At 40.5% G+C, this 72,089-nt stretch overlaps 3 protein-coding genes and 1 long non-coding RNA gene across 6 annotated transcripts; 1 reads left to right on the plus strand and 3 right to left on the minus strand.

The window, feature by feature from the left end:
* Positions 1 to 20,438: 20,438 nt before the first annotated feature.
* On the minus strand, positions 20,439 to 23,290 carry LOC308323532. Its single transcript, XR_013964817.1, has 4 exons — positions 23,208 to 23,290; positions 22,424 to 22,449; positions 20,803 to 20,840; positions 20,439 to 20,526 (listed from the first exon to the last, which is right to left on the minus strand). It is a non-coding gene; the product is annotated as an uncharacterized lncRNA (long non-coding RNA).
* A 7,846-nt stretch (positions 23,291 to 31,136) lies between these two features.
* On the minus strand, positions 31,137 to 37,997 carry ubfd1 (ubiquitin family domain containing 1). 3 transcript variants are annotated; one of them, XM_080775755.1, is made up of 7 exons: positions 37,870 to 37,997; positions 35,169 to 35,441; positions 34,846 to 35,054; positions 34,695 to 34,760; positions 33,876 to 33,981; positions 33,697 to 33,779; positions 31,137 to 31,558 (listed from the first exon to the last, which is right to left on the minus strand). In XM_080775755.1, exons 1-7 carry the CDS (start codon positions 37,883 to 37,885, stop codon positions 31,448 to 31,450), a joined length of 864 nt encoding a protein of 287 aa, XP_080631881.1. In that variant the 5' UTR covers positions 37,886 to 37,997; the 3' UTR covers positions 31,137 to 31,447. The 3 variants fall into 3 exon arrangements, with proteins under 3 accessions (XP_080631881.1, XP_080631882.1, XP_080631880.1); XM_080775756.1 differs by lacking the exon at positions 31,137 to 31,558 and adding an exon at positions 31,565 to 32,391; XM_080775754.1 differs by lacking the exon at positions 31,137 to 31,558 and adding an exon at positions 31,565 to 32,479.
* A 1,795-nt stretch (positions 37,998 to 39,792) lies between these two features.
* On the plus strand, positions 39,793 to 48,381 carry LOC308323696 (UNC93-like protein MFSD11). The gene is made up of 13 exons (XM_080775482.1): positions 39,793 to 40,283; positions 40,833 to 40,888; positions 41,719 to 41,826; positions 41,923 to 42,002; positions 44,063 to 44,159; positions 44,590 to 44,648; positions 44,876 to 45,020; positions 45,759 to 45,808; positions 46,035 to 46,100; positions 46,193 to 46,318; positions 46,789 to 46,963; positions 47,058 to 47,193; positions 47,711 to 48,381. Exons 1-13 carry the CDS (start codon positions 40,194 to 40,196, stop codon positions 47,861 to 47,863), a joined length of 1,341 nt encoding a protein of 446 aa, XP_080631608.1. The 5' UTR covers positions 39,793 to 40,193; the 3' UTR covers positions 47,864 to 48,381.
* A 1,111-nt stretch (positions 48,382 to 49,492) lies between these two features.
* kdm8 (lysine (K)-specific demethylase 8) lies at positions 49,493 to 55,108 on the minus strand. The gene is made up of 8 exons (XM_080777141.1): positions 54,976 to 55,108; positions 52,565 to 53,049; positions 52,158 to 52,330; positions 51,697 to 51,829; positions 51,545 to 51,595; positions 50,717 to 50,866; positions 50,518 to 50,610; positions 49,493 to 50,296 (listed from the first exon to the last, which is right to left on the minus strand). The coding sequence occupies exons 2-8, from the start codon at positions 53,027 to 53,029 to the stop codon at positions 50,132 to 50,134; spliced, it is 1,230 nt and encodes a 409-aa protein (XP_080633267.1). The 5' UTR covers positions 53,030 to 53,049; positions 54,976 to 55,108; the 3' UTR covers positions 49,493 to 50,131.
* Positions 55,109 to 72,089: the final 16,981 nt, after the last annotated feature.

The raw sequence follows: 72,089 nt of genomic DNA on the forward strand, positions 1-72,089 counted from the left end.
ATGGTCCGTGATGGCCATAGTGAATGCAGCCAGATCAGGTTGGGATGAAGCAATGACCATGTCTAACCTTTTGAAGCTGGTGGCAAAAGAGAGGGGAAGGCATGAGTGAGGAAGATACGAGCATAAGCTATCCAGCACAAGTGACAACTCAATAAACGATAAAGGATGCGTTACAACACAACTTCACTTACATGGCACTGTATGATCCGCAACCAAGGTTTGCCTGAAAAGGCGAATGAGAAAAACAGGATACAGTTACGGTACTTTAAGACAATCTCGCAAAAGCCTGGATTACGTTAAAACATTTGGATATTTACCCCTGCTGCATTTGTTTCCAGGTAGATGAGGAATTCTTTGAATCTGGTGCCATTGCCCAGGTGATTAAAGACAATGTTGATGATGTAAACTGTATTTCCAGTGTTAGTAGGCTTCAGTACCACTTCTCCTATCTGCTGTGGAGAGAAAGCTGGCAGGACTTCCACCTATGTTGAGAATAGACAATGCACACACAGTAGTGTTACTCCTTATTTTTCAAAGTACGGCATCATTGTAATCAATGTGAAAACAAATACAGTAGTAGCAAACAAAACTGCAGCATTTACAGTACCTATATTTTAGAATACACAAGGCAGTTTAATTCCGCAGTAGTACGTCTATTTCATAACACAGTAAAATCAGTGGGCTTGAACTGGTACCTACCACTGAGACATTTGTCTGGTGTTGCATGATATCAGGGAGGGGTACAAAGGAAATAAAAGGCCCAAAGACCAAGTGTAGCCAGTAGGTGATGCTGATTGAATTGTCGACGCAACCGGGAACTGAAATAGACATTGAACGCATTTCAAGACTTTGCAAATAGTTCATTTTACTTGTCATGATCATTTCCGTCAGCTATGGAACGTGCAATTTGTTTAGTTGATCTGTTTTAGAACAAAAAGGACAAGCACCTTCAGTGTCATTTCGACGTAAATAGGCTGCAATGAAGTCTGAGTAGATCATTTGCATCTTGGGCCTGTCGAGAGCTGGTTGATGACCCAGAGCAGCCACTCTGCAAAGGTAAACAGGTATAAATACCAGATACAAAGTACATACATGGTAAGCATATGGATGGAAAAAGCGCTAAGCACCCAATGTAATTACACTTACAAAGTCTGGTAGGTTTCACAGCTAAAGTCTTTGCTGCTGAGACAAGACAGAAACTCTCCAGATGCATGGGGGAGGAAAGGCTTAAGATTGTGTTGAAACCACTTCTGTATAAAGTGCGTATCTTTCAGCTCTTGTGGAGTAAACTGATCGACAGTGACCTCCCTGAGTACATCAAGCACAAGAGGTATGGATGGACCTTGGGGCCGGAAAGTCTGTGGACAGAAAGAAAATCTCTTCATGAGGTTTCATTGACAATGTTCAAATGCATTGACCTATTGTTGTTTCAGGTGTTTAGTATATGAACCTACATAAATGTTTATATATCCTACATACACGCAGCATGCATGCTGTAAGCATAAGCGTACATAGACATGTTTGCGTGCAAACATGCACGCGTGTGCACACCCACACAGAGACAAACATATTCACACAATATGTACATTCACATGCAAGTGTGTATCGCTATCAAACGGCACTTTGGCTGTGAGCCATTGTCTTTACCGTGTTTGAAAGCATTTGAAGAGCATCTCCAAGATGTGCAGAGAATTTGGTGAAGAACAGCTTCCACATTTCTTTGGGGTGGTTCACGTTGCCAGACAGTTTGCACTCTATGAGCAATGATAGCTGCTCTGGACTGAGTTTGACTTGCTGAAATAACAGAAAGAAATCATGAAATCAAACAGCTTTACATTGATTATGTCTGTACAAAGAGTGCAGCCATTTAAAAGAGCTACCTGAGGCAGGCATGCATAGTGTTGAAGGCTGAAATCGCAGATGGAATCGGTCATATTTCTGCCCAAGTAGCTTTCCAAGGCGGTGCTGTGAAATAGAGACAAGTACGTACGTAAGAATGAGTCAATTGGGCTACAAAAGCTTATATTGTATATACCATGTATTCACAGTGTTGTGAGTTTGAGTCTGATTATCGACAGCTATCGCATAGTCCTCTCTTTTACTGAAGAGTTGAAATGCTAAAAACATAGAAATGATGCATCTGCATGGATAAGTAAGCACGTGTGCATGTCAAAGCATGGAGGAAATCAAGGGACACTCACCTATCGACACCACTGCACATTTGGCTTTCTGTAAGAGAGTGAGTTTGATTAATTTCAGAATTGTCTCCAATGAGAAGCAAAGAGAGGAAAGGTTGCTAGTAAACATTAAGCTACTCACCGTTGGCTGAGGTCACTTTGCACTGGGAGAAAGACAAAAACCGATATCATTAGCACAGAGTCTCCATTGACTAAACTCTTCAAATGACACATGGAAAGATATAAGCAATCGCTCACCTTTATTACCCCAATTGGTGGCCGAATCCCATGGCAACCTGAACAAAAAGCATCAGAACACAGACTTAAGCACATGGATATCAAAACGCGTAGCACATCTATGCTTGCTTGCATTGAGATATTAGATAATACTTAAATCCCTGTGCGGTAACTCACCTTTAGGGAGAGTGCTCGTCAGATGGTCCGTGATGGCCATAGTGAATGCAGCCAGATCAGGTTGGGATGAAGCAATGACCATGTCTAACCTTTTGAAGCTGGTGGCAAAAGAGAGGGGAAGGCATGAGTGAGGAAGATACGAGCATAAGCTATCCAGCACAAGTGACAACTCAATAAACGATAAAGGATGCGTTACAACACAACTTCACTTACATGGCACTGTATGATCCGCAACCAAGGTTTGCCTGAAAATGCGAATGAGAAAAACAGGATACAGTTACGGTACTTTAAGACAATCTCGCAAAAGCCTGGATTACGTTAAAACATTTGGATATTTACCCCTGCTGCATTTGTTTCCAGGTAGATGAGGAATTCTTTGAATCTGGTGCCATTGCCCAGGTGATTAAAGACAATGTTGATGATGTAAACTGTATTTCCAGTGTTAGTAGGCTTCAGTACCACTTCTCCTATCTGCTGTGGAGAGAAAGCTGGCAGGACTTCCACCTATGTTGAGAATAGACAATGCACACACAGTAGTGTTACTCCTTATTTTTCAAAGTACGGCATCATTGTAATCAATGTGAAAACAAATACAGTAGTAGCAAACAAAACTGCAGCATTTACAGTACCTATATTTTAGAATACACAAGGCAGTTTAATTCCGCAGTAGTACGTCTATTTCATAACACAGTAAAATCAGTGGGCTTGAACTGGTACCTACCACTGAGACATTTGTCTGGTGTTGCATGATATCAGGGAGGGGTACAAAGGAAATAAAAGGCCCAAAGACCAAGTGTAGCCAGTAGGTGATGCTGATTGAATTGTCGACGCAACCGGGAACTGAAATAGACATTGAACGCATTTCAAGACTTTGCAAATAGTTCATTTTACTTGTCATGATCATTTCCGTCAGCTATGGAACGTGCAATTTGTTTAGTTGATCTGTTTTAGAACAAAAAGGACAAGCACCTTCAGTGTCATTTCGACGTAAATAGGCTGCAATGAAGTCTGAGTAGATCATTTGCATCTTGGGCCTGTCGAGAGCTGGTTGATGACCCAGAGCAGCCACTCTGCAAAGGTAAACAGGTATAAATACCAGATACAAAGTACATACATGGTAAGCATATGGATGGAAAAAGCGCTAAGCACCCAATTTAATTACACTTACAAAGTCTGGTAGGTTTCACAGCTAAAGTCTTTGCTGCTGAGACAAGACAGAAACTCTCCAGATGCATGGGGGAGGAAAGGCTTAAGATTGTGTTGAAACCACTTCTGTATAAAGTGCGTATCTTTCAGCTCTTGTGGAGTAAACTGATCGACAGTGACCTCCCTGAGTACATCAAGCACAAGAGGTATGGATGGACCTTGGGGCCGGAAAGTCTGTGGACAGAAAGAAAATCTCTTCATGAGGTTTCATTGACAATGTTCAAATGCATTGACCTATTGTTGTTTCAGGTGTTTAGTATATGAACCTACATAAATGTTTATATATCCTACATACACGCAGCATGCATGCTGTAAGCATAAGCGTACATAGACATGTTTGCGTGCAAACATGCACGCGTGTGCACACCCACACAGAGACAAACATATTCACACAATATGTACATTCACATGCAAGTGTGTATCGCTATCAAACGGCACTTTGGCTGTGAGCCATTGTCTTTACCGTGTTTGAAAGCATTTGAAGAGCATCTCCAAGATGTGCAGAGAATTTGGTGAAGAACAGCTTCCACATTTCTTTGGGGTGGTTCACGTTGCCAGACAGTTTGCACTCTATGAGCAATGATAGCTGCTCTGGACTGAGTTTGACTTGCTGAAATAACAGAAAGAAATCATGAAATCAAACAGCTTTACATTGATTATGTCTGTACAAAGAGTGCAGCCATTTAAAAGAGCTACCTGAGGCAGGCATGCATAGTGTTGAAGGCTGAAATCGCAGATGGAATCGGTCATATTTCTGCCCAAGTAGCTTTCCAAGGCGGTGCTGTGAAATAGAGACAAGTACGTACGTAAGAATGAGTCAATTGGGCTACAAAAGCTTATATTGTATATACCATGTATTCACAGTGTTGTGAGTTTGAGTCTGATTATCGACAGCTATCGCATAGTCCTCTCTTTTACTGAAGAGTTGAAATGCTAAAAACATAGAAATGATGCATCTGCATGGATAAGTAAGCACGTGTGCATGTCAAAGCATGGAGGAAATCAAGGGACACTCACCTATCGACACCACTGCACATTTGGCTTTCTGTAAGAGAGTGAGTTTGATTAATTTCAGAATTGTCTCCAATGAGAAGCAAAGAGAGGAAAGGTTGCTAGTAAACATTAAGCTACTCACCGTTGGCTGAGGTCACTTTGCACTGGGAGAAAGACAAAAACCGATATCATTAGCACAGAGTCTCCATTGACTAAACTCTTCAAATGACACATGGAAAGATATAAGCAATCGCTCACCTTTATTACCCCAATTGGTGGCCGAATCCCATGGCAACCTGAACAAAAAGCATCAGAACACAGACTTAAGCACATGGATATCAAAACGCGTAGCACATCTATGCTTGCTTGCATTGAGATATTAGATAATACTTAAATCCCTGTGCGGTAACTCACCTTTAGGGAGAGTGCTCGTCAGATGGTCCGTGATGGCCATAGTGAATGCAGCCAGATCAGGTTGGGATGAAGCAATGACCATGTCTAACCTTTTGAAGCTGGTGGCAAAAGAGAGGGGAAGGCATGAGTGAGGAAGATACGAGCATAAGCTATCCAGCACAAGTGACAACTCAATAAACGATAAAGAATGCGTTACAACACAACTTCACTTACATGGCACTGTATGATCCGCAACCAAGGTTTGCCTGAAAATGCGAATGAGAAAAACAGGATACAGTTACGGTACTTTAAGACAATCTCGCAAAAGCCTGGATTACGTTAAAACATTTGGATATTTACCCCTGCTGCATTTGTTTCCAGGTAGATGAGGAATTCTTTGAATCTGGTGCCATTGCCCAGGTGATTAAAGACAATGTTGATGATGTAAACTGTATTTCCAGTGTTAGTAGGCTTCAGTACCACTTCTCCTATCTGCTGTGGAGAGAAAGCTGGCAGGACTTCCACCTATGTTGAGAATAGACAATGCACACACAGTAGTGTTACTCCTTATTTTTCAAAGTACGGCATCATTGTAATCAATGTGAAAACAAATACAGTAGTAGCAAACAAAACTGCAGCATTTACAGTACCTATATTTTAGAATACACAAGGCAGTTTAATTCCGCAGTAGTACGTCTATTTCATAACACAGTAAAATCAGTGGGCTTGAACTGGTACCTACCACTGAGACATTTGTCTGGTGTTGCATGATATCAGGGAGGGGTACAAAGGAAATAAAAGGCCCAAAGACCAAGTGTAGCCAGTAGGTGATGCTGATTGAATTGTCGACGCAACCGGGAACTGAAATAGACATTGAACGCATTTCAAGACTTTGCAAATAGTTCATTTTACTTGTCATGATCATTTCCGTCAGCTATGGAACGTGCAATTTGTTTAGTTGATCTGTTTTAGAACAAAAAGGACAAGCACCTTCAGTGTCATTTCGACGTAAATAGGCTGCAATGAAGTCTGAGTAGATCATTTGCATCTTGGGCCTGTCGAGAGCTGGTTGATGACCCAGAGCAGCCACTCTGCAAAGGTAAACAGGTATAAATACCAGATACAAAGTACATACATGGTAAGCATATGGATGGAAAAAGCGCTAAGCACCCAATGTAATTACACTTACAAAGTCTGGTAGGTTTCACAGCTAAAGTCTTTGCTGCTGAGACAAGACAGAAACTCTCCAGATGCATGGGGGAGGAAAGGCTTAAGATTGTGTTGAAACCACTTCTGTATAAAGTGCGTATCTTTCAGCTCTTGTGGAGTAAACTGATCGACAGTGACCTCCCTGAGTACATCAAGCACAAGAGGTATGGATGGACCTTGGGGCCGGAAAGTCTGTGGACAGAAAGAAAATCTCTTCATGAGGTTTCATTGACAATGTTCAAATGCATTGACCTATTGTTGTTTCAGGTGTTTAGTATATGAACCTACATAAATGTTTATATATCCTACATACACGCAGCATGCATGCTGTAAGCATAAGCGTACATAGACATGTTTGCGTGCAAACATGCACGCGTGTGCACACCCACACAGAGACAAACATATTCACACAATATGTACATTCACATGCAAGTGTGTATCGCTATCAAACGGCACTTTGGCTGTGAGCCATTGTCTTTACCGTGTTTGAAAGCATTTGAAGAGCATCTCCAAGATGTGCAGAGAATTTGGTGAAGAACAGCTTCCACATTTCTTTGGGGTGGTTCACGTTGCCAGACAGTTTGCACTCTATGAGCAATGATAGCTGCTCTGGACTGAGTTTGACTTGCTGAAATAACAGAAAGAAATCATGAAATCAAACAGCTTTACATTGATTATGTCTGTACAAAGAGTGCAGCCATTTAAAAGAGCTACCTGAGGCAGGCATGCATAGTGTTGAAGGCTGAAATCGCAGATGGAATCGGTCATATTTCTGCCCAAGTAGCTTTCCAAGGCGGTGCTGTGAAATAGAGACAAGTACGTACGTAAGAATGAGTCAATTGGGCTACAAAAGCTTATATTGTATATACCATGTATTCACAGTGTTGTGAGTTTGAGTCTGATTATCGACAGCTATCGCATAGTCCTCTCTTTTACTGAAGAGTTGAAATGCTAAAAACATAGAAATGATGCATCTGCATGGATAAGTAAGCACGTGTGCATGTCAAAGCATGGAGGAAATCAAGGGACACTCACCTATCGACACCACTGCACATTTGGCTTTCTGTAAGAGAGTGAGTTTGATTAATTTCAGAATTGTCTCCAATGAGAAGCAAAGAGAGGAAAGGTTGCTAGTAAACATTAAGCTACTCACCGTTGGCTGAGGTCACTTTGCACTGGGAGAAAGACAAAAACCGATATCATTAGCACAGAGTCTCCATTGACTAAACTCTTCAAATGACACATGGAAAGATATAAGCAATCGCTCACCTTTATTACCCCAATTGGTGGCCGAATCCCATGGCAACCTGAACAAAAAGCATCAGAACACAGACTTAAGCACATGGATATCAAAACGCGTAGCACATCTATGCTTGCTTGCATTGAGATATTAGATAATACTTAAATCCCTGTGCGGTAACTCACCTTTAGGGAGAGTGCTCGTCAGATGGTCCGTGATGGCCATAGTGAATGCAGCCAGATCAGGTTGGGATGAAGCAATGACCATGTCTAACCTTTTGAAGCTGGTGGCAAAAGAGAGGGGAAGGCATGAGTGAGGAAGATACGAGCATAAGCTATCCAGCACAAGTGACAACTCAATAAACGATAAAGGATGCGTTACAACACAACTTCACTTACATGGCACTGTATGATCCGCAGCCAAGGTTTGCCTGAAAATGCGAATGAGAAAAACAGGATACAGTTACGGTACTTTAAGACAATCTCGCAAAAGCCTGGATTACGTTAAAACATTTGGATATTTACCCCTGCTGCATTTGTTTCCAGGTAGATGAGGAATTCTTTGAATCTGGTGCCATTGCCCAGGTGATTAAAGACAATGTTGATGATGTAAACTGTATTTCCAGTGTTAGTAGGCTTCAGTACCACTTCTCCTATCTGCTGTGGAGAGAAAGCTGGCAGGACTTCCACCTATGTTGAGAATAGACAATGCACACACAGTAGTGTTACTCCTTATTTTTCAAAGTACGGCATCATTGTAATCAATGTGAAAACAAATACAGTAGTAGCAAACAAAACTGCAGCATTTACAGTACCTATATTTTAGAATACACAAGGCAGTTTAATTCCGCAGTAGTACGTCTATTTCATAACACAGTAAAATCAGTGGGCTTGAACTGGTACCTACCACTGAGACATTTGTCTGGTGTTGCATGATATCAGGGAGGGGTACAAAGGAAATAAAAGGCCCAAAGACCAAGTGTAGCCAGTAGGTGATGCTGATTGAATTGTCGACGCAACCGGGAACTGAAATAGACATTGAACGCATTTCAAGACTTTGCAAATAGTTCATTTTACTTGTCATGATCATTTCCGTCAGCTATGGAACGTGCAATTTGTTTAGTTGATCTGTTTTAGAACAAAAAGGACAAGCACCTTCAGTGTCATTTCGACGTAAATAGGCTGCAATGAAGTCTGAGTAGATCATTTGCATCTTGGGCCTGTCGAGAGCTGGTTGATGACCCAGAGCAGCCACTCTGCAAAGGTAAACAGGTATAAATACCAGATACAAAGTACATACATGGTAAGCATATGGATGGAAAAAGCGCTAAGCACCCAATGTAATTACACTTACAAAGTCTGGTAGGTTTCACAGCTAAAGTCTTTGCTGCTGAGACAAGACAGAAACTCTCCAGATGCATGGGGGAGGAAAGGCTTAAGATTGTGTTGAAACCACTTCTGTATAAAGTGCGTATCTTTCAGCTCTTGTGGAGTAAACTGATCGACAGTGACCTCCCTGAGTACATCAAGCACAAGAGGTATGGATGGACCTTGGGGCCGGAAAGTCTGTGGACAGAAAGAAAATCTCTTCATGAGGTTTCATTGACAATGTTCAAATGCATTGACCTATTGTTGTTTCAGGTGTTTAGTATATGAACCTACATAAATGTTTATATATCCTACATACACGCAGCATGCATGCTGTAAGCATAAGCGTACATAGACATGTTTGCGTGCAAACATGCACGCGTGTGCACACCCACACAGAGACAAACATATTCACACAATATGTACATTCACATGCAAGTGTGTATCGCTATCAAACGGCACTTTGGCTGTGAGCCATTGTCTTTACCGTGTTTGAAAGCATTTGAAGAGCATCTCCAAGATGTGCAGAGAATTTGGTGAAGAACAGCTTCCACATTTCTTTGGGGTGGTTCACGTTGCCAGACAGTTTGCACTCTATGAGCAATGATAGCTGCTCTGGACTGAGTTTGACTTGCTGAAATAACAGAAAGAAATCATGAAATCAAACAGCTTTACATTGATTATGTCTGTACAAAGAGTGCAGCCATTTAAAAGAGCTACCTGAGGCAGGCATGCATAGTGTTGAAGGCTGAAATCGCAGATGGAATCGGTCATATTTCTGCCCAAGTAGCTTTCCAAGGCGGTGCTGTGAAATAGAGACAAGTACGTACGTAAGAATGAGTCAATTGGGCTACAAAAGCTTATATTGTATATACCATGTATTCACAGTGTTGTGAGTTTGAGTCTGATTATCGACAGCTATCGCATAGTCCTCTCTTTTACTGAAGAGTTGAAATGCTAAAAACATAGAAATGATGCATCTGCATGGATAAGTAAGCACGTGTGCATGTCAAAGCATGGAGGAAATCAAGGGACACTCACCTATCGACACCACTGCACATTTGGCTTTCTGTAAGAGAGTGAGTTTGATTAATTTCAGAATTGTCTCCAATGAGAAGCAAAGAGAGGAAAGGTTGCTAGTAAACATTAAGCTACTCACCGTTGGCTGAGGTCACTTTGCACTGGGAGAAAGACAAAAACCGATATCATTAGCACAGAGTCTCCATTGACTAAACTCTTCAAATGACACATGGAAAGATATAAGCAATCGCTCACCTTTATTACCCCAATTGGTGGCCGAATCCCATGGCAACCTGAACAAAAAGCATCAGAACACAGACTTAAGCACATGGATATCAAAACGCGTAGCACATCTATGCTTGCTTGCATTGAGATATTAGATAATACTTAAATCCCTGTGCGGTAACTCACCTTTAGGGAGAGTGCTCGTCAGATGGTCCGTGATGGCCATAGTGAATGCAGCCAGATCAGGTTGGGATGAAGCAATGACCATGTCTAACCTTTTGAAGCTGGTGGCAAAAGAGAGGGGAAGGCATGAGTGAGGAAGATACGAGCATAAGCTATCCAGCACAAGTGACAACTCAATAAACGATAAAGGATGCGTTACAACACAACTTCACTTACATGGCACTGTATGATCCGCAACCAAGGTTTGCCTGAAAATGCGAATGAGAAAAACAGGATACAGTTACGGTACTTTAAGACAATCTCGCAAAAGCCTGGATTACGTTAAAACATTTGGATATTTACCCCTGCTGCATTTGTTTCCAGGTAGATGAGGAATTCTTTGAATCTGGTGCCATTGCCCAGGTGATTAAAGACAATGTTGATGATGTAAACTGTATTTCCAGTGTTAGTAGGCTTCAGTACCACTTCTCCTATCTGCTGTGGAGAGAAAGCTGGCAGGACTTCCACCTATGTTGAGAATAGACAATGCACACACAGTAGTGTTACTCCTTATTTTTCAAAGTACGGCATCATTGTAATCAATGTGAAAACAAATACAGTAGTAGCAAACAAAACTGCAGCATTTACAGTACCTATATTTTAGAATACACAAGGCAGTTTAATTCCGCAGTAGTACGTCTATTTCATAACACAGTAAAATCAGTGGGCTTGAACTGGTACCTACCACTGAGACATTTGTCTGGTGTTGCATGATATCAGGGAGGGGTACAAAGGAAATAAAAGGCCCAAAGACCAAGTGTAGCCAGTAGGTGATGCTGATTGAATTGTCGACGCAACCGGGAACTGAAATAGACATTGAACGCATTTCAAGACTTTGCAAATAGTTCATTTTACTTGTCATGATCATTTCCGTCAGCTATGGAACGTGCAATTTGTTTAGTTGATCTGTTTTAGAACAAAAAGGACAAGCACCTTCAGTGTCATTTCGACGTAAATAGGCTGCAATGAAGTCTGAGTAGATCATTTGCATCTTGGGCCTGTCGAGAGCTGGTTGATGACCCAGAGCAGCCACTCTGCAAAGGTAAACAGGTATAAATACCAGATACAAAGTACATACATGGTAAGCATATGGATGGAAAAAGCGCTAAGCACCCAATGTAATTACACTTACAAAGTCTGGTAGGTTTCACAGCTAAAGTCTTTGCTGCTGAGACAAGACAGAAACTCTCCAGATGCATGGGGGAGGAAAGGCTTAAGATTGTGTTGAAACCACTTCTGTATAAAGTGCGTATCTTTCAGCTCTTGTGGAGTAAACTGATCGACAGTGACCTCCCTGAGTACATCAAGCACAAGAGGTATGGATGGACCTTGGGGCCGGAAAGTCTGTGGACAGAAAGAAAATCTCTTCATGAGGTTTCATTGACAATGTTCAAATGCATTGACCTATTGTTGTTTCAGGTGTTTAGTATATGAACCTACATAAATGTTTATATATCCTACATACACGCAGCATGCATGCTGTAAGCATAAGCGTACATAGACATGTTTGCGTGCAAACATGCACGCGTGTGCACACCCACACAGAGACAAACATATTCACACAATATGTACATTCACATGCAAGTGTGTATCGCTATCAAACGGCACTTTGGCTGTGAGCCATTGTCTTTACCGTGTTTGAAAGCATTTGAAGAGCATCTCCAAGATGTGCAGAGAATTTGGTGAAGAACAGCTTCCACATTTCTTTGGGGTGGTTCACGTTGCCAGACAGTTTGCACTCTATGAGCAATGATAGCTGCTCTGGACTGAGTTTGACTTGCTGAAATAACAGAAAGAAATCATGAAATCAAACAGCTTTACATTGATTATGTCTGTACAAAGAGTGCAGCCATTTAAAAGAGCTACCTGAGGCAGGCATGCATAGTGTTGAAGGCTGAAATCGCAGATGGAATCGGTCATATTTCTGCCCAAGTAGCTTTCCAAGGCGGTGCTGTGAAATAGAGACAAGTACGTACGTAAGAATGAGTCAATTGGGCTACAAAAGCTTATATTGTATATACCATGTATTCACAGTGTTGTGAGTTTGAGTCTGATTATCGACAGCTATCGCATAGTCCTCTCTTTTACTGAAGAGTTGAAATGCTAAAAACATAGAAATGATGCATCTGCATGGATAAGTAAGCACGTGTGCATGTCAAAGCATGGAGGAAATCAAGGGACACTCACCTATCGACACCACTGCACATTTGGCTTTCTGTAAGAGAGTGAGTTTGATTAATTTCAGAATTGTCTCCAATGAGAAGCAAAGAGAGGAAAGGTTGCTAGTAAACATTAAGCTACTCACCGTTGGCTGAGGTCACTTTGCACTGGGAGAAAGACAAAAACCGATATCATTAGCACAGAGTCTCCATTGACTAAACTCTTCAAATGACACATGGAAAGATATAAGCAATCGCTCACCTTTATTACCCCAATTGGTGGCCGAATCCCATGGCAACCTGAACAAAAAGCATCAGAACACAGACTTAAGCACATGGATATCAAAACGCGTAGCACATCTATGCTTGCTTGCATTGAGATATTAGATAATACTTAAATCCCTGTGCGGTAACTCACCTTTAGGGAGAGTGCTCGTCAGATGGTCCGTGATGGCCATAGTGAATGCAGCCAGATCAGGTTGGGATGAAGCAATGACCATGTCTAACCTTTTGAAGCTGGTGGCAAAAGAGAGGGGAAGGCATGAGTGAGGAAGATACGAGCATAAGCTATCCAGCACAAGTGACAACTCAATAAACGATAAAGGATGCGTTACAACACAACTTCACTTACATGGCACTGTATGATCCGCAACCAAGGTTTGCCTGAAAATGCGAATGAGAAAAACAGGATACAGTTACGGTACTTTAAGACAATCTCGCAAAAGCCTGGATTACGTTAAAACATTTGGATATTTACCCCTGCTGCATTTGTTTCCAGGTAGATGAGGAATTCTTTGAATCTGGTGCCATTGCCCAGGTGATTAAAGACAATGTTGATGATGTAAACTGTATTTCCAGTGTTAGTAGGCTTCAGTACCACTTCTCCTATCTGCTGTGGAGAGAAAGCTGGCAGGACTTCCACCTATGTTGAGAATAGACAATGGTGTTATTAAGTACAGAGACTTTGTAACCAACATGGAAACTATTAAGAAACTAAATTCAAACGACTTACTATTTGCAAATGTCTGTGTAATTGAAAAAAGTGTTCCAGAGAAGCAAAGTGCAAAAATCTGCCAAAGTTCATCAAGATGGAATCCACGCTACTGTTGGATTGTGATATGCAGGCCATCCCTTTAAGAATTAGATAAAAGAAGATAGATTATTGTCATTATACCACGTACACCTTTAGAAATGCCTTGGGGCTAGGTATGTATGCACAGTATTAATACTTTAGTGACAGCTTGTGTTGCCGAAGGGGCCATGTGTCTAGAATTAATCTGTATTTCTATCTCTCGCTTTCTCTGTGCACACAAGACCAGCAAGTGGATATCCCCACCAATCAACCTTTGTAAATGTATGGAATTAGATCTGTAAACCGGTTTAGGCCTATATAATTTGACATCTCAAAGACTGAGTACCTGGATCTGTCCGCTGTGAGAGGAAGGGGTAAATGAAGCTTGTGTAGACCAGTTTCTGTCTTGGTTCAGCCATACTGTCAGCATGGTCACTCATCCCCTTCACACTATAAGACCACAACACACAACATGTTGAAAGGTTAAAGGACCACTTCACCACTTTTCAACCTATCTTCATATAATGGGTCCTCATTAATAATCATGTAAAAATGGCGCAATTCTTTTCTACTCTGTCTGTGTCTCATAGGAGGGCTGTGGGCAGTTCAGAAAACGTCGTCCAGTGACATCCTTGATGGGCAATACAAGCTAATAGAAACGGCAGGCTTTCTAGTCCTGAAAAGTTGCAATGCGAAAATGGAAGCCATCGTTGTCACGATAATGAAAATCTAAACATTTTTGTAAAAACAAAAAATCTGCCTAATGATGAGGACGGTTTCTAAACTGCCCACAGCCCTCCTATGAGACACAGACTGAGTAGAACAAAATCGTGCCATTTTATCATGATTATAGTGAGGACCTATTATATGAGGATAGGTTGAAAAGTGGTCCTTTAAGGTAAGATCAATTAATTGCGTGTGTACTGTATTTGATTCATGAATCATGATGTTGTATTTGTATATGTATACAGATACTACTAGTTTAGGGGGTGTGTGTGTGTGTGTGTGTGTGCCCAATTTTACCCATGGTTATTAACAGGAAATAAGTGTAACTTAACATTGTGGGAGAGAGAGAGCAAGGCAGTGAGTGAGAGAGAGAGAGAGAGAGAGAGAGAGAGAGAGAGAGAGAGAGAGAGAGAGAGAGAGAGAGAGAGAGAGAGAGAGAGAGAGAGAGAGAGAGAGAGAGAGAGAGAGAGCGCGCGAAGGTTGGTAAAGGCTCATACATAGTCTGGATTTTCGGTGGTTAGGTGACCACCGAACTACAACATGACGTCGCAAGCTGTGGTGAAGAGCAAACCACCGCCACCGCTCCAGCCCTTCTCTGTTTTTACTCACCACCGCTCAACGTCATTTCAGCTCCGGTGGTCAGCTCACCACCGGAGCGGTGGTCACCTCACCACCGGAGCGGTGGTCACCTCACCACCGGAGCGGTGGTCACCTCACCACCGAAAATCCAGACTATGAATAGGCATTAACAGGTCCGCTCGCCCCTTTTCCAACTCGCCCCCGCTAAAAGACGGCTCGCCCCGGAATTTAAAAAAGTGAAGACGGCTCGCCCCAAGCCAAAGCAAATGATGCATGGATAATGAATGGCTCAACCCCCTCCATTGTTCTGTATATTCCATTCTGGAGAACATTTAGAACCAGTTTGTTGTTGTTGTTGGTCAAATGAAAATGATGCATGGATAATGAATGGCTCACCCCCCTCCATTCTTCTGGAAATTCCATTCTGGAAAGGTGTTCCATTCCTCCATTGTTACTGAAATTAGTTGTTGTACTATTCTGCTATGTCTGCCTAAAAGTACAGTACTTGTTAGAGTTAAAGATTTAGCTGGGGACCTGGACCTGTTACAGTAGGAAAGTCTGTGAAATCTAGACACTTAACGTTCTCTCTCAAGTACAGGTTCTTTACTTTCAAAACTCAGTCATAATAAGGCAAAGCAACATCATCACACATCATGTTGTATGTCAAGACTGAAGTAGTCGATCCCAGATAATCCCCCCAATCATCACAAAGGCAACACAGGAATATGCAAAGAGTGCAGCACAATCAAACAGCTGTCAGTGAGACATAACAGCTACATGTAAAAATCTCTCTCTCTCTCTCTCTCTCTCTCTCTCTCTGCTGTTACTTCGAAAATACAACGGTTTTACGGGGCGACTTGTCCGGACTTTTGGGGGGCGACTAATCCAGACTTTTGGGGGCGAAATATAGCAAAGGCCTCCTATGCGTGTGCGTGTGTGTGCTGTGTGTGTGTGTGTGTGTGTGTGTGTGTGTGTGTGTGTGTGTGCACGTGCGTGCGTAGATATACATACATGGCCTGGAAGGCATCACAGCTAAATCTCTGAGTGCTGAGGCAAGACAGGTATGCCTTAGATACAAAGGGCAGGGAAGGTCTCAGTTTGATTAGGAACCAGAATTTTACATAATCAGAATTCCCAAGGTCCTCTGGTCTGAAGCTGATTACAGGTAACGGTCCAACCAAGTTTGTAAGGTTTGACTGTCCTGTTGTGCCATTCTACGGAGATTGAAAAACATGGTTATGATTATGAATGCAGTGATCCTTTAAGAAGATCGAAAACTATCAACATTCTTTATGCATTATGCTTCCCATTGAGAGGATTGGGTTTCTTACGGTCATTGGATGTTGCTGTGTTGAAAAGTTATGTGTCCTCGATAGTTCTAGGGTCAATAATCGCAGATTTCCTGCCGTGAAGTCCATATCAGAATGTGCCACACATTTTAGCACTCCAAGCAGGTCATCTGCATGGGGTGGCTACGAAGAGGGAAACATTTTTAAAGCAAATATATCGTAGGGTTTATTTGTAAAGAAAAGAAAATACTCTCAATCCTATTGTACAAGGTACAAGACAGTGCTCCCAAATATACAGTACCCCTTTCTTCAGTGTACCAGATGGGACCCATAAAACACAGGTGTTAATTAATCAACCTGTTAGTCAACCTGGGACAACAAATTCACACAAATCAATTAAGTTAAATAACAAAACAATAATGAAAAAAGAAAAAAAAATGACAACTGCTCAAGGTTGTTTTTTTCCTAAGACGTGTACACCATGGGGTAATTCTCAGGACGTCTGGAGACGTCTTGGGCACAAATTGAGTACTGACAAAAGATACGTTTTAATGATTTTCAACGTTTTAGCTTCCAGTTTAAGATAAAACATTTGCCAAATGTACTGTAAGTGTATTGTTTACACAAAATTGGGATATTGTACTCTGGAGAACCATATGCCATTGCTTCCTACAAAACAGACCACCACTTTACTATACCTTTACACCCAATTTAGTCATTATGCTATTCCCTGTCACTTCTTGCTGCCACACCGGCTGGTCTCCTCTGATACACGTCACATTGCCCCACATAATTACACTAAACATGTAAGCAATTTAAAACCTAGTAGGAATGTGATTAACCTGTTGCCCCAGGTTTTAATGCACAGGGGAAATATGTGCTCCACCCCAACAGAAACGCCTGCTGTTATAACAGCAGGCGTTTATAACAAAGATGCCTTTCTTTCTCTTGTACAATTCTCTGCTACAATAATACATGACTGATAAGGGATGTCGTGATTCTTACATGGCATGTCTGATGAGTGACATTACAGGCAATCCCAGTAGCAGATGCGGTGGAGAACGAATCAACGTTTACTGACCTGCAAAATGACAGAAAACAAAACCAGGCGGTTCAGGACAGGTGGCATCACAGAACAATGTGAAGTGGCAAATATCTTTGATTAGAAGATAAACACACCCGGACGGTTAGCTAAACTGTCTGGGCACCTCGGCTGCCAAGCCAGTCGGACGGTGTGCCGCGGTTTCGACTCCCGAGCCTGACGGCCTTTGCCGCGTGTCTCTCTCTCCCCCTTTCCCGTCTATCTACTGTTCGCTATCAATAAAGGCATAAAAAGCCCCAAAAACAAATCTAGAAAAAAAAGAAGATAAATGCAGTGCAACGGTTCCCAAAAGTTCCGGGGCCAAAAGATACATTTGGTGTCTCCCTGTGACCCACGTGTACCCAAAATGGGTCTGTTTGGGAGCCACATACTGTATCATGGCATGCACTGTATGGGGAAACTCACAAGATTTGGTGGAATACAGCTGTGACATTGTGAGGCATCTCCATGTTGTTTGGCATGAAGCACCTGACAGCCGGCAGAATAACATACTGGAACCAGTCATCCATGCTGGAGATGTTGAAATTGCTGACAGAGGGCGCTTGGCCCACAACGGTTTCATTTCCCAAGGAGAAGTTGTTAGATAAATGACCAGCCAGTTCTATCAAGGTCAAGTTCACTGTGGCCTCCGTCAGGTGATTCTAACGAGAGACAAAAAAATGAAAATAATGTCACCTGTTTCACTTGGATATCCAACGTACAGAAGTGTAAACTCCTTTTAACTGCTCAAAGTACCTGATTGATGGTGGAAACTACAGTATTGATAAAGCTCCACAGTGGCTTAAAGAAAGACAGGAAGTCTTTGAAATCCTGTAACCACATAGATATGAAACAGTCAGGGTCACAGCAAGTCTTACAAGTAATTATCAACATTGAAAAGACTCAAACAGATACTCACCCTCTCACGTTCAAGTGTTTGTGTAGCATTATTTCCCGTCATGTTGGAGACAGTTGCATTTGATGGTAAGGTGGTAAGGTTATGGGTGGATTCGCGCACATGTTCATTGTTCATTAGAGGTGTAAGCAGGCTGAGAACAATGTGGCTGAGGGTGCAGTTGTTCATGTCTCCCATACCAGGGTGAAAGATCAACTCAGCCTTCTGCGCTGGACTGAGCAAAGGCAGGGCTTCCAACTGTGAGAGAGCATGTTGAGTTATACTTATTGCACACGGCTGGCGCCTCACGCCGGAAATAACAGATCTACAAGCTTGTAGATCAGCTAATTTCCATGCATGACACAACCAAATATAAATTTTACATAGACACAGATTATAGCAATCGATAAGATATGAATCATTGTGACCTTTCCTTCATACATTGTACTTTCGTATAGTCCTTATAGTTTGTACACTTACACCACTGAAATTCCTGTTCAGTGAAGAGAGTTCTCTTAGGTGGGCATAGATGGAGAAGCCTCTGAAGTTCTGCATTAGCCAGTCCTTACTGTTGGTTCCAGGACTGACACAACCTTTTAAAAGATCACTAGCATTATTCACAAAGCAATATCACCATCTGTTGTTGAACGACATCAAGTACATATCCAATATCCGGCCGACATACAAAATTATATTTACCTGTGGTATCATTTCTTGCAAGAAAGCCACGTATGAAATGCATGTAGATCAATTTTTGCTGAGGAGGTTTCATTTCCTTCATGTGAGCACTCAATTCATTAACCCTGCAAATGTTCCAAAATAAAATGAGTGCAATTCTGTCATAGAGTTAGACTGTTGTATGTTTCTGTGATATCACACAACTTTATGTTGCTGCTGTGTTTCACCCACATAATCTGGTAGGTTTGGCAGTTGAATTTGTCTGCGCTCAGACAGGAGAGGAACCGGTGGGATACAGATGTTAGGTGTGGTCTAAGCATGACATGAAACCACACTCTGGTGAAGTTGGCATCATGGAACCCCTCCCCTGTCCTGTTGAAGTCGAGCCCTTGAATTAACTCCAAGAGCTGCAAATCCTTGTCAGATCTCTGCACGGGTGAACAGGACAAATGTCTTCAAAGAGCAGCTCAAGGAGATACACATTTGCAGCAGTTGATGTATGAAATTGTTTAATACAGTGGTTCCCAAAGATTGTAGCTCAAGGCCCAAAAGAGGAATTCGATTAGTTAGCCCGGGGCCCAAACTAGTGAAAATAGCAGAGCACGCAAGTACTGCCAACTTCTACAAACATACTCTCAGCCCCTCCCTCCATTAAAGTAAAGACGAAAACAACAAACAAACTTTTAAAGAAATCCGATATTAATACAAAATACAATTCTACAACCACCCACCCACCCAACATTGAAACATATCAGTGACCACCGAGGACAGGCCTACATTCCAACATACCATACATATCGTACGCAGCCGACCACGGTACTTGTGCGCCCTGCTTGCGCAAGTAATAATAACCTTCCATCTAATCTATCTAATAATCTATCTAATAATTTAGCTAAAGCATGTGAGAGGAATTTGAGAGGTTTCAAGAGAGTATGGAGTATGGCTATACTGTACCATAAAGGAGAATAAATCAAAGGCCTGGTGCATGACAACCATTAGCCTCCGTTTCTGTTCCACGTTGCTCTCAGACAGCCCTGAGCAATTCAGGAACTTGGCAAAGGTGGCCTTTGAGAGCTAAAATAAAACACACAATTACATATTTTATTCAACAAGTTGAATTCCAAACAGAACACGACATGCATCTTATAGCACCATAATACCTACCTGATTCATACTTGTGCGATATGCCATGCACCGAAAATAACAGATCTACAAGCTTGTACAGATCTACAAGCTCGTAGCCTACAGTAGATCTGTGAGCTTGTAGAGCTGCTATTTTCGGTGTATGACACTTGCACTCAACTATAAAAGTATAAATAATAACCCCGATCCCGATGACTTACGGGATCATACATTCCTGCAGCAGTACTTCCGATAGTTGTAGTAATACTAGTAGTAGTATACATTCCTGTAGAAGTACTTCCGATAGTTGTAGTAGTATACATTCCTGTAGAAGTACTTCCAATAGTTGTAGTAGTAGTAGTATACGTTCCTGCAGAAGTACTTCCGATAGTTGTAGTAGTAGTAGTAGTAGTAGTAGCAGCAGTTGTACAGTTAGGAGTAGTAGTTCCGTTATCAGTGCTATAAAATTAAAACAAATCAATACATTAATCCTTTAAATGCTAAATTAAAATAGAATTCTAGTAGCAACATATGGGAAATATTTGACAGTGGGTGCATGTGTTTGGTCCGACGTACTAACAGTCATGAGTCAGACGAACCCAACCCTAAACCTAATTTCACAGCGACAGTGTTGTCAAAATAATGCCTGTCAGACTGTTATGTCGTATAATTTTATTATGCTCCCCTTTGACGGTGACGGGCATGTGGCATATGTCATTTAGTGACATACTGTACCTGCAGCTGGTTCCCCCAGGTCCACATTTTTCTGAGACCTTAATTGAAAGGGAAAAAGCTCATATGAGGATATACTGTATGGTACTTTGTTGTTGTAATGACTGCATTTTGTTGTATCTCTAAAGTTGCTTTGCTTTTTTTCTACTTTTTCCTACTTCAAATTATTACAGTATCACACAAAAGCAGCATTCATTTGCAACACATTTTGAGTCTAGATTGCCTGTTTTTGCTACTTTTGAATTTGAATCCTGAAAAGTAACAGATTTGGAGAGGTTTCCACCCGACAGCAACTTTTATTCAGAAGTGTACAGCCTATAGAATTGATGGATTGATTGATAATTTTATTAGAAAATAAGATGCAAAACAACAGTACAGGGTACAGTAACGCACATTTGGCCAATAGGACATCACAGAAGAAAGACCTTGTGGTCTTGTTTCCATCCGGGTCCCATGCATGCATTCACAACATCATCAACAATAACAACAATATAAATTTCTCCACAAGACATTAAATCTATGTACGGGTTGGAATAGAAATGAATTGGAGAGGGGGGGAATAGAGTTATGGCTTCTGTTGATCGGATGACAGTGACAGGTGCATTTTCAGTCCTTTCCAGGAAGGCACTGATGGCATGGAGGGCAGATCTGCATTTACAATTTTGAAAGTCAGTCCCATTTTCAATTGCTTGACTCTGTCTTCTACCCGGAGCCAACCTATGTTATCAAAATGTGTTACAAACAGGTGGGTCATGGGCCCTAGGCCCAGAAGAAGTCGGCTTAGTAGTTTGTTTTGGGAAGTCTGGAGCCTAGTTTTTTGTGCCATTGAGATGGCACAAAAAACAAGGGCTGAATAAGAGCTCCAGCTAATGTCCTGAGAGCACTCTTGTTAACAAAGGAGGAGATTCATTTTTCTCCAATTAATGTGTCTGACTCTGGGTGTGTACTGGAAAGTGTTTGTGTCTTGAGATGCATTGTCGGGGCTTATTCCGCAAGCAGCTACATTGATCAGCAGCAAATCTATTATGCATAATGCCAGTATGCATAATTATCTTGTCACATAATGTATTGTATATTTTTGAAATAGCTAACATCAATTGTATAATGGAGAACAGACTGCGCATATAGACTGCATAGGAGTCCTTAACCTTAACCCGATTTTTTTTTTTTTTTTAAAGAGTGAAAATAAGGCCAAATTTCAATTCTATATATTATATTCATTAGGCAACATTTGCAACAGCAATTAATAGTTCAATTTGTATAAGAGAATTTGATTCATGAATTATGATTTTTTTTTATAGTATAGTTATACTGTTTATGATCATTGTGATCATCAATCTCAACAAACACTAGATAGATACTTTATTATTTTGTCCTTGCGGAATTTTGTTTTGTGCCAATAAAACTGGTTTAATGTATTAGAACTCTCTAAAATAAAAAGTCCCCTTTAAATAATATTTGAATACAACTTAATTTTATGTCCATTGTTTATTCAATAATAGGCATTAATTTGAATTACGTTAATTCATTAATTAAGTTAATGTTCAACAGTTCAATAGCAATTGCTGAGACATACTGTATAAGGCATCAGATGAAGTACACAATAAAAGATCACAGCCTGTACCTGTTGGGCCCTGTAGACGATTAAACCTAGAGAAGATACAACATGAAATATTCAGTAAGTACATTTACTCAGTACTGAACTTACAGTGTAGTATAATCAGTACATTTACTTATTTACTTACTTTACCATTACATCTCAGAGGCAAATATTGTACTTTTTACTCAACAACACTGTTACTGCAACATGTGGTGATACGATTTGAATAAACAATCACATTTCAATCAATGAATACAAAATTAGGCAATGAAATAGCCGATCTACACTACACTACAAGTTAAAGTGAAAGTGGTTAAGTCTGTGTGTGAGTTTTATAAATATTGAGTCAATGAAAAGTATTAACAATAAATAGCTTGTGACTAAATAACACTGGCTCCATTGGAACACAGGTTCTTTTGTCCAAGCAACGGTTTTACAAGGTTTCTGCCCGACAGTGACGACATGCAATCAATAACTATAGTTAATTGCTTAATGTTTTCTGACACACCTATAGTGTTGCTTGCGACAGTGGCGTGCACAGACATTTAGAGGGGCAGGTGCTCAAGTGAAAAAAGGGCACCTTGTGCAGCGCGTGGAACCGGCCGGTTGCCTTAATAGTGTGAGATTTATAGATTGTGGGGCCTAAATAATATATTAGAAGCTTTTTTTATATCAAGAATTGATCAATGTCACCATGGTCCACATACATACATGTATGTAAAAATGTATCTGTGCTCGCCACTGGCTTGAGATTATAATAGTGATGCCTGCAGCCTTATATCCATCCAACCATAACACTTTTACTCACCTAATCTCACCATAGCAGTAGCGAGGGTGAGACAATTTAGATGTCCCATTTTGGCCCCCGGAGTAGCTCAACAGCCTCCCTCTAAATGAAGACACAAGCATACGCACACATCCACATTATCATTCCACATTTTCACATACATTTGGGTTCAAGTGGAACTTGAAATGAACATGTTTTACGACTCAAGTAGAATAGTGACTTCACGATTTTTCAAAAAATAGCAGATCTACCAGCTCATAGCACAACACATGAGCTTGAATGTAACTGCTATTTTTGAATAGCCAAAGTATAAAATAATGCTTTTTAGCTCAAATTTAAAATGACACAGATACTTTCCCGGTCTTGGTTTAAAGAAACAAATTAAAAGAAAGAACTCAATCATCCTCATATTTTCCCTGATGGAGACCAGTTGCTAGTCAAAACATGTTGGCTTTTAAAACTTTTTGTAAACATGATTAAATTAAAGTACCTTGATTTTTACACTCTCCTCCGTTAATCTTTGAATGCTCGGATCTCTCCTCTTCTTCAAAGAACACAAATAAATTGCACTAGGCTACTGTTGCTGGAATGAAATAATTACAGTGATGTCTATAGTGATTTAAGGTGTATGCATTATAAATACAGTACATGCATTTACATTTGTTTTTCAACTGTATAATATAGAATATGTCTTCTGTGGAAAACAAATAACTGTATCTTAATGTCACCCAAAACAATATTCAAATGTATAGCATATAGCCCCACATAGTGAAGATTAAATTAATCATAGAGAACATCATTTACCACAATAATTTGTCTTAAATCGTTGAGTTCATTCTATCCATTAAGCTTTAGAAAGATGGTCTTACCTGTCTCTATGCAACTGTGCTCTCACCAAAGTGAGCTGATGCTGAGGTGATAAATTAGGTTGGGTGTGGCATCACCGCCACATTCATTCATGGCTGTGTGAAACCGTCACTCAAATCGTTCATATAATAGGAGGGATTACTACAATATTGTGACGCCTAGATCTCCCTGACATTGATGTACAGTACAGGAATAGTAAGTAAGTAAGTACATTTCATTCATAAAGCACCAAGGTTACAAAGTGCTGTACAATGAACACAATTAAATCAATCAATACCACAGCACATTCTGACCTCCTTAACAGTTCTGAACTTCTGGTGCCCAATTAATCATTTAGGTGGAGCCAAAGCCATAGAGTAAGGGTCGATTCATACTCCTATTTTAGAGCCGAATAAAAGTCGGTTCGGCGCTGTAGAGCCTACAATTTGACGTCATTTGAGGTTCGGGGGGGCGGGTACCGTCCTAAAGTCGGCTCTTCGGTGCTACTGAAATTTTCTGACGAGCCGAAATCATTTCGGCACTACAGCGCCGAAACAGGAGTATGAATCGGCCCTAAGACAGAGTTCATGTACTCGGCTTGCATGAGCCCATATACTCGCAATGCATTCAGTAAACTTCCAGTTGTCCCTTTTCAATAGAATTGTAGAAGAGCCTGGCCCCATGAAGTGAACGGAGTTGGCGTAACTCTGTCTTACTCTATGGCTCTGGGTGGAGCTAAGTGAAAATATTACAGGTTAGACTCACACACACACACACACACACACACACACACACACACACACACACACACACACACACACACACACACACACACACACACACACACACACACACACACACACACACACACACACACACACACACACACCTAGGTTGAACCAGTTTTTATACTGCAGATTCTACAGGACTATAGGCTTTGCAAATTTCAATCAGATTAATCACATTTTATTAATGTTTTTTATTTGTGGCTTTCACCTTTATTTTATATTTTTTTATGGAGGGACAGACAGTAGGCTGACAGGAAATGGGGAGAGAGATGGGGGAAAGACATGCAGTAAAGGCCGTCGGGATCGGGAGTTTAACCCGCGGTACACTGCCAGACTGGATTACCAGCCAAGGTGCCTGGACCATTGAGCCATGGACAAGGCCAGATTAATCACATTTTTAAAATTAATTAATCACAGATTAATCACCATTGGAACTATGTCCAAAATATGTCCCGTTTATATTGTTGTGGGAACCGAAAGATAAGTGATGCGTCTCCATGTCTCTCACCCCGTTGTCGTGCTATGAGATTTGAGAAGCTGCCTATGTAAATTGTGCAGCCTTTTATGGAAATAACCGGACTTGTGTTGTTTCTCCATCCAGATGGGGCTTTCCAACTTTCCAACAACTTTTTTGTCAGGTGAAACCTGGCATAGGGCTATAACAGGCCCGTTTTAATTAGCGACTGTTACGAAACCCTTATATTAGCAAAGTCTAGAGGCTAGAGTAACACAACATAAATTATGAAAATGGGATACCAAGCATTAAAGGGGCAAACTTTTAGTGGTTTAAAGCAGGAAAAAATGTACAGTGTTTACAGAATGATCAGAAGTTACAAAACAAAAGTATGCCACTGCCAGGGGACACAGATGTTGCCAAAATAACAAACTTAATGTTTAATGTAAGTCGCTCTGGATTAAGAGCGTCTGCTAAATGCCTAAATTGTAAGGTGAACATAATACGGTCTAACTGACTGACATGAAAACAAAAGCCTGACTGCCTAGCTACACTGTCCATTGTGTCCAATGAGGATAAATACAAAAGTGGCAATCATCCCTTACCTAGTGTGGTTTAACATAGATTCTGCCTACGTGTAGTCTATGTATAGGGGCCCCTGTCTTACCTGTCCCAAGGCACAGGTGAGCATGATTGGTTGAAGGCGGAGCCAGGGAATAAGAGGCTGGCCAATGAGGGCTGCTGGAGTCAGCCACACTGGTGGTTATGGACCTCAGACCTGTAGAGAATGAAAGAAGGGAGAGGGAAGGAGAGACAGGGGAGGAATACAGAGAAACCTGCCTACGTGGCACGTAACAGCGACTTAGGTCACATTCACACCAGAGAGCTTTGCTGCGATTAAAACGAATCCTGCTGCGCATTTTCAGAAAGTGCACTTCGTTTGGCAGGTGTGAAGGCTCATTCAAATCCTAATGCGTATCAAAGAACCGCATTCTACTCCGAGCAAAAACAGGGATTTCGCTTCGCTTCCAATCGCACTTGATTACGATTCGGTGCAGGTGTGAATGCAATCCGCAGTAAATAAAGTAAATGAAGCAAACAATGTGGCGGCGCGGAGCTGAACACAGTTGGAGACGGAGAAGGCATATTTTACGCAGTGAAAAGATGTCCCGTTACCGTGGATAGACGTGGTCGAATGAGGAGACTGAAGCCTACAGAATATTCTGTCTGTCTGTCTGTGCGTGCGTGCCATAAACATGGAGTGCCGTCACTGTGTGGGGACTAGGGAGTAGGGACTTTCATCTCGATAAACTTGTAAACATTTTGCGCTGCTGTCTGTTAAATCAGTGCGCTCAGCGCTGTGCCTCCATGCCCAAAAGAACAGTGCGTGGCTGCATGCGTAGTGAGAGAGAGAGAGAGGGGGGGGGGGGGTCCATTCCCAGACGGCACGACACATGCACGTTATGAGTATAATTTTATCACCATAGATTTCACTGTGTAGGCTAGTTTATGAATGGAACACATTGATAAAGGTCCCCCCTGCTGCATTTCCAATTTCTGCGGATGACAGTGTGAAGGCAAACCGCAGGAAATGAAATATGCAAGAATCCCAATTTCTCCGCCCATACGCATCGAGTCTACCGAAGTATTGGGAAGAAATTGGGAATGTGACCTTAGTCATGAGTGACTCAGAGTGTAGAGTAGCAGAGTAGCGACACGCTTTGATCTTATTTTTTAATATATTTTTTATCCCACGATTTTGTAACCCATTTTTCACCCCTGTGTCAATCATCTAATGTGATCCTGGGCTCTACACACCCTCCACCAACCTAGTCCCCATACAAACTTTGATCTTGCCGCAAAGCGGGTGTCTGTGGGCTATAGTTCCAGCGGAGCGGCTGACAACAGCGGCTAATGTTATGAGCTAAACAGTGATTTAACCAACAAAAGAACATTGCAAACAAACAAAAACAACGGCTGCGAGGTTGTGACAGATTACCAAAAAAAAGTGAACGTTAGAAAAAAGGGAAAAAAAGGGCAGATGCACAAGGACGCGCTTAATTGTTTCACCTGTCATCATGTCATCATTTCTTGATTTTATTGTTGTGCCACTGTTGAGGAGGCACTATAAGAACAATGATGTTCTGAATGCCAGCAGTGATGACAGCTGCATTGGATGTGCATGGCATGCATGTGCTGTGCCAATAAACAGCATTCTGAATGTTTAGGGACACCTGTAAAATCATTGGCACAAACACCAAGTTCAGGTGTGGTGTCTCAATGAAAGAAATGCCTCGCGAGCGTGCAATGAAAGGGAGCGATGTGGATTCTGTGCAATGTTGTTTATAATTATGAATTTATGATGTTCCCTTTCAAAGCCAAAATAAAGGGTGGAGAGATACATTGTCACCGGTATGAAACACAATAACAAGCGCATCTCCTTTTGTGACAGTACAATACTGTCTCAAAATTGTATGCCCGAATGACACCAAATAATAATGGAATTAATATTTTTCAACATTAAGTAAACAACGTGGATACATTGCCAAACACCATGGAGAAAGATGACTCAGAAGAAGACAACACAAAGGGCTGTATTTTGCGTGTCTTAAGTACCAGGTCTTATTCCCTAACTTGAGTAAACTAAAGACCTGGAGGCGTGATCAATGCTCTTTGGCCACTCAGAATAGCCAAATGGCATTGATCACGCCTCCAGGTCTTTAGTTTACTCAAGTTAGGGATATAAGACCTGGTACTTAAGACACGCAAAATACATCCAAAAGTCTCATATGGGAGCTATATAGAAAAACAAGGAGCAGGCATAAACAAAAATATAGTGGGCAGGCCGAGGTCAAATACTGTACATGAGAGATCAGAACGTCATACAGGCAAGGGTTTGGCAAAAATTACTTTGTTGTCAAGAAAACAGACCAAAACACAGAACAAGGCTTGACAGCTTCATTGGCATTAACACGTATGATATGGCAAAGCTTGAGTGACACGCAAAGCCTACTGTAAGAATACTGAATGCCTGGATTGTGCTGGTGCAGAACTGCACAACAGGCTTGCTTTGGGAAATATGAAAAACAGGTTGAAGGCACATATTGCGCGTGCGTGCGTACACTACACACACACACACACACACACACACACACACACACACACACACACACACACACACACACACACACACACACACACACACACACACACACACACACACACACACACACACACACACACACACACACACACACACACACACACACACACACACACACACCACAATTTAGGCATTCAGCAGACGCTCTTAATCCAGAGCGATTTACAGTAAGCAAGAACAATCAGACTTTGAAGATATGGGGGTGCCATACCTTTGGTTGCTTTTGGCCATCATCAGAATTTTGTACTCTGTGCGGGCAGTAACCAGAGTAATGGAGGGAGCGGAGAAGGGGGGAGACGTGAGAATTTTGTCTGGTTGACGATAGGGATGGGTCCGATTAATCGATAATCATTAATAGGATCCGAAATCGATTATTAAAATTTTAATTAAAATCTGTTGGAAAGGCAATATTGTTATCTAAACAGGACAGGGCTATAGGTCTACCAAAGTGTGCCTGGGATGTGTCTGTGTAGCTGCATGACTGAGAGGAGTGTGAGTGACTGTGTGAGTAGAGATTGATTCCAATCAAGATACAGGTTTGGAGGATTTAGCAGGTGTTGGGAACTTACCTAATCAGGCCTAGTCTGGGGTTGCTATGGTGATCAATTGGCTCAACACTGGTACAGGGACCACCAGTGGTTAGTAACCAAATGGACCCTTATTAACTCTCAAGAGTTAAAGTTATTGTTAATCATCTACATCAGGGGTTCCCAAACTTTTTTGACTTAGGTACCCAGGCAGATTTTTTTGATTTGTAGGGTTCCAAGTCCAAAATGGAAAGATAGTTAGCTTCTGCATGAGGGAGAAGCTCAGTCTTATCTGGGTTCAGTTTGAGGGCTGATGGATTGATGAAATGGGGATGGGGTTTTTAGAGCCCCATAAGCATTCTTGCAACCAGCCCTTGTGACATACTGTACCAGCTCATTGAAATGTCACCTACAAATGACACTCTTAAACACAGCAGGTGGGTGTCACTCGCTCACTCCTAACATATTTTACCTCTTAACTCACTCACTGTAGTGAGCTAAATCCTTGAGATCAAAATTGAACAGACATGAATGTTGACGGTCCACTTCATGCAGGGAAACTACAGAGAGAATGCTTTAGGCTCTATATGTTGAACCGACTCTCTTCTAGAGACCTCATTTTACTATGTTCTCAAAATCAACAATTTCAGATTAATTGAAGGTGGGGGCCGCATGTGGCCCCCGGGCCGCCAGTTGCCCATGCATGTCATAAATGGACCAAACTGCCATGCAGTATGTCCAAAACGGTACCTGAAACAACATATTTTCAGATGGGGGTCGGCAGACAAATATTTTTGGGGTCTTTGACATGAAAATGTTTGAGAAGCACAGACACAAAAACATAGGTTTTTCAGAAAACTGTCATGATTTAGAAGTCATTTGTAGAATGTAGCAGAATCAAGTTCAGTGAACGTTTCGTGAAGATTCTTGTAAACCACGTTTTTTCTGTTCTATGGACCCTAGACGACAAAAAAAAAAACGGTTTACATTTTTTATTTCCGCCCTAACAATATTTTATCACCATGGCAATACATGGATATGTGTAGTAATATTGTGTCCGTCTGTATTTCTGTCGACATCATTTCTCCAAATCTGCCAGGCCGATTTACACCAAATTTGGTCCAGGAGTGTATGATGTGCTCTAGAAGACGCCATAACAGTGATCGGCCTATTGGTGGTGCTATAGCAACCAATTCAAAAAGCTAATTCATGACTACCGGTATTCACAAACTACTTGTCCAATTTCAATGAAAATTGCTTGGTTGTTGCACCAAGGACTTTTTTTGCCTACAATTGACACGACTACGCCCAGTACATAGCCGACCGATTATGTCGACATAAATACAGACACGCACAATATTTCTATACATTGCCATGTTTTGCCATGGTGATAAAATATTGTTAGGGCGGAAATACAAAATGTAAACAATTGTGTCCTCTAGGGTCCATAGAAACAGAAAAAACATGGTTTACAAGAATCTTCACGAAACGTTCACTTAAGTACAAAATGACATATACACTACATGTTCATGTAATCACCTTTACCTGATGAAGATCAGATGTGGTCGCATCTCCCTCTCTCCATGCTGGATACATTTCTGGACCTTTTTGTCAAATCGGGCATGCATTTGGTTTGATCCATCAGTAAACTATCTTGTATATTATAAAATTAGACAACTTTTTCTGAAAGGAAGAACAGTGTGCATTGCATTAATACATTATGGAATATAGATTCTCAGAGCTAAACCAAAATACAAAAAGTAGAGCTTTCCAGAATAATAAGTACTTTTTAACACTCAAGGTGACAGGTAACACCATTAAATATCCATTTATAAAGCCTTCAATGCAGTACTCTTACCAGTCTTTATGTACATATACACCAATATTCCCCATTACTCACGCCTGATGGTTAAGAAGTTGAACCAAAAGCATATGCTGCCCTCTTCTGATAAAATAGACGTACTGCAGTAGAACATGTGTTCCAAAATCAATACACCATTCAGAGTTAAACCAACCTTCAAGGCAGAAATTATTAATCAAAATTATTTAATTAATATTGGTGTGGACCAAACATGGAATGGAATATATACATTATACACACACTATTTGGGAGTTGGATGGGTGGGGGTCATTAATGAGGCAAACAGGACAAACAAAGAATGTCCTACTGCATAATTTTCTTAAATAAGTTTTATTTCTTTAAGAATAACTGAGGAAACATGTTAGCAATTTCTGTACAATTGTTTCATTGTTTTCTCTTGCATTTGCTGAAAACCTTGAATGATAAACTGGGTTGAGAAATACGATGTGGCCACATAGTGCACTTAAAAACCCAAAAGAATATTGATTAGTCCACAGGCATCCTTCAGTTTGCTTCTCTAATAAGCAAGAAGTTCCTTTAAGCCTCCTTTATTTCTCCAGTTTCATTTGTCATTGGCTCCTCTTCTCAATCCCAGTTCTTCATTGTCAAAAATAGAGGCACATTAGAAATACTGCCATTTTCCAAGGACTGTGTCTTTGATTGCATCGACAAACTGTGTAGGAACCCAGTAGACCCAATACTGGGAAGCTTCTGTTGGACCCAACTGAAAAGCCTACGAAGAAATAGAAATGAAAAGAAAGAAAAACAGGAAAGCATATCAAATAGTCATACATTCATTCATTCAATCATATGCTAATTTAGATTACATTTAAAAGACCAGGCAAGCCTAGTTCAACCGTACACAGGATATACTGTAGCCGGCCGACTTCCCTCTTATTTGCGATCTTATCAGTTCTGTTGACTTAAGTTAACCCTAACCCACAATGAGGTTTGATGCCGAAACATGTCCGTCTTTGCCCGTGCCTTTAATAAAAAGTACCAAAAGGACTTCCGAGTGCTGCTGGCTATTCTTTTCATACTGCTCCGGTGCTTGAATGGTAAACTGGAAGTCAAGCGATTATTTCATATATAGAATACATGGATTAAAGACAAAATAAAATCTCACGACTGAAAATATCAGGTGAATAGATCACAGATTGAGGCTTTAACCTTTTCTTTTAAATGAAATATACTGTGACTATTAAGATGTCATGGAAGATGTTTCTTAACACATTACTAGTTTGACCACTTCAAATGCTTCAATCTTAAATAACTGAAAATAACCCATCTGCAAGCTTGGATGTCGGCTATTTTTGCTACATGCTTCCATAGAAGACCTGCTGACTGCAGAGTCCAACCTCTGTTTTGTCTATTATAAAATATTGACAACTTTCTTTCCAGTTGCTTGATGGGTAATTACATGATTTGAATTGATAAGAACTCACCCAGTAAAAGATATATGAAATGCCTGGCTGCATATCAGTGCACTACACACATTTCCGTGTCGAGTTTGTCAGAGAAGCAAGGAAATGGGATACTGGCCTGGTAGACTGCTGGCTGTAATCACTGCATGAGGGAGTGATTGTGGTGGTGCGTGTTTTAACAATGGGGAGTCAGTCAGTAACAGACACAGCCGATTATATGGCAGCTCCCCCTTCTCCCCCAAGGACAGGAAAAAAATAATAATTGAGTTACAGTATTTTATGTAAGACCAGTGGCTGACCATCTATCCAAATAACACAGCCAATTATGTCTTTTATCCCTCCGTTTAGCTCAGCTGTAACCGATTGTACATTGTAAAGAACAATGAACTGAGGAGCAGGGATTGAATGCTTGCTCTTTTGCTACAAAAAGTGCACCAGATGATAAACAGTTATGACAAGATTTTGAAAACTTCACACTGTAGCAGAGACAATGATTTGAACACTTCACACTGTAGCAGAGACCAGGGACTAAGAAACAATTTAAGCAAGATAAAACGAGACCTTTGAATAGTAACATTTCTTGTGCACTGAATTTGAATACCAATAACATTTCTAGGGCCCCAGTACTAATTTCATGGCTATACACAAAGCCCACTATTATTATTTAGACAAAAAAAGGCCCTCTAAATCCTGACCTACCTGTAAGTTCTGCGCTAGCTTAGCTTGCTTTCAGGTTTTATAAGATCCTAAAGACCCCAGATTGTCTCATTTTGAGCAGAAAAAGGACAAATAAGCATGCGTGCTTATGCGTGCATCCGTATGTAGGCTGTCTAACATGCGAGTAAAGGCAAAATAAAAGGGGGGGGGGGGGGGAATTGCGAGACGAGGTCCCTTGTCTTGGCACAGGTGGGTCATGGAGAGAAAAATGAGGCCCCGCGTTCTTGGCATACTTTAGCAGAGTCATGAAGCAATAGCAAAACAAGGCTTGTATATATCTCCCCAGAATGACTCAATATACTGTATCATCAAATCACGACAGAAGTATACACTTCTTATACTAGACTAAATATCAATTTGGTGGTCAAATTATTGATTATCAGACATACATTGTTTGATAAACACCCTATACCCAAAGAAGCCTTTTGGGCAAAACCTTATGTATGCATATGATTCTTCACAGCGCTTTTCCACTTTGCTGTTATATTGTCCCTTGAGCACCTTTGACTTATTTTCCAAATATTTTGTTTAACAAGTTGTTGCTGAATTTCTTACTGTAGGATGAGACTGATTGCATTTAAAATCTGGGTTCAAGCGAGATGACATAGCTCAAAAGTGCCTGCCCTTATTTATGAATGATTCGGCCATTTAAAACAAATATTCTTACTTGGGTGTTAACTTGTATTTCTCAAAGTATCATTCACATATAGTAAACAGTACGAAACGTTACCATCATGTGATAGCCATCGTGGTCTTCAATGGGTTCAGTCACTACGTTTTTTATGGAGGCCATCGGCACCTTCTCTGTTCTCTCTGCAGAGAAGAAAACGGAATGATGACAAACACATTTACGTCAGTATCTTTTCTCTGCAATAAGGTTAAGAAAAATGAGGCTGACCATCATCTTACCCTTAGTTCCAATCCACAACTGATCTTGTTCCAGTTTGAATGTGAGTCTAACTTTCCCACCGGATTTGTTAAACATTCCGGATAAAGGCACTGATGGTAAGCGTTCCTGTTTAACAAAATGAGAGAGCACTTGCTAGTCATTAGAGGACAGACAAAAGGGTTATTCATAGCATCTACTACTACTATATTAGATTTGACAGACTGTAAATATACTTATCAGATACGTATACGTATCAGATATGTGTTACAATGACAACATTATAATACTTAAAAACATACAATTAAATGGTTTGATTATACTACTGAACAACAGATGAGCTAGGAACCACATCTTTTGCTTTGTTTTTTGTTATTTTTCTCTGAATGTAAACAAAAGATATGATCCTTGAATCCTTGACACAAATACTCATGTTTATGATACATAGATGCTTATATTTCTAGAGGGTGACCCCATAGATGGGATGGTAAACGATGTTATTTATTTTCTTTATATACTGTACTTTACTGTCCAATATTATTGTGTGTGGGTATGACTGTGAGAGTGTGTGGGGGTGTATGCGTGTGTGTATGTACGCGTACGCTCACATAATGTTTTAATTTTATTATTATCCTGTCTGTGTGTGATCTCCTACAATTATAGCATTTATCTACTGTTTTTACTTTTTATTTACTGAGTTGGCAACACATATTGTAATGTTCGATTGTTTGTCTTTTTGCTTTCTGTATGTCCTTGTATGTCATTTCTGTTCATGAAAAATGAATACATTTTAAGTTGAAAAAAAATTAAAACATACAATTATGGAGAAAAGTTGTTCTCACCTTTGTTCCTTTAACTGCTTGCATTATGTCTTCTGGTTTACCTTTGTCCAAAACCTTCCTGTGTTGCTGAAATAAAAATACAAGTTCAACAACATAACTCCAAAAATCTAATAACTGTATGTTTTTTCCACATGAAGACACAAAACCTTACCTTTTGATTGCATAAAGGCTCTTTTTTGTTTTCTTCAGCTTTCTCTTCCTGCTTCATGACTTCTTTGGGTGTATTCACAGCTAATACATCATTTATTGTAGACCCTACCACCATTATTTTTGCACCATTGGTAATTTTAATTTCACGTAGCGTCTTCTCTTCGTGAAGTAATCCCTTGTACATCACTTTCTGCATTGATGGTGGAAGACCTAACAATAGTGAGAGAAAAACAGGTGGCATTGGGTACTTGTCTGCTGGATAGATACTTCTTCTAACAGTTTGTATCCTGTTTAAATTTGAACATTGTATTAAGCTGCTCATACCAGTGAGTGAATGGATCTTCTCTTTCAGTTGGGCTCCTGTGTTATCGATGGGAATTTTGAGATCATATTTAATCTTGTTCCAAATGATCTTCAGATCCACCATCTCCTGGTTTTCATCTGTGTCATCTCCATTGCTAATACTAGAGTCCTGAGTTGTGGTGTTTTCCCCATCTGTTTGTGATACAGTTTCAGGGTCCACTTGGTCAGCATTTTCATGTAGTGGTTCATCTTCGTTTGGCTTGGCCTCAGCCTCCATTATAACTTCTTCGCTTCCTGAAACAGCGTAGAAACGTTTAGCATTATAATAATAATAGCTCAGATTTATGTAGCGCTTTTCTAAATACCCAAAGCACTTTACAAGGGAAAACTAGGAACAGACTTTATTAAGAGGAAAAAACAAAATAAAACATAACAGATATAGGGTTAAAAAGATAAAAGGATAAACGAGACGTCAACTGGGGAAAGCTATTTTGCTATTTTTTATAACTGCCAAGTGCCAACCACACCCTATTGCTGCACCAGATAGAATGTGATACACTGCCATTATGTCGCCTGCCTGCGACTCTTACCTACAATACTACACAGAGCACACAAGATTTATATTGTGTTACTAATTGTATGGTATTCCTTGTGTTATGTAAAACCACTCAACTGCATTTCACAGGCAATAATGATAATCTAACCTGAAGGTTTTCATGGCATTTTAGTTGAGGTACGAAGGCATGAATGCCGGTACGAATAGGCCCTTTTAAGTTAAAAAAGGGCAAAATAATACAAAACAGCATGGTCCCAAAACAAACTCATGAAAGACTTAAAGCTGCTATAAGGAACTTTAATGACTTTATTTTGTATTTCTTTTTTGGTATTCAGACAGCCAGCAATGAGTAAAACGCTCCCAAAAAGAATTTAGTCTCTGACACATCTAGGGGCCACAATCCGCATTCAAAGATGTTCCTAGAAGCTTTGTCTTTGGTCGGAAAAAAAAAAACCTGGTCGAAATGACTAACCAATCAGGAAGTAGACATGGAAATCGACCAATGACAAAGCTTCTTCTTCATTAAATTGACGACATATTATTGCTTATAGCAGCTTTAAACAATAACAATTTGACAGGACAGAGAGACTGTCAAACAGAATGTGGACATTGTAATGGGTTCCGTTTCCTGTCAACTCATAGTTGTTTAGACCGAGACTCCTAACATATAGCATTAGGGGGACACAGACAGTATTATAGGTCTCAGGTCTAGTCATGGGACCCCTCTGTGCACTATTTTAAGTTAAAGCCATATCCCAGACTCTACATTTTTTTTGAGTGGTGCAACCACTCCTATTGGTCTGACCTACCACTCACTTCAGATGATTTTTAAATATGTCCTTGCTATTCGTGTACCAGACAGACCCAATTTAGAATTAATTTCCTCCAGTCTTGGTCTGGACTGGATAGTTTAGATCAGATGACAGCTTCATATATTAAGCCGCAGCGTCTAGCAAATAAATGAATATTCTTGAATGGTCTTTTGTGTCGCACACTACACTTATAATCACTGCCGAACAGATGAGTTAATCATGCCACTGCCACCGAACACGATTGTGGGATAATTTAACTGATCTACCCAAAAGGTGATGAGTGCAAATGCAAAATGTGCAATAGTTGGAACTTATTGGATTTGATTAATGCTACAAGCAGGTGAGATGGTTGTCAATAGGCAGCATGAGCTATATTTATCTATAGCAGTCCACTCAAGTGAATCTAGTCCACCAACAACAGTTACTTGCCAAGATGTAACATAGCTTACTTTCCCTTGAGCAAGGTCTGTTCAAGACCAAATCCAAGTAACATAAGTATGTTAGTTATAGTTAAGGTTAGTTAACTTAATTAAATATTAGGATATTATTATATATTTAAATGTCTCTGTGAATTAAATACACAGGACCACAATGTAAATAAGCCCTCAGGGCTTTTTGTGTTATCATTCCAGGACCATTGTATAATCGATTCCACTGTACAATTTGCAAACTGCTAATAAAGTACCCATGAATCAATTAAAAAGTAATATTGGATATGGCTTCTTCTGTAAATGACGCAAGACATTACAAAGAAACCGCTGACATCATGATGGAAAACTCGAAAGCGCAAGTATACGGTGACATTATAGTCACACAACACAGTTAGTTTAAGATTATTTAGGGTGTGAATGTACACAATATAAAATGTATGTAAGGATCCATACGTGACATGATTGGACGTACAAAGCTATCTTACAGTTAGCAAGTACACTGTCAACATAACGGCTACATATGGAGCATTACTGACAACAATGAGGTTCCTTAACACCATTTCAGAATGGCTCTAGAAACTGCCACATCGCAACAAACATGCAACTGACTGGATTTATACGTTACGGGACGTCATGACAACAAAAAGCAACGGTTGTTTTGTTGTTTTATTTTTAAATTTTCTGCTAACCTAGCTATATGTTGCTAACGATGCCGATCTTTGGTTGCCGTGTGATAGCAGCACGTACGGTGAGAGAATGTGTTCAGAGTGTAGAATTATAACTGGCATTAAACCCTACACGAAATCATTGGACAAAATATATCGCCGTGTCCATTCTTGTCATTGTTATTTAATGGGAAATGTCTGTCGCGCAGTGTTACGATAGTTAAGAAGGAAATAAAACTATTTTCTCAATATACCCACCATCCTGGGTCGCCATGATGATTGTGTACAATCTGTTGTAGGCTGGCAGCTCAGTCTCGCGTTACCATGGGGTTACGTTTCCATTCCCATTATCTCCAATAAGCATCTGGTTCTGTCCACGCGAGATTAGGCTGCAGGAAAAAGGAGTACGTTGAAAAAGGAGAAGTCACACAGAAGGTTCCTGGAGGTACACGGTTCTAGAGGCACTGGCAAACTGATCAACTATACATGATGAATTCAATTTCATAATACATTAAATACTACTAAATTATAATTGCAACCTTTGTCAATCGCTCGAGGAAAATATAAGACCACATTCTTTCTGATCGGATATCTTCTTGTGCACAAACTGCACATCTGACCTCTCCTTCAATATTCTCCTTGACTGCGCGCAGTCGCACAGAAGCTTGCGCTCATGTGCTCAAATAACCTCACACTGTACACTAATGATGTTTGTTTGTCTGGGCCTATCTGTAGGGTCCGTGTATTTTGCGGTCATTTGAATTCTAATTTCGTATTTGACAAACATTATTCAGAATACGGGTTGGTGTTCTGAAAACTGTTAAATATACTGTTAAATATACTGTCAAATATATAAATGGTAAATTAAAACATATAATATGGTTCGTTTTCTGAATACTATTACTGTTTAGAAATTGTTCATTAAAAACTTAGAAATAGGTATTTAAAACTAAAATATAACCCGATTCTAGATTTTCGTTGGTGTCGTTCGAAACTCGAATTCAAAACAAGACGCACCGACCACTCGCCCTTGGCGAGTGGTCTTGGCGACTCGCCAAAAAGTGAAGACCACTCACCAAAAGGGGAAGACCACTCGGCCCGGGGCGAGATGTCTTCCCCTTTTGGCGAGAGATCTTCACTTTTTGTCTAGTGTTTTCTTCACTTTCAGCAACTGCAGCCATTGCTAGCTATACTGTGCTAAAGCAACTATTCGTGGGAATAGGCATGTACGGCTTGGGAAGCCGTATATGCACGTGGGATACACTGCCATGTCTTCCTTCGATTTCCCAAAAGTTGCAACTGATCTGACAGTGCCTGTTCCTCTCCGACGCTGATGTGCATCACTTCAATGTCCACAACTTCAGTTATGATATTTAGCATGGTGACTTCTCCTTGCACCAGCCATCCAAATACACTTTCCAGTGCAACTAGTCCTTCATTCAGTCTCTCCATTTTTCCTGTGACCATTTTCCAATATTGGTCTCCGCCAATTAGGACTACTAATTCCACTGCATCCCACTATAGGCTGAGGAAGAAATGCCACTTGACAGTTTTCAAATCAGCGTGTGAAGTGAGTGGTGCGCACTGGGGTCCTCGGGGGTCCCTGGAAGTTCCAGACCCACAGGAACACGGCCAGGGTGCCAGCCCGGTTCCGGTGAGCCGCCCGCGTCTGAAACGGTCGAGAAATGAAAGAGTGACCGTGTGGGGGTCCCCGGGGCCCCCGGAACATCCAGACCCCTATAGGAATGTGCCCAGGGGGCCGGTTCCGGCGAGCCGCCCCGCATCCGAAATGGTTGAGAAATGACAGTTAGCTGTGGCCTATAAACTCACCAGTTTATAAACTAACCAGCTTATAGGCCTATACACCACTGGCTCCAGAATAAAAAAATCTGTCTGTCAGGCTATGCACACACAGGCAATATTTTCAAGCATTCAATTTAGGTAGTCCAATGAAGTCATCATTGTGTGAGCTTGCAGATGCTATTTTTAAAACATCTCGAAAAACATTTTTAAACATCAATCTTGACTCTTGTATAATGGGGGTCCCTGTCACTCGGTCAGATAGCCTACATTTAGTTCACTGCAACATTTTTTTAATAATATTTCCATTCCCTTGCATCACCTCTGGCAGGCAGCAACGCCCACTGTCCCACGATTTCCCAAGAAGAAGAAGACGAAGTTGGAGAAGCAGTAGCACAAGAGGATGAACCGTCGTTTTTAATCAAAGTCACAAGTTGTCATGCTATCAGTCAGACAGAAGGGAGCTGAAGCCACATGTACACTGGATGTGAATATTTCAAATTTATGCCCTCTATTCAGCCTTTTTCGCGTAGTCTCTTTAGTTTGTAAAGCCTAGTCAGCAGGTTGAACTTTATATGCGCTCGACTGCATGCGTCCAAACCTGGATGCCTGGATCTATTATGTTGTTGTGTTTACAGCACCGTGCTGAATTAAAATATCACACCCATGCATGGGATGGGTGTCTCTCTACGTTTTTTAGCTCAAATGCCTCTTCCACACAACGTATTGGCAGCAGCAGCACCCAAATATAGGGTGTTTTGTTAAGATATCTAAAAGCCACCATGTCCGACAGGAGAACTTTCAACGTTGTGATTTTAGGCGTGGGGTTTTTGTTCATTTTTACAGCCTTCACGACTTGCGGAAACATCGAAGTAAGTCACAAAACTTTGTAGGCCTATCTATAACAGGCCTATATCTCTATTATAACATCTGGTATAATAATTTGAGTTGGGTATATTGATATTTTATAATCAGGGTATAGCCTTAACTATTTGTGAATGACAGGCCTGTAGAAATTCGTTTTCTGACAGAGCTGTGGCACAATGTATTATTGTATACACTATACAGTCTTACAGAAATGGTTTTCCGCGACAGAGGATTTTCAATGTGTCAAAAATGATAGCAGTGTTTTAGGAAGTCTGGCTATACAACCAGTCCTTGCAACTGTGACGGTGAGACCCCGAGTCAGGCGCGTCTCGTGTTTCTAATTTTCGTCATCAGTCAAATAAATTATCTTGTCAGACGACCCTACTACTCGTGATCATCCCATCCCATTCCCATATAATCCCCCGAAGATTTTGTTTTTTCAGCTATAGGATTGATTCCTGCATTTATAGTTCTTTCTAGTAAAATGTAATCAAACGATATTGGCTACATGTACTTTCAGCTATAATGATTCCTTGCTGCTAATTTCTTTCTAGCAAACTGTGATCAAAAGTCTGGCGAATGATACTTTCACTGGAAGTGGCTACCACAGGTATGTCAGTTTGATGTCCTTGAGGGGGTTCCAGGGGGGTCCCAGCAAAGAGATTGATATACCTTATGCTTATTAGAAACAAATGGACCCTCACAGGTCTGTAAAGAGAGAGTGCACATTTTGTATAATGCATAAGAGATGCTGAACAAATCAATTGTAAAACAAAAAATATATAGGCTAATTGATAATCAATAATTTAATAAAATAATCGATAAATCATTGATTCCTATTTTGGGGATGTCTTATAGGCAAAGTTTCAAAGAATTTCAATTTTAAGAATAGATGCCTGAAGGTGGTCAGTAGACCGAAAAATTGCAATAATAGATTGATTGTGCACAGATCTGAATGTGCCGAGCTTCCCTTTATTTTTTTCAATTTTAAGAATAGTAAAAAAGAAATCTGAATTCGATACAGTAACTATTTAGCAAATACATTAAATATGTGTGACATGTTTTTTAAGGGAAAGATTCATTATTGTGGATATAAGTAAACACAATGATGGATTATGGATAATTAGTGTGGACTTATTCGTCTATAGTAGCCTACTTGAAAAATGTATCGATAGAATAACCGCTAAGAAAATAACTGATAGTTGCAATCCATAAGGTGGTGGCCGTAGCTTAATTAGTGGGTAGAGAGAGAGGCCATCTGGTAATCAGAAAGTCACTGGTTTGCTTATCTGACCTCCAGCTATTGCAGATGTAACCTATAGTTATAAATGTATTAACATACTATTACTATAGCGTACACTACAGATTGGCTAAAATCATTCAAGTAAGTTGCAGCTTTAACTGATGTTATTTTCAAGGTTTTTTCCCTCTCCTCAACAGCCTTGGAATCATCTATGGAGTTTTTTCGTTTTCAAATTTACTTGCTCCTACGGTTGTTGCCGTACTTGGACCACGGGTTTCCATGTTCTTAAGTGGTCTGCTTTACAGGTAAATAAATATAGGCCTACTTCCCAAGTGAGATTTTCCCGCACATTTATAATAATGGAACATGGTGTTATTACTATTATCCATCTTGTCTTGTAGTGGTTATATAGCTGTCTTCATCATCCCATCGACATGGTCCTTCTACTTCACCTCCGTACTAATTGGAATAGGAGCTGCCAGTAAGTTCAATTTACACTATATGTAAACAGGCTCACTCAAACACTAACATTTAAATCAAGATTGCCCATAACTCAGAGAGTGCCAATAATGGAACCAAATGGACCTGTATTTGTACACCCAGAGTTTAGAGACCTATAAGGGTCCATTTGGAACTTCATCAAGGAAACCTGAGGGTCCCTGAATGCCACTTTGAGGCTTTATTGTGTTTTTTATCACATTGACATATTGTACAAAGATATGATGCCTACTGGCGGGGCTGTGCAGTCATTATTTATTTATATAGTGTATATCACATGTTTGTTTTTATATTGAGCATAAAAAATGTCAACGTTTTAGGAGTCTCCTATCTCAAAATATTTATGTGTACATACATGCAATTTAGAGATATAGCTCTACACGGCTTTAGAAGCAGTTTTCATGGTGATATACAGTATACATAACTCCTTTTATTATCAATATGATTATTATTATGTTTTCTCCCCTCCCCCATCGTCTAAATCGCTTTACCAGGCTGCTTTACATTTTATTTGTGTGCTTTTTACCCCCGTTTAATTTAAGTATGCCAATTAATTCCTGCCCACACGCCCTCCTGTGTGTTAACCTACTAGCTCACTTGCCAAGTTGCCAGTGAGGACTGCCCAATGGCAGCACATAGATCTTTTGTCCTACTGCTTGGGCAGTACAAATGGGCAGGTACTTTTTTACCACTGTCCCCCAAGCTTACAACTTTACATTTTGGCCGATAATTATTCCCCTGGATTTATCGGATCATGACCCAACAACCTGTACAAGCCATGGCCATTTCCGCCTAACAAGATTTTATGCCATTTAGCATTTTCTTCAAAACACTTTTGCTTACTACTAGTAGTACTATAGGCTTTTCCTGGCTTGTCTGTCAAAGTGTCCTCCCGATGAGGAAGGTAAAGGTTGAAGGCGCTGAAGAAATGCAGACCAGTTTATTTACCATTCTGTTCACTGTAATTTTGCATGCTGTGGGAGCTGTGTCTGTCTGAGCTTTAAATTATTAACCATGTTCCCAGTTTTATCTTTGAGGAGATAAAGTCTGGAAAATAACTATAAAGTACAGGAATCACAGGGAAACATGTTGCCCAGGCAGTCTTACCGGAACCTCCTGTAGCTCTGTACTTCCAGTACAGAACCAGGACACAATATTGAAAGTCACAGTAGGACATTTTCAATTGGTGCTCAGTATACTCAGAGGTGAAATAATTCAGCATGCAAGCTCAGTGCTTATGTGGCAATGTGGCATATTTCCCCAGACAACTAGTTTGCCACTACAGAAAAGATCAAATAGTATCTGCTTACACAGCAGCGGCATGTTAAAATCCTATGGGGTTAGATAATGTATTCAGTATTCAGGGTCTGCTGGTTATACTTTGATGAATGTTCACAGCATACTCTAATCCTCTGCAATGACATGAGACATATTGTTATAGTAATTTATTTTATGTATTCATTTTAAATTAAGCAATGTGTAACCTTGTTTGATAAGTGCTTTATAAAGGCGTGGCCAAGACTATGTTTTGCACCCTGTCCGTCCTCCGTGTCTTTCACATCGGTCTGTCACAGTGCCACCAGGAGGCTGATCTTTGCAAAACACATTTCTTGATATAAGTTCACGCACATCGGTACACATTATCTCTATAGGCATGGGATCTATCCAATTGGCTAAGATTGGGCTTGCAGGAGTGGTCCGTTTTGAACAACATTCCTCAAATCATGAGGCTCTCAGTGATCACACTTGGGTTTTCAGCTGAAGCCTATTTGTTTCCGGAGATAATGTCATAATGTCAACCATCTGTTTAGTTTCTATCCATAAATTGCAAGAATGTATATCTGTCCTTTGCATCAAGAGAACCGTGCAGCCAATCACATTCACATTTGTGTATTGTTTGTTGACGTGTGTGCAATGTAAAAATAAATAAAATGTGGCATAAATCATCTTCAGGAACTGTATGAACTTAAAGAGGTAATCTTTAAGGTTTATTCTTGGAGATGCAGATTAATTATTTCTTAATTTTGATTTGACTCATTGCAGCTCTTTGGACAGCTCAGGGACACTTCCTGGTAGAGAACTCGGAGGCATCCACTATCAACAGGAACACAGGAATGTTCTGGGCTCTCTTACAGTGCAGGTACAGTACAGGAGCCTAATTATTTTTGTAGACTGCATAACAATCACAACATAGTGTTTCCATTTTAATGTTTCGCATACTTTCTAATGACCATCCATATCGTTGCTGTAAGGCAGAAACCTTGTATCTCCATATTTCAACATTTTATTTTTCATAAATCAACATCATCATACAAGAGTGTCACACAAAAAAGTAGTGGAAAAAAAGCTGATCTAGCTTACATTGCGTTGTGAGCTTGTGGGCTGGCTTTAAAATTAAAGAATTATACAAAAGTTGTTTTGGATATGCAAGGTTTCCACCCGACAGCAATGATATAATACACCCACCAATGCAACGGAGAATATTTATGAGAATGATGATCTGCATAATTCCGGTTTAAGTATTTAAATAAGCCATAAGTGTAAATTAATTATACCTTTTTCATTTACAGCATGGTGTTTGGCAATCTGTACATTTATTTTGATTGGAAAGGAAGCATGGAAATATCAGGTAAGATTCAATCAAAGAAGCAATGACAAATTATAGGCCTACTGCCAAATATACTATAAAGGTGTATTTTACACAGTAAAATACTCACTGTTCATTAAAACAGTTAACCTTATGGGACTAGAAACGAACCCTAACGACTAACGTACAGTGGTGGACAAAGTACTCGAGTACTTGAGTCAAAGTATAGATACTTCTGGTCAAACATCTACCGAATGCTTCTCTTCCAGACAGGAGCAGAAAAAAAGTCTTTCTATCTCTGCTGGTCACATCAGTGCTTGGCACACTGAGCTTCCTAGTACTGAGGAGGCCTTATCACCAGGACGACATGCTCTCTGAGGACGAGGGACAGTCTTTACTCTCAGTCCCCATGATGTGAGTGGATGTTTGTATTATTCGGTAACAGTGATTTTTACAACTTTCATTGCAAGGACGCCCAGTTTGATATGAGTTAAGCAACAGACACCCATTTCATACACTATTTAGTATTTACCTCTGGTACGCCTATCTATGCTGTAAAATACCTCTGTTAATTTAACTCTTAAGTGGGGTTCCATTTTGTGCAATTGGAGTTCGAGATCTGTAAGGCTCTAACTGTAACTATCAGGCTGTAACTATCAGTCATTTGACTCATTTAGCTGGGGACCCCTGAGGGAAGTGCTGAATCAACCCCTGCGAGGGCCCTGGAGGTGCACCAAATCAAAAGGCCCCATGCACGTGTTACATTTTTCGACAGAAGCAACACTTGTACCTATATGAAATAGTCTCGCACAGGGCCCTGCAAGCTGCGGGCCCTGGAGCTTAAACTCCACCAAGTTCCATTGTTAATCCGGGCCTGCTTGAGGGTCCCGGGACCACACACAAGAACAACTGGTGTTAGTGCTGTAACACACATTCTGCACAGTAGACTGAGCATGGCAACACAGAAGGTACATTAGATGCCACTGAACACAAATGCAAAAAGGCTCCACACACACTACAGTACCTATACAGGTCTTTTGAATTACTCCTAATGGTTGTGTTTTGGAAAGCACTTTGTCAACAAAGTTACTGTGTGTGTGTGTGTGTGTGTGTGTGTGTGTGTGTGTGTGTGTGTGTGTGTGTGTTGTATAGGTATAAGCAAAGAGCAAACACTGCTGTAAATGATGCAAAGTCAGAATTCAGTAAGTTGGATGGAACACTTCACTAATGATATACAAAGCATTTTGACGTTTGTTGTACCTGGAAATCTGCTGTATTTGAATGTACTTACAGATGAGTGATGTTGTCCCATCTCACCAGACACTTGATACATTAAACATCTTGGTCTGCACTGCAATTATACTGTATATAGTTAGATTTGATTATTAGCCATTGAAAACAGTGTCCGATATTTCCGTTTATCCTCAGAGACAATCATACAACTTCTGAAGTCTAAAACGATACTTCTCCTGGGCTGCTGCATGGCCTACAGTGGTAAGAAAGAAGAGTGCTTAACAATAAGTCTGTTATTAAACATAAACCCAACATCTTTTTGCAGCAAACAGCATGTCCCCTCCATTCTGTAGGTATGGAGTTGTCTTTTTACAGTGGCGTGTATGGAACTTGTATTGGGGCAACTACAGATTTTGGAGAGGACGCTAAAGGCCTGATTGGGATCTCTGGTATTGTGGTAGGAGTTGGAGAAATAGTCGGTAAGTTGATAGATTTAAGTTAGGGCTACTTCAGTGGATATTATGCAATGATTGAAATCCTGGAGTCTCGTCTTGTGTTGCCAGATGACAGATCTCTTAGATACATATAAAGATTCATAACGTACATGGATATTTTCAAGTACCTCAAGTGTGCTAGGACCAACAAACTTTGTCATTCTGTTACTATTCTTGAATTATTCATTTTTGTATGTTTTATTGTTTACAGAAGGCTTATCGTTACTGCAACAGCTACAATGTCTGAGGAACCAGAACAAAATATTTGTATACTTACTGTACATAATCGTACACAAAAAAATATACTAGGTATAGCCAGGTCTGTTTTCTGTTGGGGGCTGTTCTAGAAACTACCTTACATTCAACATTGGTAGGTGGAGACCTCCGATCATATGGCAACGCAAGACTTAAAATCCTGAGTCTGACAGTTTTGATTTTGTATGTATCCTCATCAGGCGGAGGGCTTTTTGGACTCATGTGCAAGAACAATCGCTTCCGACGGACCTCTGTGGTCTTTCTGGGAATGGTTGTCCATTTCATTGCCTTCTATTTAATCTTCCTCAACATACCTGACGACGCCCCAGTTGTGTTCAAAACTAGCACACAGCACCGGCCGTATCTGACTCCGAGGTTTAATTCTCAAATAGTTTTGTCAATTTATGAAGTGCACAATTCAAACTTTTTTTCCTTTTTTTGCTTTAGCCTGTGATCTTTTCTTTCCTAGTGTGTCCATTGCTATGCTGTGTAGCTTCTTGCTTGGACTTGGAGACAGCTGTTTCAACACACAACTGTACAGCATCCTGGGCAGAGCATATGCCGAGCAAAGTGCACCTGCTTTTGCAATCTTCAAATTTATCCAGGTAACCCCGTGTTCCAAGCTGTGGAATGGATTGGATGACGAACAAAAAAATTGTAGTACAATAAAGAAAATGGTATAGATCAAATATAGTAGATACATATAGAACATTGATATGTTTTGTTTTCTTTTAGTTTTCGTGTTTTTGTTCTGTCTTGTTCCTGTTAACTGTTTCGTCCTGTCTTTCTTTGTTTCGTTTTTTCTTCTTTTGTTGTTTTTTTTATTTTTCCGTTTGCTTTGTTGTATTATTTCACCTATGAAATCCATTTATATGTTAGAAGGGTAGGCACAATAAGCTTAGGCTTCAGCCTACATCTTTTTGGTCAATGTTTCTTTTGCAAAAAAACAAAGCGCTATGTATTCTGTTTTTAATGACAAAAATAAATAAACTGAACTGAAATAGCCATTGTCTTTGAGAGACACCGTTATATGATGAAGTTTAAATTAGGCTATAGCAAATTCACCTTGATTACTCCAAATGTAATGACTCCTAACCTTATTTTTCCTTCCTGTCCCATCAGTCCATCTTTGCAGCGGTGGCGTTTTTCTACAGCGGCTATCTGCTCCTGACATGGCAGCTCCTGTTCATGGTCGTCATGGGCTTCACTGGAACGCTGTGCTTCTTCCTGGTCGAGAGGATGCAAAACTCCTCCATAGATCTGCAAGATTATTAGTTTATATTCACCTTCCATGTCAGTTCAGTGGAACGGATAGCATGGAGGAGAGAAATCCACAGAGAGATTTCTGTTCAAGTGATTTTAGATCTCAAACTATTTTATCTCAAGGAAAACCCATAACTCAAGGAACCCCGTGGGTCGCTGAACCCCATTTTGAATTTGAGGAGCAGTGTTTTAGATTATTAACGGCAGTCAATACTTTATCTACTTTATCTTTATCTACAACACTACCGATGTTTAGGATTGACTATACATCAATTATAATATCAAGGTGGAGTTGCATTGTTATACATTTCAAGACCTGATTTGAAATTTGCACATCTGTTCTAATACAACAACATACACTACTAATGATAATTAACGTTGTTTTCTACTCTGGTTTTGCTGTGTGTTTTGTTAAGATTCTCATGTTATCTCTTATTGCTCTCAGCTCAGGGACTGACACTGTTGATGCAAATGTTTTGAATCCCTTTGAATTGTATGCTGTTGAACTGTTGAATTGTAATTTGTGACTTTGTGTAAAGTAGCCTATACATCAAGGATGTTACACTATTAACCACTTCAGCCCTGTAGTACAAATAGTGAAAATAGCCGATTAAAATAAATTAGGATAGATGTCAGTTGTTCTAGTCATAGAAATGAGGAAAATGTTTGACAATCACTATACTTTTTTGTATATATTTTGCATATCAATGTATTGTCAGTTTAAATTGCCACTAAAGCATGTGTTTTTCTACAGCCTAAAACATTTTATAAATAAATCTCTCAACTGTATATATTGGATATTGCAGTTGCATATCACTTTTGATGACATTTGAGTTATATTTGCCATTTTTATCTCTACAATACACAAAGCTCAGATGATGGCGTTCAGAGACAACAGCTTGAGCCAAGACCCCTGCTTGAAATGATTTGCACATTCTGCAAGTAATTCATTCTAAAATACACAAATCAACCTTTCTTCCAATTAAATGAAGTTACTTAATACATGATATTTGAGCCATGTATCAAGCACTGGCTTTCCCTATATAGTATGTTTTGCATACATCAAATCGAACTATATATAAATGTAATAGCTTTTGAGAGCACCCATTATAACCGGAAATATTTATTATGCTGCAGAATCTACTCGATGTAGTCTGTATTTGACAGATTTATTTCAACATTAATCAAAGAAGCCTTAGTGGCACAGAAAAGGTTATAGGTCCAGAGGTACCACATGACTTCACTGGTAATTGAGTATTGATTGCATTATAATGAGTAAGCAGTTTTGTGTCAATTGTGCCACTTATCCCATTAAAACCGGGAAAGAATCGAGGGATCTGTCATTTTAGATTTGAGACATATTTTAAAATTTGGCTACTCAAAAATATCAGATATACATGCTCATAGCGCTTCACTTATAGTTCAGAGATATTAACGTAGACACACACACACACACACACACACACACACACACACACACACACACACACACACACACACACACACACACACACACACACAGTATAAAAATAAAATAAAGCAAAGATTCTTAACTCAAAACTTTGCTTCTGGGGGTCCCTGGAACAAAATATTTAGAGATGGGGGATCTGCAGCCAAATTCACCACATTTTTGGGGTTGTGTGAAAAATGCATGAAGATTTTAAATGTTTTTTTACAGAATCACAAAACATTTGTAGTATCAGCCTCAGGTCTAAATGGTTTAACTGACAACAAAGCTTTGAGGGTGTAGCTTAACATAAAACATTTACTCACACTGTATAAATCATCAGCATTTGTTTTATTAAGGATAACTAGAAATTAACCATTATCCGGAGATCAGCATGTCTAACACAAATATTAACGCCATCACCAAGCAGTTTCCTCAACCTCTGATGTCAACACAACACACAGTATGGAGCCTGCTGCTGACTCTAGAAAGCTGTGACGAAACATTTGCTCTATTTTATTTAGGCAAGAAAACTGTAATCGGAAAATATGCAATTTATACTTCTAAAAATGTTGTTGACCATGTAAGTCTTTGACTTTGAAAGTTGCAACATTCTCAATGTAGTGACCCTAACCCGACTTTAGTTCACTTTGATTTTCTCATTTAGTTAAGTCAGATTAAATGTGTACTCTCGTCCAGATACATTTGAGTAACTGGTCATATCTATGTTATTATCACTGTGCTTGATTGTGAGATAATCTAGAGTGGTCAGATTTCACTTGACTCCAACACGTATTCAAATAGTATGACACGTTGTAATATTTCGACTACCTTCAGGACCACCAGAAGCTCACAGAGAAGCTCAGTTCTAAGGAGCGTACATAATGCCAGTGGCGGGCAGGAATAAACAGCACATCCCCAGGTCGCAGCACACACTCCAGGTAGGGAGCTTTAACAAACTCTGGGAACTTCTCAACGTCTGGACTCTCCGCCTCCACCTGCATTGACGACATTGTTGTCGTTACATACAATCCTTGTACGTCCAAAAACCATTACTTTTCATGTAATGTAGTTATTATAGTCACAAACTCTTGTTAATCCTTTTCATTGGTTCAATATTTGTAAAATGCAGAGACAAATCAGTGAAAAAGGGAAAAGAATACGGTAGCAACGATTTACAGTCCAACTGTGTAAAGCCTTTACAGACAGACTGTCCTACCTGACTAGTGTTGTGAAGCATCAGTGACTGGTGAGGGTAGAGCATCTCTGTGTGCTCTGGAGAATACAGGCGAATGTACTTGCTTCCAACCACCTGACGCATAAAAGAAAATGGTCAAACAGAATCCCCCACAATCCCGAGAATAATCTTTGACGTGACATGTTTTCATGAAGCAGAGTTAATGCAGTAAACATATTACCTGCGCTAGGAAGTTCTGTTGCGGATCGTGGTGGAGGGGGGACACCGTACCATTCGGCCCAAACCATGCGTTTATAGTAATATCATCATCATCGCCCTCACCGAGACAACAGTAATCAGGGATGCAGATGTCATCTTTCAGCTCTGGTACCTAAGATGATATCACACAGATCAAACTGTCAAGCATACCACTTTTAAATATATATGTGCTTCTTCTAAAATAAGGTTAATTGGGGGAATCAAACAGACAACTCTTTTTTGTAACAAACAGCTCTGGAAAGCTGCAAGCATTTTGGCTTCTCATGGAAATGGTTTTTTTTACAAGTGAAAACCCCATAGGGGTTTACCTTTTGGGAATGTTTAAGATAATTGAATTCCACATTTAGCTCCTTGGAGTATTGTTTGTATGTTACTGTGTTTCTTGGTGAATAAGCAGCTCAAAACGAATTGCCCGTAGTGGGATTGATAAAGTTGTTTGAAGTATAACATTGTTGCCATGAATTAAATAAGTCATTTTGTTCATTTCTATGGGCAAATTATCCAATTATCCAAATTCACTACAATTCCGGCATGTGTACTGAAGGCAGCCAAAAAAGAAAAGTGCTGCCAACCCTGGATGCAACCTGTACACCTGTATGTATGTATGTATGTATGTATTTGGTTAAAATGGGTAGGGTTTAAAAAAAGGCAAAAGCATGCTCTGTTGCACTGGCCTAAAAGTGTGTCCTTAAAAACTGCTTCAACTTCTGGTATGTATGTATGTATTTAAAAGGGGGGCTTTTTGGTATGTATGTATAACACAAGATTTCAACCTGGTGGCACACGGTACCTGGTCAAATAGCTGATGTTGAGCAAGATATCCTGAAGCCTTCACTCTATCCTTTTATCCGCAGAAAAACAGAACAAAATAATGTTAAAATAAATAAACGAGATACATCAATACCAACTGAGTGAGAATAAACTAATATGGGATGTACTTACCTTTGTTAAAATGTAGCGATCAATGAACTCATTAACAGTAAGGAGTGTCTGAGACCATTCTTCATCAGTATATCTTGATCCCACTTCAACAGGTACGGTCCGACAACCAGCCACAGATCGTATGTACTCTAGGCTTTTCAGCAGGGCAAACAGAATATGACAATATATTGCACAATATGTATTTACTTTATAATGTATACTGACACAGTATCATACCCAGGCAGCTATACAACCTAAGATTCTATACAAGTTTATGGTTGCTTTCACATTACTGATCCTACCATCATACTAGTAAATGTAATTTCTTTCTGTGATTACTTCTTTTTTTTTTTCTCCTCATGTCGTTAATATTGACATATCCTTCGGTTTGTGTTGTCAGACAACATAAAACAGAAATGTTGGCACCATGACCGTGGACACCCTGAAACTGAAGGTGAACAATGCTTGTGTAAAATAAATACCTCCAACGGTGGTCCCTGAGTGCTGGCCAGTGGTCTATAATCCCTTCTAAAATAACTGGCTTTGAGGGGAGCAGGTAATCTGACTTGAATCCCTCCAGTGAAGGACAGCGTATCCGGGGAATTGCCATTCTTTGGTCAACTACAGGAACAGGTGGGCATGCAAGCTTCAGTTTCTATTATGGAAATAAGATAAGATAAGATTTAGAAAGAATTGGCACGAAAGAAAAATAATCTATGTTTGCGTTGCCATGGTTTAAGGACTTGAGCTCTTTATACTTTGTCCTAGAACAAATTAACTATATTAACCAAGCTCATAAACGCATCAAGATGTGACATTGTTGTGGTACTGACTACTGGGTAAAATGTGTCATGTGTTTTTTGTCAGAAAAGATAAGAAGAAAGGGCACCTTGGCATGAAGGTATTCATTTTGATCATCTTCTTTTGTTGTTTTCCTAAATTTCCTTAATTCACTCTGTATAGTTTGGACCAGGACATGAAGGATATTGTCCATGATGGCTGCACCCATGAGTAAGCCCATGTCACAAGTTCTAATGGCCTGTTCGACCACTTCTGCAGACGGCTCCTGGCGACACAAGGCTGAGACTTTGAACAAGCAGCCATAGGAATAAACACGCCTCCACTCTTTGTCCACATCACGCCATGTTCCCGTGTTGAGTTTCTCCCATGAATAGTCCATTATGATCTGAGCATTTAGCATACAATCCACGCCCGAAGTGTCATTGTACAGGTGCTGCCTGGACCTTTTGAGCAATTCCACCACACTTGACTCCACTTTCTCATTGAACTCGAGTGGAAACTGTGTCTCAACCGGTGGCAAAACAGCAACAATATTAGACCAAAGCGAAGTCATTGATTAGGCCTTTATCTGTCCTGTAGAAAAGAAAGTAAATGTCAGTTTATAGATTTATAAATTTATAAACACGCAGTGGCACTGACAACTAACTAACATGTTCCCTATATAATATATTCAGACATTTCAGAGGTGACATGACTTAGGTGGTAATTTATTTACTTGACTCAAACCATTTATATTGATCTCTGAATTTGCTATTCCTGTATGCCGGCATGTGTACTGAAGGCAGCCAAAAAAAAGGTTTGAGAACCACTGTTGTGGAGAGCCAGCCTGCCGATCACTCATGTGCTGTCATTCAACCCTGGATGCAACCTGTACAGCTGTCTTGGGCTGCACTGCTGCCGAGTCTGCGGCTGGCAGCTGCACGGGTGCAGACAGTGGTGGAAAGTAACTAAGTCAAGTATATTACTTAAGTAATATACTGTGCAGTATAAGTGCAGTATAATATGCAGTACCGATACTTTTACTTAAAGGTTTCATGACATTAATTACACTTACACCCACACAACCTGAACTTTAACCCATTTAGGATTGAAGCTGATATATTCTATACGGCGTTCCCGTCCTGAATGGGTTTAACATTCGTGTTCTGAAGCCTTTTGAGCTGCAATGAAAGCGGGCAAAATCCCTCAACAGTGACATCTGCTGGCAAATTGTTATGTCATAAAATGGGATTTGTGGACTGTTATATCACAGTCCAGAGGCAAATCAGAGCACTTGTTTGAGCCAGAAAACCCCAGACCACAGAAAATCTACTGAATGTTACAAGTTCAGGTTTTTGGGTGCTTTGGGAGCTCAGAAAACGTTTTGCACAGCAGGGTGCAGGATTGGGATTAGGTATGTTATATCTTCTCTCAGTACCCACTACCCAGGGAGAAGTTTCTCTCTCCGTCCTGCTGTCTCTGTTATTCTGCAGTCGGAAATACTCTTCTCAATATTGGATGGTTATCAGTGGTGGTGCAATAGACATACTCTGTTACAAGTAAAAGTCCGGAATTCAAAATGTACTTCAGTAAAAGTACCAAAAGTAAAAGTATGAATTAATTAATTCTCACAAATCTTATGAAAATAGCAGATCTACAAGCTCACAATGCGTCAGACTTTTGAGCTTGTAGATTGGCTACTTTCAAATGGCCAAAGTATAGGTCGGAACTGATTAATGTATGTTTTGAAATAATAATAAAAACTAAAGTTTCAAATAAATGTGGTAGAGTAAAAGTACAATATTTGCCTCTGGAATGCAGTGGAGTAGAAGTAAAAGTATAAAATTGTACAGTACTTTGTTAGTTTCCACCACTGGTGTGGGCCATGCATGACCAGATAATAGCCTGTGTTAAAGTTAGTGTCATGTAATAAAGTTGAGTAACAACTAGTATGTACATTCAATCACACAAGCAGTCATTAGAGTACAATTAGGCCTACATTAAATACTTTATTGCAACTGTTGCAATAAATACTTTTACAACATTGCTTTACCACCACCCCCATGAACAAATTTCACTACACTGGAGCAGGTGTAGCTCGATAATATTATTTAAAACCTGGCAGATAAGATGGAAGAGCAGGTGAAGGAATATTGAGCCAGACACGTTAGAATCGCACATTGCACAGTGAGCAAAGAAACACTTAATTGGCTCACTCTCACACGTCCCAAAGTCACACATGTCTGCCAGCACAAACATAATAATACTGGCTGTGTCACTGTGTGTCATAAACGCTTGGGCAACTACACTGGAGTGCTGTGCTGTTAACTCTAGTGAACTCTAGATCAGAAATAGTTACATTCGTAGTCTTGATCCAAGAAGGCTAGCCCAAAATGTGAACTCTCGTAGATGTATTTATCGATTCTGACTGACATGTTGGTCAGAATCGATAAATACATCTACGAGAGTTAAAATTTTGGGCTAGATCCAATCCAAGGCTAGAAGAATTAAGTTTCAAACCTTAGCGGGACACCGCAGGAGCAATTACGATCCGTTTTCAACCTTTGTGTTAAGAGTTTTTATACAAATATTTAATTGAATAACTAACATTAGAACGCGCACTCTTCCGAAATATGCTAACATGCTACTGTGGTGGGCCAACAAAAACACACCGTAATGCAACCAGGCTATCGAACGAATGGTTCCCCCCCCCGGTTGCCCAGGCACTCGTCAGAGCAAACAATAAACTAATGATAAAATAAATAGAAAATAGTAATATTAAAGGATTTGTAAGATTTATATTTATGTTTCTGCAATACATCTAGGGTAGGCACAATATAGCCTCGGTCCCAGACCCATACTTACTTATCTGCGAAAAGAAAAGGGTAGCCTACGATAAGCTTATTCGAAGTAGTTTTTTGTTGAATAATAAGTAGTCAACTCGTTTAAGGATTCATTCACTCACTCACTCACTCATTTATTTACCTTTTGTATTAAATCATTAAAATGAAGGGAGTGAGTGAATTGTGAAAGAAAACTGTAATAGAAATAGGCCAATCTGTCTGCATTGACTGCACACTCCAGTAGAGGGTGGTAACATCTAAACAATAATCTGAGGAATTCTGTACCTGGCATAAATCTCAGTGGTGCTACTATAGTACTAATACTACTCTACTACTAGTACTACCACACGTTTAATTTATAACTGAATGAAATTTAATTAAAACATATTTTTTGGTCTCATTAATAGTTTTGTTTCTGGTGAGTCTTCCAAGACCGAAAAGAGCAAGACATTAATGCTACGCCTGTTGGTCCAACATTGCCAGTACCCTGCTGTGCATCCATCCTGTACACTACTAATCAACTCACATGCTCTCCCATGCAGACACAGCTGTTCAAACTCTCAGAGGCCTTATTGCTACAACCAATCCATTTCTCTCCGTCAGATTGTGTTGTTGTTCAAACCCTGAACAAACTGAACTATAGCTTTAAGTTTATACAATATTTTATAAAATAAAATAAGAACTACAGCTCAATATTTAAAACGGTGGTGTGTACAGTGTGTAATCAATGGCAGTATAACTACTGGATAGTAGAGTGGAGTGAGAGTATTGGGAGGTAGTTGACACTAGGGTTGTCCCGATCGGATCGAGTGATGATCGGAATCGGATGATCGGAATCGGATCGGGGGCCAAAAAACGTGATCGGGACATCCCTAGTATCAATATTATATCCATATCATGATTTGGAATATAGTACTATTGTGATATGGCATAAACGTGTTCTATAAAATATAAATATCAGATCAGGAAAAAACAGTATTGGCAGAAGCTCAAAATCAAATGATCGCTGGTTAAAAAAGAAAAATCACACCCATGTTAAGTGAGTGGTGCAACTCTGTGTAGGGGGTCCCCGGGGGGTCCGCAGAAGTTCCAGACCCACAGGAACGCGGCCTGCAGGGTGCCGCCCCGCGTCCGAAACAGTCGAGAAATGACAGAGTTACCATGTGGGGGTCCCTGGGGGTCCCCGGAACATCCAGACCACCAGGAACGTGCCCAGGGGGCAGGCCCGGTTCCGGCGATCCGCCCGCGTCCGAAACGGTCGAGAAATGACAGAGTTACTGTGTGGGGGTCCCCGGGCGGTCCCTGGAACATCCAGACCCCCAGGAATGCGCCTTGGGGGGCAAGCCGCCCCGCGTCCGCGTCTCTGAAGAGCCCCTGTTGAAGACTCCTGGCCTAGCATATATGAAATGTTTGTCAATCAATGCTAAAACTCTCTGTATTGTTAAAATACCTCGTAAAGACGAATTTTGAGTTTTAAATGCAACAGCACTTTCCAACAGACTTGTGGACCGACCACGCAAGTCTGAACAATGTAAATCTGGAAGGACACATGGGGAATAAGTTGGGAATGCATGCTACATATTTATGCATTATCCGTTGTCCTACACATTGCACCCATTGTCAGAGTAGCCACCCATGTGGCTACCACAACCGATCGACCAAATATGGACCCATAGTCGTAGTCGTCTGGGCACCATGGCTGGTAATCAAGTCTGGCAGTGTGCCGCGGGTTCGACTCCCGATCACGACGGCCTTTACTGCATGTCACCCCCCCGGCCCCGAATCTCTCTCCCCATTTCCTGTCAGCCTACTGTCACCCTATCCCTCTATAAAAAATAAATAAAGGCGAAAAAAAAGAAGAAAAAAAAAGGTCGGCCCCCAAACCCAGCTCCGGTCAAATCCGACGACCTCGGAACGGTCAGCAGTGGCACCATATGTATTGTAGTGGTCAACAAAGAGTTTGCGGTGATTTACGATTCTGTCCCTGAAAGTTTGTAATTCAAACTAGGCTCTCTGTGGCCGAGCGTTCCGCAGAAGATAATGGGGCCGGCCGTTCCGGTTACTTCACGAAAACCTGCTGATGTCGGGTTGATGACATGCAGTACGTGGGCATGAATTGGAGACAGACAGACACGCAGAGTTCCATGAGTTGTTTGAGATGCTCCGATAATCGGCCAGCGATCAGTGATCGGCCATATCGACCGATATTCACTCGGTAATCAGCATTTACCCTATCTGTGATCGGCAATTTACCATATCTGGATAAACTGATCTTTTACACCATTTAAGTGGTGTAGATATATCAATCAGATATAGAGCATAATATCATTTTGCATTTTTGTGACAGGCCTAAACATTCTCCCCTTCCTCCCCACACACACATAGTTTTGACATAATCATTTTGGAAATATTAAAATTTGCAACATTTCACAAGATCAGTATCGGTATCGGACGTATCGGTATCGGCCAATCATGAGAAAAACAATCGGTGATCGGTATCGGTCCCAAAATACACTTATATGGTGAAAAAGCAACAAAGGTGATGCATAGGTCGGCCCAGAGCCATAGAGTAAGACAGAGTTACGAGTTATGACAACTGCTGAGGAAAGCTGTCAGTCGGAAGATAGCAATGATGCGCTGCCCGTTTGCACCGGACAGAGGATGGGGCTGTACACTATATATAGTGGGTGTGTTTTTCTGGACCCACTGAAAAATCGGCCATTATTTTTTCCCATAGAGATTTACAAAAATATTTCATTTTATAATCATTTAAAGCCTAGAATCCAGCCATCCAGGATCATGGTGAATCATGACCATAACACCTTTGATTCTGTGAATAAAGAAAAATGAAAACCGCTATAATAATAATACTATTTATTAAATGTTGTATATCATATAATTAATTATTTTTTGTTTATTATGGTCATGATTCACCAGGATCTAGTCTGTTACAAAATGTAAGCCTAGCTCTACTAAAGTACACTGCATACATTACAGTAATGCACAATTGCACATCATCTTTTTGGTGAAGACAGGGGCAATCTCTGTAATGGCTATAGAAGTCAGAATTAGACTGGTATGATCCTTTAAACAAATGTGGTCTGATCTCTCTGATGTCATGCAGAGATGTTTGAGGTTTCATATTCAATTATCATTCATTGCATATTGGATAAGCCTGAGGCAGACTTGAGAATCTATCTATGCAACGCTATTGTGGACTGTCAAACATCCCATGAAATTGAAATAATCTCAGAGCAAACGTGGAGATATTCTTTTGTAAAGCAGATGGAAACAAGAGATCTCACGTTTGTGGGAATAACAGGGGATTTCAAAATGTTTTGTGCATTTCTATTAATTTTCACAATGCAAACACCAGAATTCCAAAGTTTAGTTCCGCTGTTCACTTGTGTGACAGCAAAAAGAAGTATAGAGTCCCAAAAATGCACTCAGTCTGCACCATGTTTCCCACTAAATCTTTGATTATTATTTCCCTTTTTGACGTTCCAGTCACAAACGTAGTGAATCACAGATTAAAAATCACACCCGTGTGAACTGAGTGGTGCAATACCCCCCCCCCCCTCTCTCTCTCATTAGCAGGCAACAGTGCAGCACTCTCTCTCTCAGTTTCTGGCACAACAGCGCACAACAGCGCCCCTACTGGTACTAATAGTCATACTCGTGCTCATTAACGTCACACGAACACATAGGTGCACACACGGACACACGAACACATAGGTGCACACACGGACACATGAACACATAGGTGCACACACGGACACATGAACACATAGGTGAACACGGACATTGCTGTTCCTTGGAATGGTTGCACCACTCAAAAAGGAGAAGATCAAGATCACGCAAAGATATAATAAGATATACCGGTATGTCTCGGCCAGCAAATAGCAATCCAGCTGTGCTGTGGCCATATAGGCAGGGGCATGTTTTGGGTTGTATCCGTCCATCCCTCCGCCAGCCCCCCAAAATGGAGGATTACACAGATGTTTAATTTCGGTAAAGATGTTTCAACATGCAATCAGCTAATGGCAGAGTTGGTAAAGAACTAAATTTGAGTGTTCAGCTAGGTTATATCATTAATATCATTCCAAGTCATTGGATACGATATGGTCCAAGTATCTGAGCAAAGGAAACATTTGTAGTTGAGCTGGCCTCATCAGTTGCACGTGTGTGTGTGTGTGTGTGTGTGTGTGTGTGTGTAATGTGTACATGCGTAATGTAGTGCTGTGGGAGACATACCTCATACTAGTATGATGCGGATGCCATATTTGTTTAACTGTGTGTGTGGCTGTGGGGGGGTAATCCTGCCAGGAGAAGAAGGGAATGTATTATTCAGATATGTCTCGCTCTGTGGTTGTACGAGGGCATGGGGTACGCGCTGAAGGTCGGAAGGCCCAGTGATCTCCCCATGCTGTCAACATCGTCTTCATGTGCTGCCTATCCTGCCAGCTCTCCTTCGGCAGGGGTTAGTGACCTTTCTCTGGTTTACATGGTAGGTAAGGGAGATACCTCTGTGTCTTTTCCTCACAGGGACTTGTTAGCCGATGTCACTCACAATGTTAAAGGGTTTTATGTTTTTACACAGCGTGCATCCTTTCCTCCCCCCCTTATAAAGAAAATATCATATGATACCTCTCGAGCCCATGACCCAGCGAGGACTATAGCTGCATGCCCAACATTCCACTTTGCCGATGTTTGCATCCTTCATAATGATACTTTTTCCGGCAATTAGGTGCTTATTAGCTATAATGATAGCAAATGCTAGTATTTAGTTACATTACATAACATAAAAGCTAATAATTATGCCAGGAGTAGTATCATCTGTTTCAGATGTACCGTTGTACAGAATATTCTTTGTGCATTAAACAACTTCATTTTGTGGCAACGCCTGGAATTGAATTGAATTGAATTGAATATAATTGAATTGAAAGATATCTTTTTTGGTTACTCCCTTCAAAACTGGGCTCGATCGTTTCACCACCAGAACAACAACAAAAAAGTAGCACAAGCTCAGGCAGGGATGCTATAGCCAAACCAGGGTATCAGGACAGCATGGACCGTGACTGTCAGCGCTGCATTCTCAGGGGGCCAGTAAAAGCCAGAAGACGGATGTATTTACCCCCATTATGGCCTACACAGTAAAATCCTCAGTGTTAAATCATCATTTTTTACACTCTTGGGGTTAAATTAAACACTTAGGATTTTACGGTGTTGTAGGTGCTGCTGAAATAAAAGATGGAAACAACCCACGGTGGTGTTGCCACGGATCAAAATCCAATTAAACACTGTTTAGCTCTATACAAACTGCCAGTCGTAGCCTGTTGACTCATGAAATTAATGTATTGTAGAAGTACAAAGAAATAGTTGCAACAGAACAGTAGAGCGTGACCTCAGGCAGTGCAGCCAATGACATCGCTGCATACTTTAATGATGCAAATATCACATTTTAATAATTGGGTTGTCAGCTAGCGCGCACTGTCTGTATTATCACTATACAGTGTATAGTCTAAAGACATTTTTTCTGGTGCCCGCACACAGCAGCCCCAGTGATCATGTTTTACTTCTTTAGATGTAGGCCTATAGTGTCAATAACCACCACGTTTATTTAAAGGGTAAATTATGCATGCATTAAAAACCAGTGGAGGTTAAGGGTTGCAACATTCCATGGTTTAGACCTTTTTAATGGACGCCTGCATGGAAACACCCCTGAAGATGTAACAAATGAGAGGTGTAAAGTTAAATGTCCTGTGAAATCACGAGGAGGTCTGAAACAAGCAGCCGTTATAGCCTCAGGGAGGATTTCCACGGCCAATTATCTCGGGCACACCCCAGCCCTTAGCTCAGCGTGACCAAAGGTCCGCATCACAGCCTTGTTCACTTACACATGTTGCCGCGGCTCAAAGGCAAGAGTTGACTGAGCCGTCCCCGGGGTCATTCAGGAGACATACAGTAGGCTAGTCTCGCCAGCTTGGCATGCCTCCACTCCACACAGTAGTGCAGTGCTGTTGCTTGCTCTCTCTCCACGCAGGTGCTCAGTTCCAGCAGCCTAATGTGAGACGCCAGAGTGCAGGCAGTCCGTCGAAACCACTTTGGATCAAATTAATGCAACCAGGTGTGCCCCTACGGTTGGAGCTCAGGTGACACCTGCTACTTCCTTTAATTAGAGATAAAACAGCTGTTTCGGGGTAGTCAACGTGAGAGGGGGGGAGGGCGTCCCAAGTTAGTCTGCTGCCTGATTCAAGGGTTTAATAACATCGGATTATTGCCGGGCAATTGGGACATTCCAATATATGCAAATATTGAAGTATGGCGAAATGCACTTTTTGATATACTTTTTCTGTAAGATGTTGAATAAGTATGAAATACTAACACGACAAAAGCATTTGCCATGCTGTGAGTTGGAGCGTGGTGAGCATGGCATTTTGGCAAGAGAAAAAACCCACTGGTGAGCGAGTCTGCTGAGGAGGTGGAAAAGCAGAGGCAATCAGTTTTCACCTGGCTTGTCAAGCTCTGTGAAGAATCTTCAGCAGGCTGCAAGTGGAGAGGAGAGTTTAAGCTGCTTTGATCTTACCCACATGAGTAATAAGCATAGCATAGATGAAGTGTGAAGGTTTCCCCTCGAAGGAAGGTTTCCCTTTGGGTTCTTTAATGACTTTGAAAAGGGGTAGGCGGTCAGTTCCAGTGGTTATACTTGTAAATCCTAGCCACTGACAATGGCACCTAAGTGGGCCAGCTCTGAAGCTCATCATAAGAATTTGTCATTGATCCCATTTTTGGGAGTTCCTTCCAGGCGGTTGGTAAATGCACCATTTACCATTTTGATTCCACATTCCTACTGTATGACTTTCCTAGTCTTATATAATCTGTAGCGCACACACTAAAGCTGGATAATCTTTTAATGTCTTTTCATGACTTTAATGTATTCTTCTAATCTAATTTTGCAGAGTAGTTAGCTAAACACCCTATTGTATTCACAGCAAAACACAGGCTGTATATCCAAGTTAAGTGCATTTAATAGTTTACAGCAAGTATAGTGAATGAAATGTTTTATCCTGATCGGTCTGGCATACCCTGCCACTTTCCCTCCACACCTCAGCAACTGGTCCCTGAAAGCGAATTAGGAGGGAGATAATAATTATATTGTATCACCTATTGTAAATTATAAATAAAGAATCTTGGGAAAGCCATTGTATGTTTCCTATTTAAGTGATACAATAACGCTTGCATCGATATATATGGGCTTATATTTGGAGTTTAACATTCATCCTGGAACAAAGTTTTGCTAATGCCACAGCGATTTTAATTAACAACTTAACAACACATTTTCTGCAAATATCTTCCACAGTTCAAGGTCTATTTTACATACAGTAGAAGAATGTAGCGAACCAGCAGAGAGCAGTATTGTGGCAGCCAAATGGCTAGTGAGTGACTCAACACCATGGTTAAATATATGCAACATAGAAAGAGAAACAGGCCACACGGTCAGAACTCAGAACATTCATTGACAATGTTTTGACCGCAAAGGCATTAATCAGGCCATTGCTATGAGACCAGTGCTGTAGTCATCATAGAATGAATGTGGAGACATCATGAGGAGAGATGAAGATTCCATGCTAAAGAGCTCAAAAACACTGTCAAAAGACAAAAAGGGATGCCTGATATGTCTTATACACTAGGCTTACAAAAACCTGGTATTTAGAGAATGCCCCAATAGTACCATGTGGGATGATGAGTTGATGACATAAGTATAGGCTATTGTTTTGTGTGCGTGAGTGCGTGTGTGCATGCGTGCGTGCGAGTGCGCGTGTGTGTGTGTGTGTGTGTGTGTGTGTGTGTGTGTGTGTGTGTGTGTGTGTGTGTGTGTGTGTGTGTGTGTGTGTGTGTGTGTGTGTGTGACACTGTGTGCTCAAAGGAATTAGTAGAGCATGACACAACAGTAATTAATGAAAATGTTAATCATGGTAAATTACCTATAGCGAGACTCCTCATATAAAGCTTTGAATGAACCATTGAATCCATGGTTGCATAACACAAACTGTATGCGAAAACATTTTTAATAAAATTAAACTAAATATTATGAGTGGTTATTGCATATCATATTTTCACTATGGCTTATGTAAACCACCCGGGAAACTTGAAATATAATATTCTGAGGGAGCTCCATTACACAAAGAAATTACAATTCAAAAAGAAGGTGGGAGGTGGGAATTAATAAATAAAGAAATGTGACTGAACATCAGAACATATTTCAGAAATGAAGCACTAAAGGCCCAATTTATACATACAGATCCCAACTTTACAATACATAAAACAAGTTGGTGATGAATACCTGAAATTGGTCGATTAAATATTCACTACATATTTTAATGATGGTACCCATTGTTGTCGACAGACAGACAAGTAGTGGACAAGTTGCAATGTACTCATTGGCCAGGCAAGATTTTGGAATAAATACATAATTCCAGATGTTCCAGCCTTTTATGGTTATTTTGTCATTTTCAGTTACAGATATTGATGCAATCTCTTGCAATATATCGAATATCTCAATATATCGAATATCGTGATATTATTGCTATCGAGGGCCTAATATCGGCCACAGATATCGTATCGTCAGGTACCCATATCGTCCCACCCCTAATACAGATGTTTGCCAGTATCGTGCACAGAAAATAGCAGATCTACAAGCTTACGTTGTGTCGCGCTGTGTCACATTGCAACCATGTACAACCATGTGTAAATCAGGCCTAACAAAACGAGTCCTTCATGTACACCTATACCCTGAGTCAAGTATGCCCTTTTTGAACAAAACAAAGATGTGGGTGTATGACCTTGACACACACGCCGACTGTCCTCAAACTGGGTCAGCAGTCACCTCTATTGGTGAAGAGGAGACTATTCTTCTCTTCAGCACAAAAAAAAATCTAATGCTCTGGGTGAATGCATCCACAGTTATATGTCAGCATGTGGGAGGGTAAATGTTTGCACTTGTTTTCAGTGGGAGAAGAGGACGGTTAATTTCTGTGGCACCTGTGACCTGTCACTGTTTCTGTCACAACAACTGGCAATTGAGCAGGGGAAGAGAAAGTAAATGTTATGCGCAGCAGAAGAGTCTAGCTTCAGCTTCGTGGTCCTCCGGTGGACTTCCAACCCAAAAAACCCCCAACCAATGTCACTGCCATTGATTTGGAAACGCGGGCGAGTTGCATCGTGATGATTTCAATTCCAGAAACAATGAGCTTCACTTTGCCACTGTGCCTGTTTCTGCGTGTCTGACAGTGATGTTTCCTGACTTTAAAGGATACTGCTCGACTGTGTTTTGTTGTCGTCGATTTGTTATTTATTATTATTTTTTCACATTTCGTTCCATAGCCCTAATCCATCATTGTCAAGCGTCAAACCCATGGATAAAAAATACAAATAAAAAACAATACCAAATATTCATTTCTAACTACTTTTACTGCAGCAAAACTGTACAACTTGGCTAAAGGATGTACATTGAACAATTTAAAGTGTATTATACTTGTTTTTGGAAACGGTAAATCATCATGGGTATGATGCCATTTCCATGACTTTCCAATTACAATGTAATTGGTTTGAGGCTATTAGAATAGACACCCATTGTGCAATTGACAAACGGCAAGTGTACAACACACAAGGAAACACAATCTACAGGTGGCAATGAACACTTCTCCGTGGATGATCTGAGAGAGAGGAACCAGGAATGGCTGGATATATACGGACCGGTATAAGGTAACTTACTGTACTCGGCAGACAATGTGCCATCAGGCCTTAAGGGGCTATTATCCCCGTTACAATTTATCTGAGAAGTGCAGAACAATATCCCCAGTGCTCTGGGTCTTATGTGCTTCATGTGTCGCCATCCACTCGTAATGTGAGTATACCGTTTCCATTTGTGGCATTCATTGAAATGCAATCCGCCAAACAATTCCCACAAACAGAGTTCAGATGTTAGATTTTTAGATTTGAATATTTCCACAGTCAAAGGATTTTTTTTTAACTACTGTATATAGGGAATGTAAAATCAGAGTCAACATGCTCCAGCTGAGGCGGGATAAATTCACCAGCCTTAACATGATTTGATTTCTGGATTTATTGTTTTTGGGTTTTTTTAAGCACCAAATCCATCGTGATGACACGCTATCTGAATATCCAATATCAGAGCAACATTAACTCCCCAAAGCGACACTGTGTATTCTAATATCTCTGCAACTTGTACCGGCGCCATGCGGCACGCTCTCTATCCTCACCCCTCAGCAGTATAACTACATTTACTTAAGTACTGTACAATTTTGAGGTATTTTGTACTTGTGTAATTTCCAATACTTGTATTTCTACTTCACTACATCTCAGAGACAAATATTGTACTTTTACTCCTATCCACTACATTTATTTGAAAACTTTAGTTTTCAAATTATTGTACAAGTACAATATTTGCCGCTGAGATGTAGTGGAGTAGAAGTAAAAGTATTGGAAATGGGAAATACTCTGGTAAAGTAAAAAGAAAAACCTAAAAATTGTACATAAGTACAGTACTTGAGTAAATACATAGCTATACGTTCCACCACTGGGCATGACAAAACTCCCTCAGGGGTGAAAACGTAGTCTTCCTCATGCTATTGCCTGGCGGAGACAAACAAAATGCTCATCCTAACAGTTTCCCAACAGCCAATACATGGAGAGGAATTGTCTGCTTTAATGTGGTGCAATGTTTGTCTTTTTAGCCGTTATAAAGTATTGCTTCATATTTTCTTTACTGATCCACGTTTTGACAATGATGGATTACGACCATCGAACCGTAATCCATGGAACCAAATATGAAGAATCCCCCCCCCCCCCAAAAAAAACCAAACACTGGCAGTATCATTTAAGCCAAGGGCCTCATTTGCATCTGTTCCATTGTTTTCTAAGTGATTTCCCCCTATAGTATCTATCATGTCACTGTCATGACATCTGCAAAAGGAACAAATTAACATAAATTCTATTGCTTGTTGAAGTAAAGAGCAGTGTTGTAACTAACATGTCATGATAATATATAGTCTATAGCCAGTGAGGTATAGTCTCTCCTTTTCGCTCATGAATCCACACACACACATGCACGTATGCAAACATACACGCATACAGCACACACGTGCATGCACGTATGCAAGCATACAGCACACACACACACACACACACACACACACACACACACACACACACACACACACACACACACACGCTACATTATGGCACGCACACGCCCCACACGCACTACACTACATTATGGTACATTACCAAGACTAATATACAGGACGATGAGAGGCCATGATGAGATCCAGCCCTCAAATGGATCACGATCCATCATCCACCTTTTATGTTAACGCAGTGACTCCGCTGAATGGAGGGTTTAATCAAAGCAAATTAGTTGGACGTTGACAAAATCTTTAGCAGTCTTCATCACTGAATGTTCATCTTTCAGAATGTGAAAGAAGGGGTGGACCCTTTCTGTACTATACTGTGCAATCCTGAACGTTAATTTAACTCTGAGAACTCGCAGATGTATGCAAATGGCGTCTCATCCTACAGGTGGCAAATCATCTTCGTTACGCAATTACGGTGCACACTACACTACACAGTCACATTTCCTCACTGAGTGAACAAACATTAGAGAAGGGCTCGTTACGGGTCCATTTGGTTACAGTTGTACAAATGGATAACAGTGTTGTTAAAGAACACCCAATCTGGGAACCCTGCAGGCCATTCGGTAAAAAAGCAGAATCTGTCTTGAGAGACCACCAAACAAGGATAAATGAATACACTGGCGTGTATACACGTGTATTGTATTGTTACTGTATACTGTATGTATGTATACAGTACGATACAGTACTCAATCTTCAAGACAACACATTAACCTGTGATATACTTTGATCTAGATTAGAATTTTACTTCAATTCATCAACTAGCACTAGCTTGTTTCCCATGCAAAACCAATTCACTCCTAGGTCCTGCTAGGGCAATATTATGATTTCTGGCTGGTAACCAAGGAAACTGCAACATTGTTTGGAATTAGTCCTTTCTAGTCCTTGAAATTTCCGATCATTCAAGCATGCATTTTGATATATTATAATATTAAACCACACATTACTGCACACAGTGGCAAATCTGTCAAAGTTCAAATTCTCCATATTTTGTGATTGCAGCAGAATATGCTTTGATGATACAGTGACCCGAGGCACCGAATAGAGATGATAAGGCAAAACGTTTTCTATCTAGGGCCCATGCGGGTAATACGTGGGTGCCAATGCCAAATCATGTTACCTTGTCCAAAATCTAAGGCCTTAAATCAGACCGTTTTTTATCGTGCCATCAATCACTGGAATAGCCACCCTCTTTACATATGTCAGTCTAATAGCAAATCCTCATTAAAATACCATTTAAGAATGCATTATTTAAACAGATGATCAATAGTCCAGTGGTGCTCTTGTATAATGTCTTGTTCAGGTTCCCTGGCGATGGTCCGAGACTAATTCACCAGACAAATTCTGAAGCACAATTTATACTTCATTGTATATGGCGGCGGTGTCGGGAAGATCTACTAAGTCACAACGTGCCATGGAATTCTAACACAAATTCTGAGATTAATTTATCCTTAACTCAACCTTCCATGCACTCACATGGGCATGCAGAGTCAAAAATGAATAATACGGAATGAATGTTTGATAAAAATGTGAACCATCACTGAGCTGCACAGAATGTAACAATTTAACCAGATGAACCCTATCATTCCTATTCTGGTCGGCGAACATTCAGCGAAAATAGCCGATCTAAAAGCCCAATGTGAAGTGTCGTGACCTTGTCAGCTATTGTCAGTGAAGACATTTGATGTAGACTAGAGGGCGATACAAGCATATAGACTCAGTATAGAGCCCCAGGGGACCATAGTCAAATAAGTACAGTATGGGTTTAATAAAAAGAAGAAAATAAATAGTACCATTATGGTGAAAACATCATCCAGTTGCAATTAAGTTGCAACACTACAAAGCAGCATAGTGCAATAATGGCTGAGTGACACACTCTTTCACTCGTCATACCGGTATGTCTTTTACGCTTTTGATCTGTTTTCTGTCAGGTGACATTTCTTTTTCTCTGACTTTATAGACTTATCTCAGTCAGTCACTATATTGATCTTTCCCTCTCCCGTTCGTGCATCAATAGTCAGTACTCTAGACTAAAGTATCAGCATCGGCATTACGAAAGTTGGTCAGTTTTATTTTTCTTGTGTCTTTGAAGTACGTGTTTCATGTTTGGGAATGTCTTTATGGTATTAATGTGTCCTTCACTTCAACCTTCAAACACAACCATTGTGTTCCCATTGGACTTTCACATCCACCCTCCTTCCAACAGTTCACATCCATTGTTTTTTTTTTGTTTTTTTTTACAACTTCACACTTTAAAAGTTGAAAAATAAAAGGCAGACAAAAACAGACAAAACAACAGTACACAACATCCTGCAAACAATTATAAGTACATGATACATCCATAATCCGCATTACATCACATCCCAAACTTATCGGAAGAACCATTTAAGGAGAGTCTAATCTTCTCCAGTTTTACACAGTACAAGGTGTCCCTAATCCAGTGAGTGTGAGAAGGGGAAGTGGGCGATTTCCAGTTGATCAAGATTAGTCTCCTAGCTAACAGAGTGACAAAAGCCAAAACATCCCTCTCTGGTTTAGAGGGTGACTGTACTGAGGGGAAAACACCAAACAGAGCCCCAAAAGGTGTGGGCTCCACTCTTCGCTTCCACTCTCCTGACTATCACTGATAAGGAATTGAAGATATCTGTCCAATATTTGTGTAGAGAAGGGCAGAGCCAGAACGTATGGATGAGGTCTGCAGGAGCTTGCCGACATCTATCACACTCAGGAGACACATCATTATAAATTCTAGACAACCTGGCCTTGGTGTAGTAGACACGGTGCAGTAATTTACATTGAATAAGAGCATGCCTCGCACAAATAGAGGACCCATGTACCCGATGTAGAATAGTATCCTAAACCTCCTCAGTTATCTCCTCTCCTATGTCCTCCTCCCAGCGAGCTTTTAAGGAATCCAAAGACTCCGGGCGCAAACAACAAATCATAAATGCATGAGATCGCACCCTTCAAGGTTGGCAACGGAGTCAGAAGGGTGTCTATAATAGAGTCATTAGGTAAATTTGGAAACGTGGGAAATGTTTTCTGAACAAAACTACGGACCTGTAAATATCTAAAACAAATCAGTTTGGGAAGTGTATATCCGTCTGAGAGTTGCTCAGAGGATGCAAAGATCTTCTCCATATATATATAAGTCCTTAAAAGTATAAATACCAAGACTTTTCCAGGTTGAAAAGGCACCGTCTATCAAAGAGGGATGAAAAACATGGTTAGCTGCTATTGGGGCATTGATAGAGAGTGAGTGCAATTCCTGCTGTAAAAATATGACCCCCCAGTCAAAAAACACTTTGTTTGAAATAGACACTCATGCTTTCCAAGGTGTGATTTGAGGTCCTAAGGATGAATACAACAGGTTCCATAACATAAGAAAGGGAAATGGGAATGATCATTCCCTTTCAGCAGCAGTTTTCACCAGCACTTTGACCAGATTTATACTTGCTTGTGAACTCACAAACAAACAATTGTCAATCTACAATTGTGATCGTGTAGATTGGCTATTTTCGGTGTAAAACAGGACGCCCAAATGAATATAAATCAGGCATTAGCCGCATTACCAGTACTCAGCTTTGACCATAGTTGCCTTTAAGTAAGTGAATTGTGATATATACAGTACAAGTAAAATAGTAACGATGGTATGTGCAGTACATTTGACCAGTTCTTCCAGCTGCACTGTATTTAACATTAATTTACTGTACCTCCAAACTTCAAACAAAAATCTTTGTTTGATATTTTAAAGTTCAACCAGATAGCCACAAACAAAAGTGTATTGTCACAAGGTGTAAAAGAGTGGGTGGAATTATGTTGTGTATAAAGTTTAGGGATAAAGGTTAGGAATTATATGCAACATAAAAGGAGGCAATGCAATTATTATTTTTCTCTTACTTTAAATAGAACCACTATTTAGTCTCAGATTTTAATAGCACACATTTATACATGCATGAAAACCCTTGAGTTGTTTTGTGTTTCAGCCTAGCACTGCGTTGTTATGCAGAATAACATAACAGCCATCGATCAGGAAGATGACACACAGAAAGCAATTTAGAACCAATGACTGTCAGTGCTTTAAATCACTCTTCCCCTGTCTCGTGTTTCCACCAACACTTTCTAACCATTAGGAGAACGTTGTCTGACTACATGAGTAAATGGATACATAATTAGTAACTACATGGACATGACTAAATGTATGGCGACGTTGGTATGTTCATTTCAAAATCTTTACATTCCTTGAGAAGAGGTCTGTTGTAGAGCAAATTAAGCGGATACTCGCAGAGGGGGTCAGAAGCAAGAACCTTCCCGCGGTGATGCCCTTGGCTTCGTTGACTTCCACAAGGCACTCGATTCCGTCCACAGGGGAAGGATGCTGGACACACAAAGGGCATACTGGAGAAGTTTGTGAGAACTGCGACTGTGTCCTATATGCACACGGCCCAGGGTCACCACGCCCGACCGTACCACTGTTGGTGTCATTGTGCTCACCTATGCACTGAGGACAGCAATCGGAGGGAGAGAGAGGTTTCTCCCAAGAGTTGCCAAGTGACTCCAGTGAATGTCACCAACCTGGAGTTCGCTAGCGCTGCAGTGTCAGTGGCGGAAGAAGTACTCTGGCTTTTTTAAGTAAAAGGTATGGGCATGGCTGTATTCAGCATTTTACTTGAGTGAAAGTATACACTGTATAAAGTACCCAAGTAAAATTACTCAAATCTTTCCACATTGCATCAAGATGTGACACGTTGTGAGCCTGTAGATTTGCTATTTTCAAACAGCCCAAGTATAAAATAGGCTTAAGTGGTTGTTTTGTAATAACAATCTAACTACCGGCATCTATAGCTGTCAAATAATTTTAGTGGAGTAAAAAAGGACTTTTGTGGTAGACGTAGAAGTATAAAGCATTGAAAAACAAAAGTAAAAATTCCTTCCGTACTTAAGTAGGCTGTTTACTTGAGTAAATGTACCGGTACATTTCAACACTGAAAAGTACCATACTAGTGGTCAGTGGAGGAGTTTCTGAAGATATGTACGTCGACTCCTGTGCGAAGGATCTCAGGATCTCAGATAGGGACTCGCATCTTCGGAGCTCCATATAGAAAGTCGGCCCTCAGCACAACAAGGTCACAGTTTCTCTTGACAATTGAGTTGTCGTATACTCCACGGCTCGGTGACATGGATACTTACGACCGAGGCCCAGAAGTCGGCTGTTTCCCGCATGCCGCGCATGGCCCTTGATTTCTCCTGGCAGCACCGTGTAAGGAACAGTCGACCTTTGCGACAGCATGCTGAGAGTAAAGGACAAGATCGAGGCGCGTCGGACTCGCCGGTGGCTCGCTGGCCACGGTTGTCTGACACATTTCCGCCTGCTCAGCTACTGTATACTGTGGGAGCACAGGAAGAGGAGAACTGCCCTGAAAGGAAGAAGGCGACTAAACCTAGACACAAGAAGATAGGAACTGCCCTGAAGGGAAGAAGGCGGCTAAACCTAGACTTGCTCAAGAGGGACACGTACCGGCAGTGGTGGAAAAATTACTCAATTGGTTTACTTGAGTAAAAGTACCAATACTGCAAT

The sequence above is a fragment of the Protomyctophum bolini genome, assembly GCF_963924005.1.
Source record: "Protomyctophum bolini genome assembly, chromosome: 11".
Lineage (NCBI taxonomy): Eukaryota > Metazoa > Chordata > Actinopteri > Myctophiformes > Myctophidae > Protomyctophum > Protomyctophum bolini.

Excerpts from the sequence above, each read along its gene's own strand:
- ubfd1 (XM_080775754.1), bottom strand. Across the intron at positions 35,055-35,168 it reads GAAGATCCATTCACTCACTG|GTCTTCCACCATCAATGCAG; the intron begins GTATGAGCAGCT and ends CACTATTGTTAG. Across the intron at positions 33,982-34,694 it reads AAGCAGTTAAAGGAACAAAG|GAACGCTTACCATCAGTGCC; the intron begins GTGAGAACAACT and ends TTTGTTAAACAG.
- LOC308323696 (XM_080775482.1), top strand. The coding sequence starts at position 40,194 with ATGTCCGACAGGAGAACTTTCAACGTTGTGATTTTAGGCGTGGGGTTT. Across the intron at positions 41,827-41,922 it reads TTAAGTGGTCTGCTTTACAG|TGGTTATATAGCTGTCTTCA; the intron begins GTAAATAAATAT and ends CTTGTCTTGTAG. Across the intron at positions 46,319-46,788 it reads AGGAGTTGGAGAAATAGTCG|GCGGAGGGCTTTTTGGACTC; the intron begins GTAAGTTGATAG and ends TATCCTCATCAG.
- kdm8 (XM_080777141.1), bottom strand. The coding sequence starts at position 53,029 with ATGACTTCGCTTTGGTCTAATATTGTTGCTGTTTTGCCACCGGTTGAG. Across the intron at positions 50,611-50,716 it reads AACAGAACTTCCTAGCGCAG|GTGGTTGGAAGCAAGTACAT; the intron begins GTAATATGTTTA and ends TTTATGCGTCAG. Across the intron at positions 50,297-50,517 it reads TGCTTCACAACACTAGTCAG|GTGGAGGCGGAGAGTCCAGA; the intron begins GTAGGACAGTCT and ends TCGTCAATGCAG.